Source organism: Dryobates pubescens, chromosome 2, assembly GCF_014839835.1.
Source record: "Dryobates pubescens isolate bDryPub1 chromosome 2, bDryPub1.pri, whole genome shotgun sequence".
Taxonomy (NCBI): Eukaryota; Metazoa; Chordata; class Aves; order Piciformes; family Picidae; genus Dryobates; species Dryobates pubescens.
In genome coordinates this window covers 46,296,021-46,368,109 of record NC_071613.1, presented here as the reverse complement: position 1 = coordinate 46,368,109, position 72,089 = coordinate 46,296,021, and positions in this window count along the sequence as shown.

Genomic DNA, 72,089 nt, shown 5'->3' with positions numbered 1-72,089 from the left:
TTCTTGTTATCCTGTCATGGTTTGCAGTCATAAATTCTTTGACTTCTCAAGATTATGCTGGAATTTGGAGCACAATTTCTGAATCCTCAGTTGTCATTGCAACTGTAGGCAGCTTTGTGAAATACAGATGATTTTATTTAGTCAGAGATGGTTACAGATGCACATGTGTATACATATTTGTGTGTGTGTGTGTATATATATATATACTGTATATATATATGTGTGTGTAAAGATGGACAAACTAGATTCCACTGGAAAGTTGTTTCAGCAGACTTAGTGATACAGGTGCACAGATGCCTCTAGTGCAGACAAGTCTGTCCTTGTCTTTGCCTTTGGGGATACTCAGAGGTTTCAATTTTAATCTGTAAAATTTAGCTCTTGGGTGTCAGAGAATTCATTTCTGATTTTGCCCCACAGTGATCTGAGCTGGTGAGGCACTTGGAGCTGATGGTGCCTCGTTTTTTTTATAACTGACAAATTCTGAATTCACCTTGCCAATAAATCCCTTTAGTGCTACATTTTGCTTTTCCATTTCTCTCAGTGAGTTTTCCTGTGAGCATCTCACCCTGCTGCAAAGGTGGTAGCAGGTGAGGCACTCAGACACAATGGTAATAGTAAAGTTCATAACACTGCAAAGCAAAGCAAAGCTGAATTATGAGTGGACCTGGACTGATAGAAGAGATGGCCTCACAGATTCACTAAATTCAACAGTCACATTTTCACTGACTCTAAGGAGCCACAATTACACTGCAATATCAGGTTGGTCCTTCCATTATGTTGATTGCCTTAAACCAAATTTTGACTTGCACACAGATCCCTGCAGCCAAAGACTTTTGTCCACAGTGAGACAGCACAGGAGTCTGCCTGTGCAGTGTTCACAGCAGGACTTGGACATAAATTTCTGTGCATAGGCTTAATGCAAGGAAACAAGCCTGAGGCCCCCTCACCACGAATGGGCCATGGGATGGGTCTGCATGGCCACTACTACCATTAGTGCAACTGTCAGGCACCAGTGGGAGGAAAAGAACAGTGCTCCTGCCCAGGCAGGTGGAGCTGCCCTTGCTGCTGTCACATGGCTGAGGAGTGAGGGTTCAAAACTTGCATCGAATTTCAGGCATGATAATTGTTCCCATCACTCTGATTTAAAATAGCAGCGATAATTTCCACCCAGAACAAGAAAGGAATATGTCTGTATTTATGAAATGGGAGTCAGAGCCTGAAACCTAGATTTGCCTATGAGAGAGAGGAAATGACAGCAGATACAAAAGAAAATCTGTTTTGATTATCACCCTTGATAAGCCTCATTGGTTCATCATGTCCAGCATCTGCACTGCTAAAACCTAATGATCATGAGTGAAACCTTTCTCCCTGACCCATAATAAATTGCACTTGAAAGGTGATGAATTACTTTCTGTCTTCTACATTTTGGACAAAAGGATTGTATCACCCTTATTTGCTGAATTTCTATAAAGGAACTAGTCTAGTTTGGATTTGTTGGTGTTGGTGGTGGTTTTAATAAAAGAGAAATCTATATGACCTACGTGTTTCGTGTTCTCTTGGGAAAAAATCAGTACATGAAATTCTGCCAGTTAAAGTGAGGGGGATATTTAAGGGAGATCCATCACTAAACTGAGTCTCCATTTCATCAGTTGTCTTGTATATATTTTGCAAAACATGACCTCCAGTTTCAACATTGTTGTGCCAGTGGCTTTTCAATGGTCATTCTGGGTTCACGCTTCCTCACACAAGTAACTCACTACTCACAGGAGCAGTTTCACTGGTGCCATACAAGTGCCTGCCTGTCACGGCGGTTTGGGACACACGACCAGACCCAGGACAGGAAGAAGTCCGTCTGAGAACAAATGAGGGAATTTAGCAAAGTGTATCAGTCCTTCCCATGCTACCTACTGAAACAAGCAGATCTATAGTCAATTTATTGAGCATAAATTACTGCCAACCTTCGCTAGAATAATTTATACTCCTGAGCCACTTCAGACAGGAAGGCAATAGGGAACTGTCAGGATACATGAGATTTTATATAGAGATGAACGAATAGCTCATTATTCAAAGTCAAATGATATTCATATTTAGGGGTCAGAGAATTTGGGAAATGTTTAGACCCTCACCTGAGACTACAGCATGAAACCTCTTTCCCCATAAGGTCTTCTCAAAATAAGTGCTGGCTTTTCCAATCCTGCTGCTTAACCAGAATAGTTAACCCAGGCAACAGTTGGGTGGGGAAAATTAATAACAGGAAAGGAGCAGGAAAATGAACAGAGGGACTCGGTGGGCACAGGATTAAGGAAATTAATGAAAAGATAGGGAAAGAAGAATGAGAATCATAGGATCATCATAGGATCATAGGATTTTAAGGGTTGGAAGGGACCTTCTAAGATCATCAAGTCCAACACCCCTGACAGAGCAGGACCATAGAATCTAGCACAGGTCACATGGGAATGCATCCAGATGGGTCCTGAAAGTCTCCAGAGAAGGAGACTCCACAGCCTCTTTGGACAGCCTGCTCCAGTGCTCTGTGACCCTCACTGTGAAGAAGTTCCTCCTCACGTTGAAATGGAACCTCCTGTGCTGTAGTTTATATCCATTGCCCCTTGTCCTACCACAGGGTGCAACTGAGCAGAGTCTGTCCCCTCCCTCCTGACACCCAGCCCTCAGATATTTATAAACATTTATTAAATCCCCTCTCAGTCTTCTCCTCTCTAGACTAAAAAGTCTCAGGACTCTCAGCCCCTCCTCATAGGGCATAGTCTCCAGTCCCTTCATCATCCTGGTCTTGTCTTCTGGTATCCAGAGAAAAAATTCACTCTTGCAGAACTTTTGTTGTTGTTGCTGTTGTTAAAACTTGTTATCTTGATCTGAAAAGCACAGATTTTCCCACCAAGGAAAATGATAATTATGGATAGATTTCATTGTAATAACCATCCTTGTGCTTTATTATATAAAGTATTGATGAGTTTGCTCTTTTTGCATGAAGACAAAGCAAACCATGAGCTGCAGTTGTGCATTATGAGAGATTTATGGAAAATAAAGTTATTTTTAAATCCCCTTCTTTCACCACCACCTCCCCTTTCCCACCATATCTGCCACTTTTCCACCCCACCCCTATTTTCCCCCTTTTTCCCCTCAAATCCCCTCAAAGCACCTGGGCTCTGTTGGAGTCTCCTCCTACCCCAGGTGAGGCCACTTTGCCCTCCCCACCCACTCCTCTATTTCATCCACTCCAGGAAAGACGGAAGCCCCAAGCTGAGCCCATCTGGGCTGGAGGATCCTCCTCTCATCACTGGTGAGTGCTCATGGTGCACACAGGGTGATGGTGGTGGTGACAACAAAGGCCGGGGGGCCTGGTGGCCCCCCGGTTAGGTAGGAACAAAATTGATATTATGTTCAATATAATGAATGGGTGCTGGCTGTGCCTTCTTATTCACACTGAGCTCCTCTGTGTGGTGTCTTGGGTGGCTGAGGGTCTTGGCTCTGGGATGGCTGCAAAAATGGTGGTGGTGAAGCTGGAGCTGCCTAAGCAGGATGGAGGATGGTGGAGAGGGAGCAGAAGCTGCTTTGGGAAGATGAAGGCTCGGGGCAGGGGGGAGGCAGGGGCATTAAACTAGATGACTAGAGAAGATATGGTGATGAGGCTTTAAGAGTGGTGGAAAGAAAGAGGGTAAACAGCCACTCAAAGATAAAATTATAGCACAGTGCAAGTTCTGAGAAAGACATTGTCCATTTTCTAGTTGCCTTTAATTATTGGCAAATCTTTCAGCAATGCAGTACAAAAGACAGAATATTTTCCTCTGAACTGCTTTGTGTATTAGCCTAGGAAGCTCAGACTTTATGAGGTTGAATGGCATTTTTGCCATCTCCTCTTTGGTTTATCTTAAAATCATAAAGATTAGAATCTCATTCAGCTACCAATCAACTTCCTTTTTAACTATGTTTCAATTTCTGGTTTTCCAGGCTGCCATGGATTTTTTTGTTGAGCATTGTTTACCCTGTGACAGCCCTCCTCTAAGGCAAACTGAATTTTAATAGAGAAAGAAAGAGCCTTGCTCTCTTTTTTGGCCCTTTCTCACCCCCACTTCACCACAGTTGCATATGGGTCACTATACAAGTGCTCAGATACCACAGCTGATCACCCAAAGCCAGAAGGAAGCAAGAGGAAGGAGATTCACATGTGATGCAAAAAAAAAAAAACCACACTCAAAACCCTGCAAAATGCAAAAGATGATTTTCTCCACAGTATCTCCGTTAATTTTAAGGAAATATGTTCAGTGAACTCAAGTGGCATAGTCACAGAGAAAGTTCAGAGTATGTTTCTCTCCAAATTTCCCCAGTGTTGCTAATTCCCCAATCAGCCATTATGTTAGTTTACTAAGTCATCTGTACTCACCTGCAGATCCTTCACTTCATTACTCCCCAGCCAAAATCTCTTCCGAAGTCTCCTCTGACAGATTTATATTCTGAGCATCAGACAGGAATGTGGTTCTCTGTTTTTCCTTTACCTATACCACATAAACATGCCCGGGTTACTGGTCGTAGGGCTTGTCTGTAACACCTAACACAGAGGCTCTCAGGCTGAGCAATACAGCTACCTACAGAAATATGCCTGAGCTCCCTGTGACTATTACAGAATTAACCAGGCTGAAAAAGAACTTTGAGATCATCAAGTCCAACCTATTGCCCAACACCATCTAATCAACTAAATCACATCACTAAGTGTCCCATCCAGTGTCTTCCTAAACATCTCCAGTGATGGTGACTCAACCATCTCCCTGGGCAGCACATTCCAATGGCCAATCACTCTTTCTGTGAAGAACTTCTTCTTAACATCCAGCCTAAACCTCCCCTGGTGCAGCTTGAGACTGTGTCCTCTTGTTCTGGTGCTGATTGCCTGGGAAAAGAGACCAACTCCCACCTGGCTACAACCTCCCTTCAGGTAGTTGTAGAGAGCAAAAAGGTCTCCCCTGAGTCTCCTCTTCTCCAGGCTAAGCAACCCCAGCTCCCTCAGCCTCTCCTTATAAGGCTTGTGTTCCAAACCCCTCACCACCTTTGTTGCCCTTCTCTGGACACGTTCCAGCAAGTCAACATCCTTCCTAAACTGAGGGGCCCAGAACTGGACACAGCACTCAAGTTGTGGCCTAACCAGTGCTGAGTACAGGGGCAGAATGACCTCCCTGCTCCTGCTGCCCACACTATTCCTGATACAGGCCAGGATGCCTTTCCAGCAGATCTGACTTATCTAGCTTTCTATTCAAGTCTTTCTTCCATTTCTTGTCTGCAAGTAGTCAAAGGAAGCTATGACAGGGAAACAATACATTGTGATGTTATGGCAAATATGACTAAAAGTTTACTACAATGAAGCATCAATCCAACCAGCTGGAGTTTCTACAGCTGTTTGGGTAACTTCATTTTTTCTCTACAAATCAATGGGAATTTTATGGGTACACATTTTACAAGCTGGTTTCTTATTTCACAAAGGAATAATTGTACAAAACAACCTTCTAACTACGTTCTGTCAATAGTGCCTTTTCACAGACTACCTCTTACCCCTTTTCCCCCAAGATAGAGCATACAAAAGTATTGCTAAGGATAAGAGCTTTTTCCTTTCATAGAACAGTCCTCCTGTCTCTTGAGAACTTCAGCCAGGAGAATTTATATTAAATGAAACTAATTAGCTAAAGGTTGCATCAAAACTCTCACAAAGACCCACTGAGATCAGATTCCTTTCCTGCTAGTTATCTTCCCTGCAGATCCCCAAACAACAGAAGGCATTGTAGAGACAATTGTACAGATGCAGGTATGAGACCTGCTCCAGCAATGAGGGCTGTTCCAGTGGTAAAAGTATTAGAAGAAAAGGAAGGGGAAAAAGGCATTCTCCTCAGCCATTTTCTGAAAATACCTCCAAAATCCCTTTACAAAACTCTATTTATAAGACATGTAGGCTCCAGCAACGGGCTGGAAATGAAGAAGTGGTCACCCAAAGGTTTAGCCAGTCACATTGCTCTAACTTTTCCCCAGAAGCATGATTTTGACCCAAAAGTTCTGTAAATAGATGTAAAATATCAGGCAGCTTCAAACAGTCTCACCTGATGATTTTATCCTTCCAATTACTCCCATGGGAGGGACACAAGCACCACTTTACAAACATATTGCCCTTGATCTTCTGCATGGAGGAAAATGGGGTACCCACAAATGCGCACTTCCAGGACAGGTGCCAAGCCTGTTGGCCAAGCTGTGGTTTGGAAAGGAAAGACTGGGAAAAACTGTACAAAATGTTGCCTGTCTGGCACACTGAAACCTGGTCAGAGCCTGTTCAAAGGAGAGAGCAAAATGCAAGCTGTGTCTGACTAAAGGCAGTCTAGGAGACCCTGGATATAACTCTGGCTAATTGCTAGTGAATTGACATTGTTGAACTTTGTACTGGTCATTAAAAAGCCACAAGATCGAAACAAACCAAGTTTCATTGCATTTATAAAGAGGCAAAATGCTATCAAAAGTGTCAGTTTCTGCCTGCTGAATTCAACCCATCTCAAGCTAGGTAACCAGGCTGTGAATCAGTGAATGAGGAATGATACTGTGTTACCCACAACCCATCTCTGTGATAGACGTAGATCACGCTGGTAGGCTCCTGAAGTATTTAGTCAGGAAAATGAACCTGTAATACACACACAGAGACCTGAAAAATTCTTGTCTCAGCTATTCCAATACAATATTTTTTTCTTGTATCATTTACATTCTCTCAAGGAGTGAAGCTCCTTAGAAATACTTTCGTTATGCACAGGTTGATGCCAAAAGCAATAAACTGAAGACCATAGCATACTCTAGAGAAAAAATTTCATTTTCTGAGCCCAAAGGCAGAGGAATTTTTTTGTGGCCATTCCTTTAAAAAAATATAGAAATAAAATTAGGGAACATTAGAATTAAAAAGGGACAGGGAAAGGGGAGAATTTCTGTGTGTTGAGCATTACAACTGGGTTTGTTAGCTTGCTGTTTTGAAGAAATATAGGTAAGCAAAGCAAGATAAATCACAGCAATTTGAGCTGTCGTTTTGCTCTCCTATAGCGTTTGAATTTCTTCCATATTACAATAGATCTTCTCTCCTTGTGCCAGCTAAATTGAATTCCTCTTTTTGGGCTGTTTCTTTGAAGAGCTTTGGATAAAATGTCTCATGCAGTTCAGTTTGGAACCTTCCCAAATCAAAAACCCAAACTCTACATTTTGTTTCAGTTGTGGGGAATGGGAATTTAGATTGTTTTTTACCTGTTCTTAAGACATCTGCTTTCACTATTTGGCATAGCGTGGGGCTTGGGTTAGTGGGGGGAAGGAGGGCTGATTAACCTCAGAGGATTTATTACATTTGATGCATTGAATGTCTGATTTTCCCTCCCTTGTTCTCATTTATTCACAGCCTGTACATCGAGATACACTGCACATTCATTTTTTTTTTAAAGCCCTTTAGATTTAATTTTCATCTCTTATTTAGCATTGAAATATCAAGAATAAGTCATTGCTATCTGTTGTTTTTGGAAGTTTTGCCCAGACTAAACTTCTGGACTCAGTGATGGAAGCCACAGAATGGGAAGCTGATTTACAAACTGCCTTTAAAGCCACTGACATAGGCTAAAGTGCACTGAATATTCACAAGCTCTCTATTAGCAGCCCCTGCTATTTTGTGCTACTCATGGCTCCAGCTCAGCTGAGGAACACCCAGAGTGTTCCCAGATTTCAACATCCAGCTGATGCTCAACAGAGCAAATTTCAAATTAAACCAGAATGCTTTTGCGTGCCTCCTCCATGCAGTTAGCACTTTGCCTCCATATGCCAACATGTGTGCTGGTTTTGGTGTGATGTTTCATGCACATTTTTGTGAGAAGCAAATCACTGGTAGAACATGATGTTGGAAAGATTTTTAAGAAATGGATATCTGAAGATTATCCCTTTTTTTGTGGGGACAAAGAAACTCGAAACACAGTCAAAGACTGTCAGATTTGGAGTTTGACTGCGAGAAAGGCTGGTCAGAAACCTTCTGATGAGGCAAATTTTTTTGCCAGAAATGGTGAAATTTAATGGAAGTGGTGAAGCACGCAGTGCTTATTAGATCCAAAGAATATTGCCCAAGCCAAGGCAGAATTTCACTCAGAACCCATGCCCTGGTCACCACAAAAAAGAAGTAGGTTCTCACACTGTCTTTATTTGGATGTGCTGACAGCCGTGCCTAGGAAACAGCTTATCTTTAGTATGGATTTTATGTTGATGATAGTAAGATGCTTTTTCTGCTCCAGAGAAATCATTAATTTCTCATTAAAGCTAGAGGAATTAAAACTCTCTGGAAAAAAAAATAATAATAATTGTGGTTTGCCAATGTTTTTTCAGTCTCAAAAAAAAAAGTGTTTTGCACTGAACAAATCCTTCCAGATTTAAGTTTTATTATAGCAGCTTTAATTTTTTTTTTAAGTTATCAAAGGAAATTTCAAAGAAAAAAGTCATTCATATTTCAAGCATTTTGGTTTTTAAAATTATGAAATAAAACATTACAACATTTTCAGCGTTATGGTTTTTGTTCCAGGCAATTTGGCAAAGCCACAATGAATTTGGAAAGCGCTTAAGTATTGTTAAATCTGCACTTTCAAAGACAACAAAAAGTGGTCAGAGTTGATGTGAACCCTTTGTTAGGAGCTAAAAGAATCTGTGTTGTGTTTTGAGCAAGCTCACTTTTACCATATTAATCTGGGTAGAGATTGAGCTTCATTTCAAAACACCTAACACAATACAGTTTTGTAAGCAAAACTTGTTTGCATGCTCATTAGCATTTTAGGCTCTAGGGGTTCAAGCCAGTGTGACCTAAAAACCTTCTTTCTCACGACTCAAAAAAAAAGGTATAATGAATCAAATTCCTTGCAGAACAATATGGCAATAATTTCACATGTTTTCATGTATTTGACTGAGACAGAGTTTGCCTTTCACTGCTTTAGGTGCTAATGGTTGATGTCATCCAATGTTGAAACCATCAGGCCTTCAGTCAGATTTTGTTTTCAACAATGTGCCTCTGATAAACAGACTTCCAGACTGAACATCCCAGTCTAACATGGGCTGTAATTTCTGATGTGATGAAGTGGCAAAGATATTTGATTCAGGGAAATGAAACTATATAATAGCAAAGGACTGTGGTGGGTTTTTTTCCTATCAAAGAATAAAAATACATGTTAGTTTCCAGATTGCCTTTACATATATCTACGCAGTACTTCGTGGTTGCATACAATCTCCCTTTAGAGGTACCTCAAAACACTTTGTATATATTGAGTCATCTTTTTAATCATTCTTTAGGTAAGACTTCCTATCTTTTCCTTTTTTGCTCTGTGAGGATCTTGGATCATAGTTTTTGTATTTCCTTCTCTGGCTTCAGAATTATCAACCTTGTAATATACATATATCCCACACACACACATTTGCGCTGGGCTTTTTCCTTCACCTGAAACCAGGCACTCTCTTGTGCTAACTGCTGTGATGTCATCAAATGGTAGGAAAAGAAATTGCTGTCCCAGAAAGATTAAAAATTGAAGTAATATTCTCTAACCAGCAGTCTCAAAATTGTGGGGACAAATTTGAAAGCTGTTTTATTAAAATATTCCCAGCAAAAGCAGAGTCTGCTGTGTTCAAAAAAGATTATATAATTAGTCCTTTCCCCAGATCCTAGTACAGAGGCTGTTGTCCCTTCCTCCGCACCTAGGAAAGCACATAGGGAAGAGCAAGGAACAATTCTTCCTCCCTTAGGGAATGGTTTCATGAGACAGATCAATGGGCACGTGTTGCAAAGCTCAATGAAATCTCAATCAAGTCAGCATGTTGAATTTCCTACAGTTTGCTCATCCTGTCATTTTTCCACACACGCAACTTCAACTGCAGTCAGTGCGTGGGTGGGTTGTATGAACTAAAAACAAACAACAACTAAAAAAAAACACAAACAAACAAAGTGAGCCTTAAAGAATTGAACAGCTTAGCTCACAGAAAAAAATTGTTTGCCCTGTGTGTTATCTTCAGCTTTCTCCTCCCTGACAAGAAAAACTCAAGTGCTATGTTTTGCTTTCTGCTGAACCTCAGTGTATTTTCTAGATGCTCCTGGGGAGTAGCAGCTTCCTTTTTCCTCATTTCTGGGCCATATGTACAATGTATTAAGTGCTTCTCAGCAGCACGCTTAAAACAGTTTGAAATCTCCCATTCGAGAAAGGCAAGAGGAAAAAGTAGCTCAGAGGGTCTGACTGCAAAAATGTAGAAATAACTTGCTTGAATGATGGGTTTGCAGAGTAGAAATGAAATTGCTGATTATGGTTACAACAGTGCCCCAATCCTACAACCAAATTTCTTCGGGCAAATATTTACACATTTACAAATATTTACACTTTAATGGGAACCGGGACTGAGAGGTCTTGTGTAGTGCCAGGACAGTATCAGATGTCCCTGGAGGCTGATGTGGTTCTACTGGATATGGGGGCAATAGCTGTGCACATGTACCCTTGATTTTGGAGAACTCTTTGCAAACCTCTCCAGGCCTCCAGCAGAGCAAAACTTTTGGAGGATTTCCTCCCATCCACACACTTTGAGGCTGTTTACTGCATATTGACATTTCCTTCCCACAGCAGTCAAGGTGAGTTTGGCCACAGGCTTTTCACAGCCAGCAGGGTTAAACACAAACCTGCCTTGGACTGCCAGGAAGGGGGGAAAAACCCTCACCATTTTGATGCCTGTTTGTAACAGATATTCTCCCATTTTCCTCCACACCGCTGAGTGACAGCAGCTGGAATTTATGAAGCATGCTTATGCTTTGCAAGTTCCCTGTTTTTACATTCAGGAGAGAGAGAAAATGTCTTCGCTTTGTTCAGTTTGTCAGGCTGCTTCCTTTTTTGAGCACACATATGCAGCGAGCCTTACAAGAAGTCCTTTCTTAAATTACATCCCAAAAGCTGAACTAGGTGTGTGCAAAAGCAATTTCTCCTTCAAATAATATGCCACACCTACATGGGATATGTGACTTTCTGATGGAGAAAAATGACCAAAGGTGCCTGTGCAATTCCCACCTGAGTTCCTGCACTCAGGAATTTAAGGTGGCTGGTTATTGCACATGTATGGGCTGAACTTTTTTTTGTGCTGGGATTGACAGAAGATTTCATTTTGATGGCTATTGCAGCGGGCAATATGACTGAAACCGGACACAAAGTCAGTAAAAGCCATAAATATTGTATTTTCATTACATATATCTCTGAAGCCATAGGGAATGTATCTAACACTCATGTTCCCCTCCTTCAGCATCATTCCTTATTTCGAAGCACATGCTCACATGCACACACGTGCGCGCACACACGCACGAATACTTCTACAACTGCAAGTGACTGAAAGCCATCAGGCTTTCATGATGGGAAGGGAGAAGGGAATCTATAGCTCAGCAGTATTATTTCCCCTACTTCCTTACAAAACCTCTCTCACTGGAGTTTCATAGGCTCTCTCTTCCAAATTATTTATGGGAGAGGGGCAACCCACCAGACGCTGTATGTGCCATTATCCCCAGCTATTATCCAACAAGTAGTTAATGTTGTTTGAAGCAAGCATGATTCCTTCTGAGCTCCTCTGTGGCTGCTACTGCATGCCTAGGGCCTGGTTGTACTCCCTTAAAGTCGATGCTAAAACTTCCCAGCCTCACAAGGTGGTTGCGAGGATAAGTTCATTAACGTTTGCAAGGCCCCCAGATATCATAGTGCTGGGAGTAATATAAGTATCTAGATAGCTAGTTCTCAAAGACAGCATCTCTGAGGGTCAGATTCTGCACTAGAAATTCCCTTATGCCCGTCAATTAACATTTGCTCTTGAATATGTATGTAACATGATGTTTTCCTATTATACATGTTTAATTATGACTTATTCTCCAACAGCTATATAGGCTATAGAAAGAAACATCACAGAAGCTAGAGTTTTGCTGTCTCCCTCAAGAAATAATAGGTTCTGGAAAATCTGGAAGAGTCTCAGGGTTTTATTTTTGTCTGAATAGCTTCATCCAAGTCGCCATTTCTCCAAAACAAAGTGTAGGTCATCCCCATTGTGACTGTGAATGTTTAAATATCCCTTATTCCCTCATGGTTTCCATTATTGTTTTATTTCTGTTGCAAGCAGAAAGATGTCTGGGTCATCCTTTCAGCCAGAATAAAACATTCAAAACAGGACAAAGAAAATGAAAAGTAGTATTCAAGAGAAATTTGCTTTGGGGACAAACATTGGGCAATCTTTTGACTCCTCTGGAAAGTCTTGAATCTTCTTGAATTCTTAAAAGCTTTTCTCACCTCTTCTCAACACAGTGGGTCAAATTCATTGCTGATGAAACTCCATTGGCTCTGTTGTCAGTACTGAGATCATAGCATGTTACTGCGCTTAAGCATCTCCTTGTTATGAAACAGAAATGGAAGTCAATAGAAGCAATTGTCTGCATAAAATTAAATACACACTTCAATATATCTCATTGGATTGATGTTTTAATCTGATTTTATGACTTTAGTAGCTAAACAGAATCATTTTGCTAAATTAAAATTAAATAGAATTGTTAAGAGTGCAAATTGTTGCCAGATACAATATCTGTAACTGGCATGAGGAACACACATACAATGCAGTTGACTGTAAAGACTCAACTTCTTAATTAATTTTCCTGAGGCTTAGCCTTTCATTTAAATTACAGCTGTTCCAGTTCCAGGGGAAAAAAATAAAAACCACCCTTGGAGACATGGTCCAAACGTAACCAGATCAGCAGAGTTTGCAGAGAGCCTGAAACCACATCCATGACACATGAATTTCTCTACCAAGCTCTGTGTATCCCAAAGCCAATAAGAAGCATGCTGTTTCAAACAGAGACATAGCTGACTAATTTGTCATTCATTACAGCATGCAAGACATGCAGTCGTATTTTGAAGATCTCTGTATTTTCAATAGACTATGTGAGGCATCTGCTGGATGGCAGTGAATGAAGGGTAGAACCAAAGATGATAGGTGAAACCAAGTTGAATATGTTAAGCAGCTCATTATTTCTTCTTAGGTAGCTGAAACTTCTTGCTTTATGTCTTGTACTCGGGCTCTAAATTCTTTCTGAGCAGGACTTTTTGTTCTGTGCTTGTACAACACATGGCAAAATACCCCTTACTGCGCTGAGAGGGCCCAAATCTAATACAAACAAATAAAAGTAAAGAAGCTGTTTTCCCTAGGGAGTGGGTTTAGCTTTCAAAAGCTCAGAAACCACCCTGTTTCAGCAAATGATAAATCTCTATTGTAAAAACATTATGCCCATTTATATTTTTTAAGATTAATTCATTCCATTTGATCACTTTCCTTTTAAATAGTTTGGCTGCTAATTGGATGCAGGCAGGACACACAGAATACTCAAACTTCCCTGTTAGCTCTGCATTTCCATGTGGATGTTTTGAGCGACAGACATTGTCTGTTAAATGGGAGCTGGGAAACACAACTACACTGGTCAGTTTTTAAACTTTGCAGTTGCCTTAGGTAACTAGATAATGTTCCCTCCGTTTTTCACTATATTCCCCAGGTATTTGCTGCACTGTATGCCAGGGAAGAAAGCCCTGGAGGGAATATTAAGGTCAGGACAAGATGGAGCTAACAATATACAGAATATTTCTGCCGCGCGCAGCCATCATCACAGTGTTTGCCTTCAACTTCCCTGGTGTGCCTTAGTTACCATTGCTTCAGAATTCCCTGGGTATCTCTTGAGTTATGAAAATGTGAGGCGGGCAAGAGCAGAATAGGAAAATAGAATAACAATGGGAGGAGGGGAACAAAAAGTAGACAGTTACTCATGAAACTGGCCTCATAAATCAGGAGAACAGTTCTCTGAGCCACACTGTGTAGCGTGTATTCTTTAGTGATCACACTGCCTATACAACCAGAAGATCCCCAGCACTCACCCGAGACATAGTTTTGTGTTGTTGCAGGACTGACCCAGAAAGATTCATTTTTTAAAGTGGATTTTTTTGTGCCAGCAGCTACGTAGTGTGAGCTGTCCCATCTTTGCAAAACGACCTGCAGCCACTGCTGTGCTAGCTGATCAGGTTGTCATTAGGTGGACTTTGTGCGGCTCATCATTTAAATGTGCTCTTCGTTTAATGCCTTATAGCTTTCATATGGTGTAAATGTTTTTGCATCAGTTGAAGAGAACTGTAAATGCTATTGTCAGTTTGGTACAAAGGTTTGCATTTTCTTGACTGTAGTGAGTCTGCTTCTTATTTCAATAACCCAGCACAGTAGGGACAACACTCTGCCATTACACAATAAAAAGCTTTTCCAAGCAGGGCTGACACACTCTGAAAAGCAGAACGGACACTGCAGTCTCATCCTGATGAAATTAGCAGGGGAGAAATATGAAATTTCCACCTTCCATTACGTATGTTCATGGACATTTGGCATCTGATACAAGTACAAACCTGAATTTTTATTTTTTTCTCTCCCTTCATCCTAAGGTATGGATATTTACTATATAAAACACATTTTTTTCTAAGACAAAACAAGTGTTGTATTAGGAAGCTAAGAATGCAATAAGTATTTTACTCTCAGTCCAATAATCATACAAGGGGAAAAAAAAAAAAAACAACCTTGATGAAGTGCCTTCTAACTCCTCTTTTTATATGTCAGCAGGAATAAAAACTGCTTCACTTTTTACCTCAGCTTCAGTATTTTAACCCAAGCTGATGGCAAGAAGCCTAGAGAATATTGCAAGCAGCCTGTTCTCCTATGACACCCACCCTTCATCTGGATGTAATATCTCAATATTGCTCCAGAAGATTGGATTTTATTTAGTCTTATGGCATGATATGAAAAAGTGAACCGAATTCCTAGATGGCAGGGGCTTTGTCAATTAAAGCAGTCTAGTTTACTGGGAGCCAGCTAGCAGCTGACTTTATCATATGCTGTAGATTAATGAATGCTACTGCTAGTCAAGAGAAACAAGAGGTCATCCAAAGACTACTTTATTTGCTCTTTTGGTACTTTTGAAAAATGTTTCTCCAAACACTTCTAACACAGATCTGTTCAGTGCTATAAAGATCACACTTGCCAGTTAATCAGTGATACACACCAGCATCGAGGATCTCTCTTAGATTTCAGGTTTACACCTAAAGAAACTTCCGTGACATCCTAGTTGGCTAGGGCTGTAATTTTTTTGACACACTCCTGTTAGGAGAGGAGAGAAAGAGAGATGTTTTCTGCTCCCTTCCACTTACCTCCTGTTATGAGACACCCAACAGTTTTGTGGTTTGGCATCTGCCTTGATACAGAAGAAACTTCATATGAAGTCTTTAGAGCAAGGTTTTGAATGAGGGTCATTTACTGTACCTAAGTAGTGTGGAAACCATCTGTTTGATTTTTCCTATACTGAAAATTTCTAAATGTCTCAGATTCATTCTTCATTGCAGTGAAAACAAGAGCTGGGTCTTCAAATATTTCACCAAATTAGAAATACATTCCTTTTTTTTCTGGGAAGCCTTCAGCTTGAGGAACTATCATACTGTGTTTGCCCAGTGTGCACCACCCAGTGATCCCACACTGACAGTAGAACAGCAGATCACTGGGATCTGAGAGCAAGTTGAACTTCCCAGAATGAGCTCTTTAGAAAGCTTCAAGTACCTTAATTCTCTTTTCCCTCCTTTGGGAACAGTGTTGCTTTTTAAACTTTGTTCTCCTGCTCAGTGGAGGGCAAATTCCTGCTACTCTCAGGGCAGGAGGACCTTCTCCCCACTTTGTGGCTGAAATCCAGAGCTACTGTGAAGGCATCTTTGCAGCCACGAGACAGTGAAGAGAAAAGCATAAAACAGTAGTTCTGCACCTCTGGCTGAGGCAATGCAGAGAGGATCCCATATTTGCTCATCTCTGAAAGTCACTGGGGTCTTTTCAGATATTTTTCTTTATTTCCTTCCTGCTCAAGGGAGCAGAATCCCATAGGCTTGACTCCCTCAGGTTTACCCTCCTCTCCCGTCCCATCTCCACATTAAAAGAATAAAAGAATTTAACTCTCTGTAGCTCAAATTAATTCAGAATTCTCTAGCATTCTCACAGGCAGCAGTAGAAGTTTAGCTTAAAAGATACTGACTATAAAGATGCAAGGGTTTCCTTTAATTCTCCAAATACAAGAATAAGCCCTGGCTGCAGTGGAACTTTTATTTTCCCATCTGGATGCAAGAGAAGTAAGAGACAAGTTCCTTTGCACTTCCAAATGAGAATTTACCTCTTAGCCAGCCAGATGCTTATGGAAACAGCCTGTAGAAGGAGAGGACAGCATGCTCACTTTGCTCCATTCTCGCTATTACTAAAGGAATAGCTAAAAAAATAAATCTATGGTTTATCATTATTTTTACCTCCCAGTGTACATCTCTAAAAGGATTTATATGCAGTCCTCTTAATTGGCACAGCCCCTGCTGGAAATAGAAACATGTTGATGAATTGCTCATTCAGATTAGGCTCCCAGGAATATATTGTGCTGAGAGACACTCACTTTTATTTCCTGAATTGCTTTAACGATGAGCACTGAGCAACACTTCTCCTCTCCTTGCCTCCCAAGTACCCTAAGCTGCAAGACAAGGCAGCAGTCAGAAGCCAACAGCGGACGCTTACAGCAAGAAATATCTGCACGTAAATACCGAAGCACACCTGTGAACACCTGTGAGCAGACCTTCAGAGATCAAGTTTGCCAGCTAAACACATAATTCTCAATTAAGTGAGAAATTACCCATTATTGTTTAGCCCTTGAAATGCATCATGCTGAATCTATTCCCTGGCAACAATCCCAGTGAAAAAGCAAGTCATCTATTCAGGGTACAGATTTATAGTCTCTGATAGTAGGGTCACTAAAATCACTTTGAAACAGGTTTCACAGATAAACTCCAAATGTTTCAGAAAGCTTTGAGCATCTTCAGCTCCCACTGTAAAGAGTGCATGCTCCCCAAAATCATGGGGTTTCTTTTCTTCTAGCTACCTACTCGTTCAACAGAGTGCTTCTACAAGTAATAGGGGCTACTTATTGCTATTGTGAAGATTGGGAGATGAGAGTATAAAATTTAGCAGGTCTAAATTCTAGAACAGGGTGAAAATAAAAAAGGCTCAGTGTCTCTAAGAAACAACCTCCTGAATAGTTACAGTGAAATGAGCATTATAGCCAAGGACACTGGGACAGGTTCCTCTTGCAAGAGTATTTATTCAATAGACTTTAATTGCAGGGCAGTAAAAGCCATCTTTTTCTTAATGTAGTCATGGAGATTTTTGTTGAAGATTAAAGATTCTTAATTGATAACCCTAGACAAAGACTTTCTGCTTTCAGGAAATGATTTATTTTTTATTTCAGCTGAAAACCAGAAGCTTGGTGTCAGACATGGCTAAGTTCAGTACAACTGGTAGAAAGGCTTGAGGCGATTCTTTCTTGTGCTTTGTGGACACATCCTCAAATACTGAGGAGATGAAGAAGAACTTGAATCCATTGTAAACCCCAATTTACTACCAAAAATACCTTTGACAGAAGATTTCTAAGAAATCCTAGCTGCAGTGCAGATCTGTGAGTGTTTACATCCAGACCACAGCTGTTTATACATGGGATAGAGGAAAGGTTGATTTCAATCTAATGGTATTTTAACCTGTAGTTTCTGGAAACCAGAATATTTGAGTTGGGAGGTTGCTTGTTCACCTCTTATAATAAATTGAATTTCTTAGATAGCTTTTCATCCCTTTAGTCCTGTAGAAGAGGGGAGGAGGCAGACCTCTGTGTGCAGGTGTACTGAGCACAATGAGGCTAATTAAGCTTTGGGAATTCTTTGAGACAGGATTGGGAAACAGTCACATTCCAAAACCTGGAAAGAGATGGATTAGGGAAGTATTTCAAGCTTTGCTCAAAGTTAACTTACACTTTCTGTTAGGTTGTATTCAGCTCTATCCTCAACAGCATCCAACTTGGGCAATACTAATCTGATGCCACAGTGATGGATTGCACATAGGACCAATTGGAGCCCTACTAGCTTGAAAATTGATAGTACATAGACCAACGGCAGTGGTGCAGTTTTTCATTAAATGAAATGGAAAAGTGATTTAATAATTCCTTCTGTCTTAAATTGCTTAAAAGAATTTTAGACAGTTAAAAATTGCATGGATTTTAAACCATATGTGTGAGAGTGGAAAAAAAAATAAGGGTTTTGTTTTTCCTATTTTTAATATGAGCCAGATGAAACAAAAAGATTGTTTCCTTGCAAACTATAGGTCAAGTACCTATGGAGGCTTTGAGATGGCTCTGTAAGTTATCATGTTATCTTTCTTTCTTGACAGTATACCATTATGTGGTGTATCATTTCAGCGTTTACTATCTTTCATGTCCTTTTATCTTCACACTAGGATTTCTTTCTAAATTCCAGGCTGTGCATTTGGTTTCATTATATAACGCTGGCTTTTACAAAACATTGCCTCTTCATATTCTTTGGTTTCATATTTGTCGGCATCAGGCTGAAATAGTAAACCCGCTACGTCTATTTTATCTTGTTAAAGATAAAAACAGTACGGCAAATGAACTATTTGGGGAACATTGCTTTCAAATTAATGGAGAGGAAAAAGTATTAAGTGTCACCACCGAGTTGAACTATATAGAAATCTTGAACTGAAGGGATTTTTACTTTCTTTTTTTCCCCCCACTTTTTTAATTGAATAAAAAGGTGACCCAAAATGTTACAACTGTCATGCAGGACTGTGTTATCTTAAATTATTTATTTAACATCTGGTAAATATTATCCAAGCTATAGCACAGATAAATTGAATAAAAGAATACCAATGCCAGGGGAAAAGAAGAATTGCTTAATACTGTAAGTATATAGAACTGTTCCACAAAGCACTTCATTCTCTCTCTGCAAGGGGAGACGAGAAGCATGGTACTGGGGTAAAATGCATCTGCTTCGTTTCACCCTAAGTATGAAGCTATCAAAGCAGTTTTAGAGATTTAATTTAATCTCAAACACAAATTCTATGAAAACAGTCTGACAGCGACATGAAATTTTACATAACTTCTTTTACCCCTCCCCTTTTATAATGCAGCTTCCCAGCTGATTCATTTTATTTTATCCTATGTGTATTGGGGATCAGATTGAATTTTCTTTGAGAAAAGAAAATAATTAAGCCATCTATAAAGCTTTGGCTGGGCATGAACATAGCAGCACAGGATAGAGTTACTTGGAGGGGGGAATGAGGTCAAAGAAAAGTACTGCAGGGAAAAAAATGCATCAAGTTCTTCGACTTGGGGGGAAGAGAAAAAAGGAACACGAGAGAAAAAAGAAAGAGGATGAAGTCTGAGAAGGGGGAAGGGACCTAGATTCCTTGTCAGTTTGTGGGTTACAAATGGAACAAAAGGCTTATCTTAAATATATGCAGGTTTAGAGATATTTTTTTTCTGGAAGCTATTGAGAGCTAATTAAATTATGGTTGAGTACTGAGCATTTCTCCCGTGCTTCCATGGTCAGTTTCTGCTGAGCTCTTCTTAGTTACTTGATACTGCTTATGAAATAAAGAAGATTGATTCCTAAATATTTGTTCCTACTCCCTCTTTGTGGATTACATTATACCACTTTTCATTCTTACAGCCTTTGCTTAAGCTGCACTATATAAAAGCCCTATACCGACTGCCAACTATAGCATCCAAGATTAAGAGCTTGCTATCACACCTAAGTTCAAGAGGGTAATGAGCAATTCAGACCACCTAGTATCTACAGCTGCCAGATCTTCGATCCTGCTCTCTCAATTGTGAGGAGGAGTCATGACAGCCCAACTGTACATGCATAACTTAAGCTCTCTCACTGTATTAAGAAACAAAATTTGGCAGCCTGAGCATCAGGCATTTGGGCATGTTTAGCCCTGCCTTCCTCTGCAGTTAGACAGGATAGCTGACATAGCCCAAAGGGCCTCAGATCCTGCTCCAAAGGACTAAAGTCAAAGGGCAAACTGATTAACAGTAAGGCTGTGAGGATCAGGTTATTATCTAGAAGAGACTTCCAGTTTCATGATGGTTTTTAACCTTAGTTCTTACATAACCAAACTTTACATAATAACACCTACCCATCTGTTAGTCAGCCCCCTACTTCACCCCCTGGCCCTGCTAGCCAGCCTCCTCCTTCTCTGACATGGGCTGAGGGGACTTAAAAATATTATCTACCCATGAGCTGAAGGAGAAGTGATGGATAGACAGGAGAGAGCTCTCCCAGATGAACATCTTGTGGTATGAACACACTGGCATTATTAGACACCAGAGAAGGCACAAGGGAGAAGCCAGGAGAAACCCGGCTCCATAAACTCTGCTGTTTGCAGGACTACTGAGTATAATTGAAGCTGTACTCTGGTCCTCATCTCTAGTCAGACCATATATACTCAGCCCTCCAGACTGGGGTTTAGATGTGTCTTGCCACAGCCTACAGCCTCTTCCTGATGGTCTCTGTGCTTAACACATTGTTTGGGCTGTCTGACCGTATGGTGGTTTGAACACATGAAACACATGACACCTTCCCTTCACTCATGTTGCATCCATATTCCTTCATAAGTGAGTAATTATCACAGGTCTGGTTTGGACTTGATGATGTCTTGGCCTCTTTATGTACAATACAACTTTCTGCTGCTGTTACATTTACCTTTGGGAAGGGCAGGATTCAGCAAATTTAATTCATCTGTAAACTGCAGATGCAAGGCTGCATTCTATCTCCCTAAAGATTCTGTTAACACCAGTTGCTCTATCTTCCAATCCACAGGACTTTTAACCCTTGCTCCAAAGTCAGTGGTAGGAACAGTTGCCTAGGCACCCGGTAGCCACTCAGGGTAGCAACTTTTGTTTAAGTACCCCAGGCTGTGGACAACAAATTGGTTTCCCTAAGCCTGCTCTCCTGGGGTCTGTTGCCATCAGTCAACATCCATCATTCTGTGCTGGCCAAAACACAAGCCATTAGAAGTTCATCTAGTCAGTTCATGGGCAGTCTGGACAGCTTAAACACACTCACTGTTTATGCAAATGGATGAGCATGAGGATTAAGTGAAATGCCACTGAAATCTGTAATTCACAGAGCCAAAAGTCTTTCTCTGTAGTTGTTCCAAGGTAAAGCATTGCTTGTAAGTAATAATTTTCTAATGTACCTGGATTTTTCTTGCGAACATAGTTAGTAGCAAACCTGAATCTGTCAGCACAGTAGTATAATTTAAATAGTACAATTCACAGCTGACAGGGGATTTCCACTGACTTTATTTGGAAAATATGTCATTTGCTAACTCTGTTAACAAGTAGTAAGGAATCTGTTGCTTGAACCACCAAGAGACCTTACTAAGGAGAAAGGGAAGAGAGAGAGGTTGACAGCATCGAGCTGGATGCAGAAATAAAGCTTATAAGCTTGTGTAAAACTCAGATAAAAGGCCTGTTAGTATATTAATGACATGATGGTTTATCTGAACTAACTATTATGATGTCTGTATAGGAGGTTCTTATTCCAAATGCTGGCCAAGTAAAAACCAGAAGATCTTGAGATTACTCTTACACTCAGCTGACTCATGTTAGAAGTGAAGTCTTCAAAAATCTTCTCATAAAACTGAACCTGGGCAAGCAGAGTCAATGCCTCCTTGAAGGGGAGGGACAGCAAGATGGTTTGGCATCTAAAGCACTATACCAAAGCTCTTAGCTGGGTTCATAGTATGTACCATAATCTCATGCCCTCTTAGAGGGGCACATGCTGCCTCTGCTGTTCTCAGATAAACTTTCCACGACCTAACATTGGTGCAACCAAATAGTGGGATTCCTTCCTCCTTTATAGTCTTGATTACAAAATGATGGCTTGACAGATAGTGGATGGCAAGCTCTCTGCAACATCTTCCCCCTAGTGAATTGCTACTGAAATGAATAAGCAAGATTTTTCCCTTGCAAAAAATTGTCCTTGTTTCATGCACTTCCCTTTATCTACAGGGATAGTATCAAAATCCTGTCAGAAGAAAGGCATTTGCCTTTTTGTAAACCTGCCCTTCTGGTGAATTCAATGTCCAAAGGTCCCTGCCTCCCTTCTCCTTCCCCAGACAATCCTGCACCTACTTCTCTTGCTGACTATTCCTCACTCTCTTTCCCCCACATGCTCAGATAATTGCAGTTAAAAAGAATGAATTCACCAGTCTCCTCATCAGTCTCTGAGAATTTTCTTCAGGGGATTAGCTATGTGTCTTTATCATGCAACCCAACACCATAAGTTTCGTTTGAACTATCAATATGTAGCTGCTCCTTCAGCCGGGTTTGAAAGAGGAGTGTTTCTCATGATTTTTCAGTAAACCTGTAATTGTTAATAGATCAAAGTCACTTTTGATAACAGCTATAAATATCTTTCAGTATAAGACTGTTAGTATACTGGCATTTGGGACTTTATTTTCCAGGGGAATTAGACCAAATTTTCCACAAATCTAGTAACAACTTTTTCACTTTAGTACAGGATCTTATGATAAGCTTTTGCAGCAATGCCTTTTAGAGGAGTGTCCAAACTCCTGCAACAACTTTAATGACAAACAAGAATCCTTACTAACTTTCATAGACCTTGCCATAACCTGACAGATCTAGAAGAGCATTGTTTTGCTGGTTATCACCACTAGCTGCACCCCATCTTTCACCATCAACTGTAAATGGGATCAGTCTATCTTTATGGTGATGAGTACTGATACTGTGAATGTCCACTTACTATGTACCATGTACTGTGAAGATCTATATACAACTGACAAGGAATATGGGAGTGCATCCAAAAAAAAAAAAAAAAAAAGAAGAAAAAAGTAAATAGATTTCAGAGAACTCATCTGAAATTATTTGGGTTTTTTCCATTATTGACAGTTTTTCTTTGATGTTGTTCAATCATACTGCGCAAAAGCACACCGCAAGCTGTGGTTTGTAAGGCTTAGAAATGTGGTTTAGAATTAAGAACACTTTTCAGTGTATCCAAGCTGAGTATCTTTCAGATCCAAGCTGAGCACCCTTCTTTATGAACACAACATTGGTAAAAAGCAGATATGAATTCAAAAGAGGGAATAGGGGTCCCTATTTGGTACTTCTCTCAAAAATCAAAGGAAATTATTAGTAAAATCCCTTCTGGTCTTAAAGTTTCTGCAAAAAAAAAGATAATGAGTCTTTGTGTTTGGGGGAATGCTGCAATATCTGCAAGGTAGGATTTTGTGAGTGGTCTACGTGAATTAAGATACACACAAAATAGGTTTTACGGTCACATAGGTGAATTTTCAGTTCGAGGTTTGTGGGGGTTTTACTTTTATTTCTTTTTAATTTTAATTAAATAAATATAGAAAAGTAGCAGCTAGACTCTTATAACTGATTATACTTAACCTCAATGTTGTGGAAACTGTGATAGACACCATATAAAGATATTTTCTCCCAATATTTGATCAAGAATAGTTGAGAATATTAGGGACTCTTAAATGTTGCTCATAATTCTTTAAAGCCAAACCCCCATAGATGTAACTTGTTCCAACTTCACTCACAGGAGCCACAGTTTTCTTCCAAAATCAAGATTATTAAGAAATTACAGGTCTCCATAAATGTTTATGAAGTTCATCAAACTGCTATTACATTGTAGGCCAGTTGTGTCGTGTAAATTGTATAGGTCAGTTTGACAGGACAACTGTTACAATTCATAAGACAAAATAAAACCCAAGTATATTAAATTCTCCAAGGTTAATCAAGGTTATTGATAGGTGATTATGGAATGAAAAATCAAATTTTCCCCAAAGAAACATTCCTATTGGCATGGCCTATACCTTACTGAAGCTGTTAGACATCATTTGCTAGTGCTTAATGTTTTGCTAGAGAGCTTTGACTCCTTGAATATATTCACAAGTTTCTTATCTTTATTTGTGTTCTGGCAAAGTATTTAATCTGCTTACTCATCTTATTAAAGGACATACTTGCTTTAGAGGAGGATGCCATGACATTTAAATCATAGATTATGTTATTATTAGGTAATCTTAAAAGAAAGTTGGGGAAGTGAAAAGAAAGACCTTATAAGTCTGCAAAGCATATCTGAGTCTGAATTCCTGCTCCCCCAATTACATCCTCAGGTGGATTATCATCAGAAGTCATTACAAAAAGCTTATATAAGAACATAGTCTGGAAAGATATTTTTTTTAACAACTTTATAAGACAAAATACACAAATAAATTATGAAATGTCATGAAAAATGTTTGGATTCTGAATATTAACAAATAAATATTCACCTAACTCCCAATGAGGCCCAAAAAAGCCTAGTATGGCAAAGGCCGAGATGCTACAGCTTGAATGGAAGACTGAACAGGGGTAGACTCTTCATATTTCTGTTGTGAATAATCTGTTCTCCATGTCTACTATGAACAAGACAACCACTAATGGACTTATATTTTAGTTCTATAGTTAGATGTCAGCAAAAACTATGAAACAGTAAGAATAATAAGAAGATTGGATTTACCCCATGGTGTCTAACACCAGCCTGGACAAACATTAAGAATTTCAAAAGGGGCACTGGTCTTGTTTTGGGGTGAGGAAGGGTTCAGAAAACTTCTCAGTGTCCTTTCTGTCCTATGACAAAACAATGTTCTTTCGTAGAGCAAAATCTCTTGCACACTGGGACACACAGGGCAGGCTCTTCCCCCGCTTTCTGTTCAGATGACCTCTGACATTTGCCTGCCAATTAATCAATTATGGTCTGAAAAGTGAGCTTATTACCAGAAAAGGACTCCTGGGGATGTGGCACTAAGTATCTGAAATACACACTCAGACACACATGCAAGATGCAAGGCAGAGCTATATACAGGTACTCCCTTTTGAAGTCTCTGCAGAGTTTTGTCCACAATCCCAAGTAGCAGCAATAAAGGTTCCTGTAGAATTTCTCGCTGTTACCACGCTTAAAGGCTCAGCAAATAATCCTGCATCTGCAGCCTGACCATTCCGTATACCTGGGTGGACCGTAGCTAATACGGACTGCACAGTCCATGTGTGAAACACATGTTCTGCCCCAAGACTATGGGAGCTGCATAAATTACACATGTGAAATATGTCAAGCACATGTAGACATGCCCTGAATCTTCACACATTTTTGGGTACAAAATAACTCCGAGAGCGTTTATTTCAACTGTTTATTTATGAGGGGGGACTGCAGGGGGATCTGTGTAATATTTAATTTGCAGAAAACAGAAGATATTATTTATCACTGTGCTGTCCAAGTTGTAAAGCTGGATGCCAGCATTTCCTTCCCTTCTGTGAATTTTACTCCTGCACATTTATTACAGTGTAGAATTGGAAACTCTTGCTGCAAAATGTAAATTAAGACACCACAGTGGGAGCTTCTGGAGATAATGCAACCCTTTAGTCATCTGAATGTTGCTTTAGGCTGTATCTCTACTTATCAGCACTATTTACTAGCAGACGTTTAAAGCAAATGGGAAGTGAAGTGTCTTTAATCTTTCTTGCAAAGTATCCATTCAATTTCTTCAACATATCAGTAGAGAAGAAAAAATTAGAAGAGCCAGGGCTGAATTAGTACACTAAATCCAAGCCCTAGTCTGCAGAGTCAACATCCAAAGACACCACTTAGACCTAATGAAGTAGGACACTGAATACAAACTCTGAAAAGATAAGTTTCACATTTGATACCAGACTTGGAAGTCCCTGAAAAAAATTGTCACTAGAACAGGCACAAATTTTGAATTAACAGCTTTTTCTATGCATTGCCCTCTTAATGGGAAGCAGGATTTGCTGGCTTCTCTTCAAGTTGGTGCTTCCTCTTGTTGGGTACTTACCCTATGGCAGCATAATTAATTTTCTTTCCCACTTTTATTTTCTTTCTTTTTACACTACCTTGCTCAGATTTCCCCCCAGCTCTGACCAATAACATAACATAACATTAGCCAGAATGAACCAGGAATTTGAGATTTTGGTCTTTTTAAAGTGAATTTTATTATAACCCTCTGATGCAATGCAGGATATCTGGAATGTCCTTGCAGGGTAGAAGGAAATCAACTGAGACGTGGAGCCTGCATAATTCCCAAAAGCAAAGAGGCAGCTCTGCTCCATGAGTTCCTCAAATGCATTAAAAATGGCTGCTCTTACAGAAAGACTTACAAGCACAGCACTTTGTTTCTCTCTGAGACTTCTTTTTATTCCTTATTCCTTTCACTTAAAATAAAAGTTATACATTCTGTGTTGACCTTGTAGCGCAGGACTTCCAGTGTCCCCTTGCAGGGTTTGGACTAATATAAAGAACAGCTGGTACCACTAATACTAATGGATTTCCTGGTTTTAGTTCAAATACAGTAAACTTTTAGTTTCATTCACACTAAATCTAAAGATAGGTTTTTCATATTTGTTTCTCTCCAGTGAGAAACCTGGGATTTAAATGTACTTTTAGAAATGAAAATGGAAAGGAAAAAGAGAGAGGGAGAAGGAAAGTACTTTTTAATATGTTGGCAAAAAATTCATACCATTTTCTTTCCTCCCTGTATTTTAGTCCTCTCCCATGAAAGATTCTAATCAGGTTCCCTGAAACAACTGGATGATTTGTGAGACCCTGGTGAAAACATGTTCTGCAATGAAAGAATTTAAAACTTAATTATATGCATTCAAGAAAATGCCTGTCAAAACTGCTTCGAACTTTTAATTAGCTGTATACGGAGTGTGAAGGGGTCAAATCAGCATTAGTGCAGCACTGCATAAAGTTTCATTTCCCTTTAAGAGTGATTGTGTAAGAACACACATCCATGCTGCTCTCTAGTGAGTGTGCTCCCAAGAGCTGGCTGGCAGTACCCCAGTGCTACAGGCTGGGGTCAGAGTGGCTGGAGAGCAGCCAGGCAGAGAAGGACCTGGGGGTACTGGTGGACAGTAGGCTGAACATGAGCTGTGTCCAGGTCTGGAGCCCTCAATTTAGGAAGGGCATGGATATAATGGAGCAGGTCCAGAGGAGGGCCACAAAAATGATCAGGATGTTGGAGCGCCTCTGCTACAAAGACAGGCTGAGGGAGCTAAGGTTGTTCAGCCTGGAAAAAGAGGACGCTCTGGGGAGACCTAATAGTGACCTTCCAGTATCTGAAGGGGGCCTATAAGAAGGCTGGGAAAGGACTGTTTCCAAAGGCCTATAGCAACAGGACGAGGGGCAATGACTTCAAACTAGAGAACAGATTTAGACTGTATGTTAGGAGCAGGTTCTTTACTATGAGGGTGGTGGAACACTGAAACAGGTTGCCCAGGGAGGTGGTTGGGGCCCCATCCCTGGAGATATTTAAAGTGAGGCTTAACAGGGCTCTGAGCAGCCTGGTCTATTTGGGGATGCCTCTGCTTACTGCAGAGGGGGTTGGACTAGATGACCTTTGGAGGTCCCTTCCAACCCAGACCATTCTGTGATTCTATGATCTGATCATTGCATCAGGGCTCCGTAATGTATTGCACCAAGCTCAAAATTTGCATGAATACACAATTACTGGTTTAGCAAATCTAAGGCCCTAATGTTATGTATTTATTTTTCATGCATAATGTTCTTTTGAAACTCACTGGCTTCTACAGATTTTTTACCCTGCCTTTACATGTTTTTGTGATGGCACCATATAAATCTGTAGACTGTGATCTCCCTCCCAAACACAGTGGCGTTCATCTCTGGCCAAAGGCACACATGCTGACATCATGAAAATTAATTTCCAGGCTAGAAGAAAGAACTACCTGAAAGGAAAGTCCATAAAAACAAATATGATCTCAATGGATTCTCTATGGATCTGAAACTGTTGAGGGAAAATTTAGGACCTGGGAAGCTATTCTTAATGGAGTCAATAAACTGAGTGTAAGAAAGCTATAGTGGTCTCAAAGCATAAGGTTGGTCACAATAAGCGTGCTCCAGGTAATTTCTACTAAGGGAACATTTTTAACAGAGCATCGCTGAAACTGAACCAAATGATCCCCCTTCCATATGAACATTGTACTCCTGCCATGAGGCCCTTATGGATAACAGTCCTTCAACAGCATAAAGGAATTTGTTTACTTAATGTGAATCATTCACATTGGAACAAATCTGATTATCATTTCGCAGGCTCGCTATCTGGGAGTGGAATGTGATTTGGGATAAGATATAAAACTTTTTGCATTCCTTCTGTGTAGAAGATCCTCACAGTAGTAGACAGCAAAGCAGTTCTTAAGGTGGTTTTGCCTCTGCTTTAGTAGAAGCAAGAACAACATAGTGGATCTGGTGGGATTTTCTCACAGCAAATTCCATTTCTACAGGATTTGAATCTTTGTCCCAATATGAACAGATTGTCTTCTACCTGATCTCCCAGAGAAGACCTCTCTTCAAAGTTTGCTTTGACTATTTCTTCTGGTTTTCCTTCTCACTCTGCTCTTTAGCATCAATGAGAGAGAGACAAGATGATAAACATCTGCCTAACATGAACTTGAACTGTAGCCAGCTTTGATTCTTGTCAACATTGATTTTAGTGCTCTGATTATAGCCCAAATCCACTGCTTTCTTTTGATCTTCTTTCTCGATATTTCTCTACCTTGATACACTGATGATGAGACAGTGTTTGTCTTAATCACCAGCAAATGCTTCATTTGGGTTTCTGGCATCAGATGTCCTGTTGACATGCATCAAAGGTATCAAATGTCTCTGCTTCCCAATTGTCAGTTCACATTTTGGTGTTTATTTATAGAGTCTGGTCAATGTGTTTTTCAATTATCAGTCAGTCACATTTTGGTATCAGAACACTGTCTGGACTGAATGTTTATTACTTCCTGTTGTTCTTCTCCACAAATACAAGAAGGCATGGTGCATAATTAAAACCTAACTGATGCAGTTCTAAAAAAAAAGGATACATGAATATATGTGCTAGACCAAACTATCTAATAGTGCCTGCATATGAAATATTCTTGTTCTGAAGATAGATTAATAGACCTTTAATCTATTTACTGCCAGTGCACTCTCATATTTTACTACATCTTTTAATAAGTAGCTATTAAACTTATATCTGTGCACATGTTGACTATTTAAGTAGCTGATCCTTGAAAATGTCATAACTCTTGTTTATACACAGTCATATCACTTTTCCTCTTCTTTGTAGGCATGAACACACTGTAAATATCAAATTTGTATGCATTATCTTTGATCTGTATTGTTGCTGTTTAATATTAGCCAGGAATTAGGAAACGTTCCAACTTGTGTGAATGCCGTGCTATGATTGTACTACAAGGGACTTATTTATAGTTCATTTATTGCTAAAAAGTAGAATCTGCTAAGTTGAAGCAGAGAAATGTGATGTTCTACTCTTTCCCCCAAGACACTTAGCACAGAAACGAGCTACGGTCACTCTGTAGTGTCTTTGGAAAATGCTGACTCTTCCAATAACAGCAGTTGCATCTGTGTCATGTTAGTGTACACACACACAAAATTTGGTGGGTTTGGGTTTTTTTTAAGTTTAATGATCTTTAAGATCTCTTTGGGGGAAAAAAGAATTATTAGGAAATTAGGCATTTTGAATATTCTGTCTCTAAGTTTTGCAACACAGCAGCCTTTTAAATCCAGAATGCTGTCTTCATCAAATCACCTTCTGGAACTGAAGTAACTGGAGGTTTTGCAGAGAGAGAAGAGGGATTCAGAGCATGTGTATTCAAGACATGGCTGCAAACTGTGTTTTCATTACCTTTATGATTTTTGGTCTTCAAAACACCATCTTTCAGTTTGTCACCATTATTTAGGAGTCCCTAAGTGTCCAACTATTTGGGAGATACAATATCAGGAAGCAGAGGAGGAATCGGATTGGAACGGAGCTGCGGAGCTGTTCTCGAAACCTGGCTCCATCCCAGAGGATGAAAACTGATGTGATGGTGCATTTATTTGAGTGTTTCAAGGAAAGATGAACATGGATTCTCCATACAGCTGGACAGAATCACTTGTAAGCTTCAGAGATTTACCCAGCAGTGCTTTAGGAGGTTAACCTTTAGGAGGTTAATGCACTGGGTTTTTTATGGGCTTTCTGCACTGGAGCAGATTTCTCTTATGGAAGTATCCCCAGAAGAGAAAACACAATAACGTTAGCTCCTCAGCTTCCATAACTGCCTGCCATCAGCAACAAGTGAGAGGAACTGCAGGATGCAGTGATGATGGAGTAGTGAATTAGAAACATGTCAGACCTTGCATGGGAATTCTCTGTACTTCTCACTACCTGCGGTCTGGACAAACTTCACATTTTAGAATACTCTTCCTACTATTCCTACTGTTTCAGGATATTTCTGTTGTTGGGGGTGGGTGGGCAGGGGTTTGTTACTTTCCATGCATTTCAATGTTTCAGGACAAACTGCACATTTTAGAATACTCTTCCTACTATTCCTACTGTTTCAGGATATTTTTGTTGTTGGGGGGAGGGCAGGGGTTTGTTACTTTCCATGCATTTCAATGTTTCAGCAGTGGTAACTGCTTAAAAGACCAAAGCTCAGCTTTAGAATCTCATAACTCCAAATAGTAACTAAGAAAAAAAAAAAACACAACATAATTTTAATCTGCAACTTCAGGGCCATGTCCATTTCAGTCTTTTCCTCCATCTATACTTTGCAGTTATTATAGATGTGGGAATTTAAATATATATATATTTAGTGGCATCTTTTATTTCAATTCTTCCTTAGTTTTTTTTTAACTTCAAGGAAGTGACTTTAAATTTTTTCCCAGGTGTTGAAGCATTTGTTTATGTACCTCATGTGTGTTCTTAAGGCTCTGAATCTGGCCCTCTATCCTGCTTGTTCACAAACTTTGCCTGGCAAACTGACTGCGCAACAAAGCTGCATAGATAATATGCCTTGAGTGTGCTTCTGAAAAGAAATGCATAATTCTTTATGTCTGTGGTGAGAAACATGACTTCAAAAATAATCTAAAGCCAAAGGGAATTCCAAACAGGCACACTTTAAAAAGTAATTATTTTCTTTTTAATTCATTTTTAAAGTGATCACATAGGATTCAAAACTGAAAATGTAGTCCAACTTAAGTGAACAGAGACTAAGAAATGCCAGAATTATAAATGAAGCATGCTTTTAAAAACATAACTGCAAAAATATTAAATTGACAGAAATATGCAGAAACTAAGTCTGCAGAAGAGATTCAAACTAGCCAAAGTACTTATAAAATATGAGATCATCACCAACATTGCTTTCAGGTCATATGAGTAAAGTAAGTTAACTGGATCTCTTTGTCAACAGAGGGCAAACAAGTGAGAATTTGTATAGTGAGTTTGACTATGTCAAAACATATAGGTTTAGGATTTGATAGGTGAGATCATCCTTATGCACCAATTTTTATTGTCTTTCATAGAATCATAGAATGGTTTGGGCTGGAAGGGATCCTAAAGATCATTCAGTTCCAACCTCCCTGCCATGGGCAGAGACACCTTCCACTAGTCCAAGTTGCTCAAGTCCTCACCCAGCCTTGAACACCGCCAGGGAGGAGGCATCCACAACCTCCATGGGTGACCTGTTCCACTGTCTCACCACCCTCACTATAAAAAAATCTCTTCCTAATACCCAGTCTAAATCCACACTCTTCCAGCTTAAAACCATTCCCTCTTGTCCTATCACTGCAAGTCCTTCTGAAAACACCCTCCCCAGCTTTCTTGTAGGCCCCCTTCAGGTACTGGAAGGCCACTATAAAGAGCTGCTCAAAATTGTAAAGCATTTATTTTAGTTCAGAGTATCAGGCCTTTCAAAGCCCTTTGAAATAACTGATGTGCAAGATTACTCCTGGAGAGAGAGCACAACATCCTGGAAGAGGTACATTTACAGCCATGGTCTACCAGTGTGGGACTTAACAGAAAGGAGCAAGACATTTTCCAAGCTTGTGCTTCTTAGAATCAGTAAGACCTTAGGTCTGCATGCGTGTCTTTGGATTTTACTATTTTGAGCAAATAGCTGACAACCACACCCAGAATACTATTGGGGTAATACTAGTAGTTGATCTCTAAATTTTGATCCAGTTCTACATGAAGAACTTCAAAAGAACCCCTCCAATTACATGAAGAACTCCAACGGAACCCCTCCAAACTTGCCTTTTCAAGTCAGCATTTTAATTAAGACCTTAAAGCTGTCACAATTTGGAGGTTCAATTAAACCATTTCTATTTTATATATGTATTTATCTATAACTTAAATTAAGATATATGCTTTTTTAATTAAATCTTTTCCAGAAAATTGCATTAATATTTATTGCAATGAATAATGACACCTTTTAGTGCAGTACCTAAACATCTGCACAAGAATAGGACTGCACTGTGCCAGGCTCTGTACAAACACGCAGTAATAAGCAATCACTCACAACCCAAACAGACAATAGAGTGGAAAGAGGAGCACAGAGTGACCAGAACAAGCACCATAAACATCTTTTTCAAACAAAATACTTTTAGAGGCCTGGAAGGAAGAAGGTAGTTATATGGAGCTGGTTTGCTGGCTGACTTCCAAAGAAAGAAATAGAATATATGGGGAAGATGAAATGAAAATCAAATGTAGACAGAGTGCTTAATCTTTTCTTTTCTAGGAAAGATCAAAACTCTTTTCTTCCTAGCAACAGCTGAAATTACACAAATACACTCCTAATATCAGTGGCACAATACTTACAGTACTTATAAGGAATTACTGCTTTGTCACAGGGGTAATATATTTTGTTGTTGCTTTATTTTACTCATAAAAGTAGTGTCTAAAGAACCCAACTAACAGTTTCCTCAGTATTTGGGTTGTTTATAAACAGGCTGAACCAACTTATTCTGTGCAGACAAAAGGGAAGAAATAAGTAAATTCAGAAACTCAAATAATTATAGTAGGCACTTACTGTTTTGTTGTGTTATTGTGTTATCATGCTTATTTTCTACCAAAATGAACTACTTAGTGAAGAAAACATTTTGTACATAAGTATCTGCATGGAGCACAGGGCTGGAAGTTCATTTTAGGGTGGACAGTGCAGGTGTAACGAAACAAATCTTCTTGTGTATTGCATCAATAAAAAGAAGGGTGGTAAATGCATAAGGACTTTAGGATACTGAGTGGTTAGCTGATATAAATCAGTGGATTATATTAGTTGTAAAAAAGTGTGAAGTGAATTATGATTGGAAAAATAAACCTGTCTGCATAAGACCACTGATGGACTCTCACTGATCATTATTAGTCTGGGTCCAAGCAATGATGAACAGTTCTATGCAAACATCAGCTCACCACTCAGTGGCCAAAAAGCAAACCAAATGATAGGAAAAGACCATGAAGTGTGTGTCATCATTATGCCTCTGTGTATCCACTATGCTACCACATCTTATATAGTTTATGTAGCTCTGGCCACTCCCTTCATTTAAAGAAAGCTTGTCCTAGAACTGGGGAAGGTTCAGAGGGCATTAACAACCATCAGAATTAGAGAATGACTAGAGAAAAGATAGTCAGTCTGAAAGAAAGATGACTGAGGAAGTCTGTAAACTTATGGGTAGGATAAATAGAAGGCAGTTGCACACAATCTTTTCCAAAGCACCTTAGGAAGCCAGCAAGTAGCAGCTTCAAAACAAACAGAAGGAAATGGTTCTTCATAAAATGCACAAGGAAGCTGTGGGAACTCCTCGCCTCACTTAAAACCAGATGCTGAAACTTTGGTTACAGTTTGAACTAGTGCAGTCATTCTTGTGTTCTCATCTGCCAGCACTATTTTACAGTGTTGGTAGGTGCACACATGTTGTTCCTGTCACCAAGGATAGGATAAGGAATGGGAAAGCAAACTTTCATAAATCCTGAAATAAATATTGAATTTAAAATGAAAAATCAAGAGCTATTTAATTGAAAACCCCATCTCTGCTGAGATCAGAGCCTGTGACAGCTATAGCTCTAGAAACTTCTTTTGCATTTTGTGGTGCATTATGACTACATTATATATCACTTATGCTCAACAGGCATCAACTAGAGAGAGAAGAGTGAACAGGCTTTAGTGCATTTCATCACTGTGTCCCATGCCTGTGTATCACTAAAGGTACATCCAGGACTTAGAACCTAATTCAGAACATTCCTAACTCTTGAGTAGTGTCTAATGGACCAGCTGCTTGTTCACTACAGCTGGAATCAGAAAGGAATCCTCCAGAAGAAGGCCTGAAGGCAGTAGTATTTAAAACAAAGGCTTGAGAGCTTAACTGATTGCACATTCTGTGTGAACACTCTCAAAAAGAGTAGCAGCCGTGAAAACAATGCTATTGAATGTCTGTGAAGTGTTGAGGAAGGAAGGAGCAGTCAGTGAAAATCTCACTTATAAGAATATTATTAACTGAAGTCAATAAAACTGGCTTGAATGTGTAACCATGACTCAAATGAGTAACCTGAATCTACAGTTTAGAACATCGCTGCTGGAAGTCAGACTCCTAAATTAATATAATAATTTATAAACTATTAGGATAATTTATAAACTTCCTTAGCCACTCCAGCATGTACTTACATTCTAATGTGGACCCTACTGTCCAGCTACTGACTATCAAAAGGAGGCTACACTCCACTACTGCTTCTTACTTCTCCACAACTAAAAGGAGGCATGGTTAGTCTCGTTGTAAAATGCAGGAGATTTTTATGGATGATATGCTTATCACACTATGATCTGGATAAGCCAACAAATCATGAAGCTATCTAAAATCCCCATAAATTAAAAACATGTAAAAGAATGCCTGTACTGGGTCCATCATAGCCTGGTGTCTTGCCTCTCTGAGTTGTGTCCTCCACCCAGCCCTTGTCCCTTCCAAATGAGAGTCCTGCTTGCCTGAGAGGTTTCACCTTGAGAACTTGATATTTTAGAAATGGGAAAATTCCTCTGGGGTAAAACAGCTTCCATGACATCCTGGTCAAAACCAGAGCACTGTAATTAGATAAATAGGCAGACAGACTACACCAAGGAAGGGACAATCTCAAAACATAGAGGAGGAGGAGGAGGAGAAGAAGATTATAAAGCATAGGATTTGACATGCTTGCTGTCTTTCAGGTTTTCAGGTATATACAAGTCACTTTTTGTAGTGACAAATGGTTGCTTGTTAAATTCAAGATCTAAAGCAAGATAAAAGTACCTTAATCATCTTGGGATTTCCACGTGTTCTGAATATTGCCATGTAGCTATATCTGCAAGAAGAAAATTCTACATAGAACCAAAACTTCACAATTAACTTTCCATATTGTACTCATCTCAAGCAAGCACCTACCAGTCATTCATGACGCTCACAGTTAGCTGCAGATACAATACTGGGGCAATGAGGTGATTTCCCAAAACTATGGGCAACTGTAAGCATCAAGGAAGAATTCATTTGCTTTGGTTTATTTCCTGCTGGAGACAAGAAAATGCAACATGAGAACTCCTTCTCAGTAAGTACAGAGTATTTTTCTTGTCATGGATTAAGTCAAATATTCTGTAGACAGGTTCAGAGACTAATTCTAATTCACTCTAATATGACTCTTACAGTTTTTAGGTAACTTGTCATACAAGCCAATTACTTCAGGCTGTCTATATTCTTAAAACTGTCCCTCAGGGAACACTTGAAAATGTTTCTTTTTCCGCTTTCCTGTGCTGCAGCCATTTTTTTGTTCAAATTTCTGTGTGGAAACAAGCCTAAAGCGGATGTAATTTTGACCTGGATATCTGTTTGGGGAATTCTAAACTATAAACTTTGAGGAGGAAAACACTGGGGTTTTTTTAAAAATTGACTGCTAGCTTGTGGTGGTGAGTGCTGATGAAACTTTGTCATGGACAGCTTCATAGGATCCAAAATGGGATTTCTACATTTATTGTAGAAAACCAGATCTCTCTGGAGGACTTAATGAAATAGCAGAGTCTCGGGTTCAAGATTCCTCCTCAACTAATTTAAAGGAGTACATGTGTGGGATAAATGAGAAACACCTTAAAATCATTAAATAGTACTTCAACAGCTGAATAGTACTTAAAGGCATAGTTTTAGATATTAGAATGACAGAGCAGGATTTCTGGTCTGCCCTTTCCTCCTGCAAGTGGTCTAGGTACAATAGTGTCTCCTCTTCTCAGACAGGGAGTACTTAGTTATGCAGTCTAATAGTAACAGAGAAAGTTCTCCTGCTTTTGGTCCCATGATATTAGGAAACTGGAAGTGTAATCTCATGTGGCTTTATAGAGGGGGAAAGTCACATCTTGCTCAGATCTAGTATTTTAGCTTTGGAGACCAGGAGCCCATGAGAAACATGTTCTGAGAATGGGAATACTTCTAGATTATTTTATTTTTAAGTTGAAGCAAGGTGATTCCAGAGGAAGTTTAGGCTCAAGGTGAGGAGAAAGTTCTTCACTGAGAGAGTTGTTAGGCACTGCAATGTGCTGCCCAGGGAAGTGGTGGAGTCACCATCCCTGAAGGTGTTCAAGAGGGGATTGGACGTAGCACTGGGTGCCATGGTTTAGTCATGAGGTCTGTGGTGACAGGTTGGACTTGATGATCTTTGAGATCTCTTCCAACCTTGGTGATTCTGTGATTCAGTGAAGTTAAGAATGACTATAGCTTCTTTGTACAATACAAGGGTTCTGTGGAAAGGATAGCTACAAAAGAGAGAAGAAATAATTCTTGATTCAGTTACTTGCTGGTAAATGTATTATTCTCAGTCACACTCTTCTGAAAAGTTTTCTATCAAATTTTTGGAGATAAATTTTTCACCATTCCTGAAGGAAGTCTTGAAGTAGCTAAGAGGCGATGATAGTGCAAAACACATTCTGTGAACTGATTTTGCTGAAATATGAACATTTTAAGCCTTTTCCCATGCTGGGTAGTGAGAGAGATCTCTTTATACTTATTCGGACTTCACAGATATCACATGATAGGAATACATTCCAAAAGCTAAGATACAAGATTGCTCCTTAACCAGAGAACAAACCAACAGGAATTTTAATCAAGACAATATCCAATAATGACTGAATGTCTTTGGAGGGGATCCAGGGTACACACTTGGGAATTTTAATCTTGACTGCCTTTGAATTTTGTAAAAAATATTTTAAAGTTTGGGGAATATGCCACTCCAGCTGATTCCAGAAATGAGCCATCTAAGGTATTAAAGTGTTTCATCTGTTCGGGCTTTGAATATTGCAAATCTGTTTCGGTAATTCATACCAGATAAGTTCACAACGAATGAGCCCAAGTGAAGAAACTCCTTTCCTTTAAAGTAGGACATCAAGACAGAAATGGAAGAAAGGATAACTAAGCCAGATATTTTTTTTTTTCTAATCTTCCTCATATTTCAGAAAATATTGTGGTGGGTTGGAAATTCTGCTCCCCCCACCCCCAACATTAAGGCAGCTGCTTTTCCTGACTTCTCATCAGTTAATTTAAAACTGTTGAAGCTCCACTGTTTGCAGCTCTGTGAGAAACCGAAATGTCTTGCACTCTGACCGTGGTTCCACGTGGATATGGACGGACCTGCGGGCCTGCGTATTTATTACGATTGAAGCGTTCAGAAAATTTCAATCCCTCTTTTATGGAAAGATCATGTTATCTTCAAAAAAAAAAAAAAGAGTATGTGTTAGTGCATCATGACTTTGTGCTCCAACCCACACATGTATTTTATTTTATATTTTTTTACTGAAAGCAGATTACAGAAGGCTTTGCTGAGTTCTCCAAAATGCTGCTGTATGACTGGAATTTCGACGGTACTAGCCTACATATATTATCATAAAAGTCTTGGTTTATCTGTCCTCCAGCTTCCACTCAGAGTAGTTTTATATGCAGCCAATTTAAGACAGTTTAAGAAAATGAAACAATGGGAATTGCTCATTTTAGGCTAGTGCGAAGTCTCAGCTGAAACCCCAATATAAATGAGAGATGAGATTTTTAGGCAGAAGGAGATTTAGGCTTATTAAGATGAAAAAGAATGGACATTTTAGGGAAATGCTAATCTTCCCTATCTAGGACCAACCAGTTTCAGAAATTTTAGGCCCCAGTTATGACAGTGACTGATATTTTAGTAGAGAAGTGGCAAAAGTCTACAAAGTGGGAAAGGTATTCATACTTTCATTTCTTTTTTGTATTGATATAAATTCCTGTTCCTTTGTTTTCTTTCTGTAGCCAGTCACACGACTTAATCTCCTCTGTGCAGTGAAAGTTTAAATGCCTAATTCTGTGAGCTATAAAACAAACTAAGCACAGAAAGGAATTTACAGTATGTTAAAAGAATAGGAGAAGAGGCTAATAGAGTTGTATACATTTCAAGAATAGATATAATCAAGTGTGTACAATATAAAGCAGAAGGTTCATAATGATTGAAAAAGGAGAAGGGGGGGAAAAAAAGCTATTTTGTAGTAGCTGCATGAACTCTGGCTGAACCTTGCTATTTGGCAGCCTCCAGTAAGGACAGCCTAAGATGAGGCATTAGGGTTTGAATCTGAGAAGCTGACATCAAGCAGACAGCAAGGCATGATATCTTATTTTCCTGAGCTATGCTGACACAAATTGAACTCCACTTATTATTTTCTTATGCCAGTAAAGTTGCATTTGGCATTTAAGCATTTTGCTTGCAGATGTTGAAATGCTGGTTGTCTTAATTTAAATAATTTGCAGATTGTTTGGTAGTATTAAAAGATAGAAACTCATTCTTCATATGAGTCCAATTTTATAAGCTTTATTTTTTTTTTCTGACCTTCTGCAAGGTAAGAATTTGATATTAAATCCAAGTAGCCCAAGGGTACAAAGTCAGTTTTCTATGTTATTCAAAACTAGGAGTGCAGGAGCCCCGCCTTTGAGCTGTTTAACTGCTTCAAATAAGAAGAAAAGATGAAGATTCCTCACAGTTGTTTGATCTGTGGAAAATGAAAGTGCTATTTATTTAATCAGGCAATGTAAATCATAGCGATAATACAAATCATTACCAATAGCAAGTAGTTAATACTTCTAGCATACTCCTTACACTTTTAGGGGAGTTGTACATCAATAATAACTCCTAGATATCCCTTTTCATACCACTAAATAGATTGATGGACAGACATCATTAATCCTGTACATACAACGCTTGAACTTTTTCAATCACTGCCAGAGGAATGTTACAGTTATCATTCTCCTGAAAAAAAAGAAGCCTTTCTCTTGTATGTGTCATTGCTTTTATTTGCTTGTTTGTATTCCTTGACAAAATGTTCTAGGAGAACACTAGTGATTTTTATTATTTTTTTTTTGAGAAGAGAATAAGATGTCAGTTTACATTACAACCCCCCAGGGTAAACAGAGAGAATTCATAAAGGATTCTTTAAAAAAAAAATAAATGTAGTGCTTTATAATGAAATGTATTTCATGTAATTTATGGCTACACAGCTAGACTGTAGTCTTTCTTTTCCATTTTTCCCGTGCTGTCTATAAATCCTTAATCATTGTCTAGGGGAAAAATATGTTTATCTCTTATTAAGAAACAATGTAACTTGTTTCATTTCACCAAACAAGTTATCTTTGAGAAGTACAGGGCCACGTTGTCAAACTGTGCTTAAGGATCTAACGAAGTGTGGCTGGCCACGAGATCAGATGAAACCACAAGTCTACCACCAGTATCAACCAGGCAACGTGGAAGTAATGCCAGGGTCTTCTGCATGTCACTCATTTTCTAACTGGAAATAATAATTTCTATCCATATTCATAAAAAGCTTTGAAAACTATTAGGGATTACTAATAGTGGGACTATCCAGAGGCATTTGAGGCAAGAGACAAGTGGGCCTGCTCCTCTTTCAGATGAAGTTAAATGTCACATACAGCCTGTCTATGCAAAATGATTTACCTACCGTGCAGCGAGTTACTTATGAAAAATGTGAAAACACATGTCAAATCATAATGTGTATCTTACCTAAAGCAATATTCTAGTGGGATATGATAGATTGCTCAGAAAGTCACTGAAAATTTTTGTGTATCTGTTGGACTACCAGGGATTAATGGGAGCAATTAAGGGATATACAGACATTGCAGAAAAATTGAATTATTGCTTTGCCTTGGTCTTCACCGCAGAGAATGCTGGGTGACATATCTTCTCTTTTCTGGAAATAAAGATGAGGCACTGTCAGAGGCTGCAATATCAACGGAGGACATAGAGGAACAGAAGGAAAAAATTAGAGAACCACTTCCAAGGGTTCCAAAGGAGCTTGAGAATGAAATGGCTAAACTGCTAAAAACCCTAAAATTCAGACTCATTAAAATCAACTACTGTGCTTGATCACCAGTGACTATCTTTAATAAGAGAGCTACAGATGATCCTGGGAATTGAACACCAATTTCTTTTCTTAATATCAAGGGTACTGTGAAACAAAAATAAATAAATGAGTATCATAATAGAATAAAGATAGTGTCTACCTAGCAAAGAAAAACATACCTTCCTAATCTATTAGAGCTTTTCAGGCACATAGCTCAGAAAGAAAGAAAGAAAGAAAAAATAATTTAAAACATCTTTGACAGCGTTCAGGAAAAGAGGACTATTGAGAGGTGACCAAAGAAAAGAGGCAAAATTATTTCAAAGATTGTACACTAGTGGCTCAAGATCTGCAAGCACTGCACTGTGTGTTACTTCTTAACTCATTTTGTGCTTGCTCCTAATGAACATAATAAAATTTGTCAATGTATTAATTGATGTTTGAACAATGCAGACCTGAATGGAGAAGGGAGGAGTCAATCGATGGTTTCTAGAAGCCTGGAGAAGTTATGGTAAGAAAAGGTCTTTCTAATTAGGTACTAATTAATTCTTTGCATTTAGGGCACAAATATTAATTTAAAAGCAGACTAAGAAAGCAGAGATTTGTACAGTTCAGATCTCCCCAGATTGGAAGCAACATAAACTCTCCTGAAGCATATCATGGCTTTTATGGATTTCTTCTTCCAGCAGGACTTTCTCCGTACTACTAATAGTTGAAAGGATGTTACAGCTAAACCCAAAATAGAGACAGAAAAAAGCAGCTATGTTTTCTGCAGCAGAGAGAAGTTTAACTGAAAACAAGCACACTAGGCAGAGTCAGGTTATCTGGACAATATATAAGAAAAGTAAATTTGGTATTAAATACATTTCTTACAGAAAACCACGGTGCATTGTCAGTGCTAGAATATTGCTGTTCCGTTTCTTCATCTTGCATTAGTTAAAGTCATGCCAAAGTAAACCAAGCTGCAAACCTATTATTAAATACAAGGCAAATTAGCTATGGGCTTTCTTAAACTTTATTCTGCCTTTTTTCCCTTTTTTTTTTTTTTTTAGCCTACATATGGCATACTTTGCAGTCATCTCTGGTCAGGCTTTCATATATAGCATGGAGCTAATTAATTACTTCTGTATTCAGTCATTTAGACTTCATGAATCAGTCATCTCCTCCTGAAAACTGCTCTGGTCTGGATCTTTAACTAGTGTAAATTAGCCCTGTGCCAAGAAAAAACTGAGGTGATACAATACTGTACAAAATTCAAGGACCCGGCACTGTGTTTCTGCGGCACTATGACTGTAATGTCTTTTGTGAGTGCTGCAGGTCTTGAGGGTTATATAAAGTAGATCACCTACAAAAAGAAATTTAACATTTTCATCTTATTTGTGAAGGTTTTCTGCTTTGTTGAAAAAAAAATATCTCTATTAACCTAAGACAGTGCAGTTAATTAGTGCAGTGTAGGTAATGCTAATTTCTTTTGAGTGATTTGCGTTTGTACATTAGGAAATAATAGGGGAATGTAGAAACTGAAACATCCTTTTTATTTGCTAAAATAATCTGTGTTTCTATAACTTTACAACCAACCCTTTTTTCTCTTTTTCCAATAGCCAAACTCTACTTTAAGTCACAGGCTTTTATTCCTTAGAAGCCTTTTTTGGTAGTTTGCAGCCCCCCCAAGCAGTGAAGTTGGGCTGCATCTTTGTTGTACCTCTCAGGTGTAACATGCCAAGCACAGAAACATGACAATGTTAGTAGAGCTAGCCAAGAAAGGCATAAACACAGAGGGAAGGAACCAAAAAGAGAGCCCCTGTGTATCCTCTCCTTTCCTTTAAATAAGAATACTGCAAGATGCTCCGATATATCAGCAACGCTGTGTGTGGAAACTGATGTAGGGCTGTGTTCAAGTCCAGTCTCTATTTACTTACAAATCTAAATATCATTTGAAAAAAATCAAAGAGATTTCATTGATGGAGTGTCTAAGAAAGTGGTTACACATTACTGTTTCCCTGGTAGTAAAGCCAAGTTGCTGTCCTCTGAAAGCCCCTGCTTTCCCCCCATGCCCAGGAGGCTGCTGCAGGCAGGAGGACCACAGTCCTCTCCTCTCTCCCCATCCCCAGGACATGCTGCTCTTCCCACTGCCTGTTACAGCTCACATGTAATCCAAGACTGAAAATAACCTCTGACATTTTGTTGTACTTTCCTTGACAGTCATCATCTCCAAAACCAATATTATTAGAGAATCTATTTTCCCTGCATGTTAGTGGTGATCTGCTGCAGCTTCAGAGTTAACCTGAATGCCAGACATCTTTGTGGTAGGAGGGAATGTGAAGGTGGGATACAAAAAGGGACAGACCTTTGCCAGAGAGGTGTCTGTTTGTAGAATGAGGGAAACTGAACAGTGAGATCACATTCCTCCTAAGGAACCTCTACAAGCATCTAATAAGCTGCAGGGAATATTAATGTTCACTAAAAGACCACTGCTTCAGGGAGAGAAATGGAATTTTTAATAGCTATTGGTCCAAATTCTCTCTCACTGGACTCCACAGGCATTACTAAACTTAATCCAGGGAGGAATTTGGTCCACTGAGTTCAATTTAGTATGTAATATGATGCAGTGGTGGTGGTGGTGGTGAAAGCACATTTATTTGGTGAATGTATTCTTGGGATGTCTCATGAGTTCAGAGAGTTTGAAGTCCATTTTAGCTCAGCATTAATGTGAACAATTAGCTAGAACATAATGGTCTGGTTTTGTCCCAACAATAAGAAAAAATGCAGGATGGAGCTCAAGAATAAAAAGGAATACAAGCAGATAATGTGAGAGCTGAGAATCCATCCTGTACAGAGAACCTCAGAGAATTTGGGAATTAAATCCATATCATCTAGAGCAGAGGTGGTAAAGAGGGGACACACCCATGCTCTATGAACACATGTGTTGTGCTGATGCTAAACTTAAACAAATTAGACTGCCTAAGGACACCACAGTAAGGAATTAGAGAACAGCTAAAACTTTATTTTTAGGGCAAAACTTTAGGGAGGGAAAAAACTTTATGGAGATTAAGTTCCAGAGGCCTCAGTTACAGCGAGAGTCTCTTGGTACTGGAGCCAGAACAAAGTAAAGGTGAATCTGATGGACACTGTTATGCACAGTGCAGTACTTTCAAGTGAAATTTAGCAGGTGTTTCTTTTTTCCCCTACTCTACTACATTACACCAACCCTATTCAGTCAAATAATCTTCCTCAAATCAGTGGGACAACCTTTGTGAAAAGGCAGAACTATTTATTCTGCTGGTGGCACAGACCTTTCCTTCTAATGGCAAAGAAACAGAGGATTTATGGCTGTAATATCATCTGACTTCTGTATCCAAAATTTAAAACATGAAGGGTAAAATATGCTTTCTCTGTTGGAGAAAAAAGGCAGAGGAATTACATTCTTGGCATATACGTTAGAAATGGCAGCACTGATGAGATTATATCTGTTATCTTCAAAATTACCTTAAACCAGAAGCTTGGGTAACAAAGGACAGAAGTTACTTTCATATTAGCATATATGTCATGTTTAATCAATCAAAAGAGAACTGTAATTACTTTACTCTCTTCTTAGCTAACTTTAAAGAAAGGAAGTCATGAACCTATAAAGTAAATGTCATCCTGTTTAGATAGTTATAGTTTTATAGGTAATTTGTTGCAGATTTTATGCAGATAATTTATAATTATTTCCTTTCATGCTCATCTTTCAGCCTGAAGTCCAGTTTTAACACAAACATAAGGACTGCAGATGCAAGGAAAGTATCAGTGAAACTAGTTAATTTTTTTCCTAAATTTGGTGCACACATTTACAAGTTCATCAACCACTGTGCAGCTACTGAACTTGGCAGTAGTTTGACCTGCATGGGCAATATCAAAGTGAAAAATTAAGTAGTGGCAATAATTAATAGGCTTGGTTAGATGACCTATAACTTTTGGGAGGTATCTGCATGAGGAGGAATTAGTTTCTTCACTTTCCTTTGGATACCCTGCCATAGGTGGTTTCCAGCACTTCGTGCTGCTGCTGTGAAGGAAACAAATTGCATAGTCGGTTGAGCAGGGAACTTTAAATTGTCAAATGTGTTGAACTGCACATACAGCAGCAAGATGACTGTGCTTGAAAATAGTCTCAGATTGCCACAGCTGCTTGCCTTTAGCATGTTTCCCACCACAAAATAGTCTGCATTTTCTGCTGCATGGGTAAAATCTCTGTGCTGAAAAAACTCTGAAGAAGTCCCAGAAAACAAAACAGAAAGAGTGTATTTATGCAAGATGAGATTTGTTACAATTGTTTGCTAACCTTATAAGAGAATTTAGCTTTCTGTTGCTCTTCAGAAGTGTGTTTAGAGCTGAAAGGCAGAAAAGTAGTATTCCTAAATATTTTTTAAATGTTAAGCCAAAATGTGGATTTAATTTGTTACGAGTATTGGCTGTCTGACTGTTAAACATCCTTCCTCTTCCAACCTACAAAAATATATTATTGCACCACTTACCAAACTGGACTGATTAAAATATGCACCAGGAAAACACTTTGTAGCCATGAGAGATGATGATTAGACTCAAAAGTATTATGTGTATTCTATGTTGCTAAGGCATCCAACTTACACAAGTTAAGCAATCCCATGGAAGTCTGTCTAATGATATTACCAAATCAAAGAATGATAGAGATTGGAAGTGACCTCTGGAGATGATCTAGTCCAAACCCCCCTGCCAGAGCAGGTTCACCTAGAGCAAGTTGCACAGGATGGCATCCATAGAAGGCTTTGGATGACTCCATTGCCTCTCTGGGCAGATCCTTCATAGCTGATTTCTTCAGAGTTGGTTTCCTCTTTTTAGTTAAGGGCCAAGCATCAACACAAACCTATCAGGCTGTAAGTCATTTTTCTGTCAAAAGTCACCCACAAGCAGCAATATATCTCACACTGTCCACCTGCCTCTGGCTTCCTGGTCTGAAGTACTACATAGCCATTTATATCTGGGTTGATTAGGGAAACACGAATCTGGAATGAAGCATCAACTTCTGTTTCTGGATCCACAGGGAAAAATGCTTAACCAGCTTTAACCTCTCTGCAACAGCTCCCTTCAGGCTGTTATGAAACATGAATTCATCTGACCTCTTCAAGGTCTATTTATATCTTCCTGTCTGGAAGAGCCAGTCATTCCTTCCTTCAGCCTGCTGCAGACAAATGAATATCTCATGCTACTGTCATATAAAAAGCTACTTAAAACATTTCAAAGACAAAAGGATTGCTAGTTTATATTCTTTGAAAAATCAACACAATGTCTAAAGTGCTCCATAATACACAAGACTTCTGCTGCTTGGTTTTATTTCTTTCCAGCTCTGAGGTGTAGTGGTTTGTGATGGGTTGGTTTTGTTTCTTTCTTTTTGACCAATATGTTATCTCAGTTAACAGTATTTTTTATCTCTATGGTAGTAAGCATTAACTTGTCCAGCCAGAAGATGCTTGAGCTGCATGTCCAATTCATTGTGTTACAGGACTCATTTGTGAAACACGTTAAGCATCCTAAAGTCCAAGAGCAGCACACAATACCTGGGAGTCCAACATACACGTGCCATAGGTCTGGTGATCAAACACAAGAAACCAGCATTGGCAGCACAGAAAAAGATCATGGCCCTATCCACCAGGGCCATGCCAAACAACAGACTACTGCACTGTGAACAAAACTATTGCCTTTTGCCACTATTGCGCTTTGACCTTGACAGTAGGAACCAGGAGAGCTGAATCCTGTGCCTGACCCTGTTACTGGCCATTTTTTGTTGCTCCACTCCAGTCTTCTTCATCACCTGGACATCAAGCCCAAGCTGCAAGTAGTCAGCAGTTCTGCAAGCTGGGCATAAGCTCTTTTGCTAGATAGAGGTAATTAAAGGTGATGTTAATCTGTGTATTAATGTGCTGGGTGAGAAGCATGACAGATGCTTTAACATGGTAATAGCAGAACAGGAGTAAAAGGGGTATGATAAAGATAAATTTAGGAGTAAAAGTTGCTTCTCTTACAGCAAGATGAGAATGATGAATGTGAGGGGAGGTCCTTCCTTTCCTACCTTTAAGAATAAATCTATCATTCAGTGGTGGCAAGTGACAAGAAAAGAGGTAATGGGCATGAAATTCAACATAGGAAGTTCCATCTAAACATGAGGAGGAACTTTGCTTTGAGAATGGTGGAGCACTGGAATGGGCTGCCCAGTGGCATGGTAGACTCTTCATCTCTGGAGTCATTGAAACCCATATGACTGTCCTCCTGTGCAACCTGTTCTCCTTGAACCTGCTCTGATAGGGGGGGCTGGACTAAATTATCTCCTGAGGCCCCTCCCAACCCCTATCATTTTATGAATCTTTACCAGCTTGGGCTGGTCCAGTCCAGGCTGAGTTACTGAAGAATACTAACAAAAATAACTTACAAATTGATAGGAAGGTGTAATGAATACTTCCATGCACTGGTGAGAAGACAGGATTGTTGAATGAAATAGTCCAAATCCCAAGTCTAAGAAGGCTGTAAGAAAGAGTGAAGCTGAGAGAGAGTTGCCATAGTGTGAGGCACTGGGACCAGTTATGGAGAAGACAGAAGGTGAGAGACAAAAACAGGACAGACAGAAAAAAGGATAGAGTTAAGAAGGATCAAAGGAAGTAAAGAAAGTTGTCAAAAAAAACCTTAGAGGCAGAGGGGAGAAGGAGAGTGAGATTTCTAGATGATGAGATAGGAAGAGGTACTAGTAAAACAACAAATTCCTGATAGAGCCAACCCCTCAGGCCTCCTAACTACTCCCAGACCTCTCAGCCACCCTGACTGCAGGTGGTCTAGAGAACTCTGTTTTTTCCTCCCCATCCTGTCAATAGTGTATCACTGGTGCTAAAGAGCATTCAGCAGCTATTAAAAAATAAATAAATAAATAAAAAGAAATACAAGACAAATCAAAGTTTGAGGAGAAATAAGAGTTAAAAAGAGCTAACAAAACTAGTATCCAAAAAATACTAAATAATTAGTATCCAAAAAATACTAAATAATTAGTATAAAAAAAATACTAAGTAATCAAGGAGCCTGAAGTCATACAAATACTTAAGGGCCAAGAATGCAAATAAAACCCATATCAATTAATTATAGATGCAGTTTTTACCTCACATATACATTTAATTCAGATACAGTGACATCATTTTCTCCTTGAAACTGATTTTTACGTAGCATCAATGTCTTGCTAAAATTTATGTTGTGCTTTAAAACAAGGCCATTGAGTCTAATTAGTGGATTATTAAATATGTGTAGTGTAGGTCTTAGCAATAAAAGAAGCATTATTTGACCATAGGAAGTACTTCCAATATTTATTCTTTTTAATGTATTTCTTTCTCTTTAATCTTTTTGTTTGTTTATTTCAGGTTGTGCTATTTTGACTAGGGTAGCTGATGGAATCATTCTCAAATTTTGCCTCTTTCCCCCCTATAAATCTATACATTTTTATATTTTCTATAATATCTTTGGGGGCTGTTTCCTTTGTAACATATGAGAATATTTTAATTTGGTTTTCTCTCCATTCCAATCATTTGGGGTTAAATTTTCTCTAATAGCCTAATCCCAGTCCAAATATGTTTAATGAGAAAACTCCAATGTGATAAAATGGATCTACACTTTCCCTCCTAAGCCTGCACAGCAGACTTTTCTGGCATAATTGTGTCATTCAAGGGTAGAATGAGGTGTGATCTGTGACTGGCATAGGCAAAAGCTCTCAATGTTGTTGCAAGTAAACTGGCAAAACTACCCTTTTCCCATTTACACTCCCCTTTATTTGGCAAACTTTTCTCAAAGTTACAGTTGCAGGAGTAGAGTTTTGGTCTTATAAGCTGCTTTTCCAGTAAAATAGGAGAATATTTCTCTTCCAACAAGGCTTTCCAAGCATGGGCCTGAACTGAATTACATCCGTGTAAATTGAAACTAATTCTACTGTAGTCATGCCGCAAAGGTCATGTTCACTCTTGGTGTATGCCAGTTAGCTGAACTGTTGGCTGCTGCCCTCTGAGTGAAAATAAGTCTTCTGCCCTTCAGCCAGGCTGCTGTAGCTCTCACTTGAGAAGATGCAGTGCTCAGCAGGTAGCTGTGTTCCCAAAACCTACAGCCAAGGCACTCTAAGTGACAAACTCATACAGGCATACCCATCTCACATGCTTTCTGTTATGCCTCTTTTCTTTGATCTCTTCTGCATGCAACAGAGAAGGAGATCAAAGAAAAGCTGAGCTCTACCTCTTATCTCTGTGCTTCTGTGTCTTTTCTTTCTTTTTTTTTTTCCTCTTCCTTTCTGACAATTGTAGGGGAAGTAAGACACAGAGGGAGCTCCTCTGGACCAACCCCAGCCTCCTCTGACCCCAGCCCAGAGCACTGCCAGGATGCTCTTGCACTATTGCTTGAAATTGTTGACCACTGAAAAATTCTAGAGGTGGTAAAAGCTAAATTTCATGTTTTGATGGTTTAGCTTCACAGGAGCAGGGTCTCAATTCTTTTGAAGAACACAAGGGTCCAAGAAAGCATTTAATAATGTTGTAGGCAGTTCTTTCTGAAGAGGACACTGTAGCCTTAAAACATCTCCATGATGTGCAACCAGTGCTTTTCTAGAATAACAACTTCTGAGCTAATAGTATGGCACTTACCTAAAAAAAAAAAGGCAGAAAATACAGTCAGGCTGAATAACAGCTGCTCTGGGACAGCTGGAGAAGACCTAACCAAAGCCAAATTATTTCAGATTCATCAATGTCAGCAGTGTCTTGCCCTTAACTCTTATGCTTTGCACATCTTTTCATATTTTTTTCCTCATTGCCCTCATGGAATGAACATTATTATAATGTTCTTATCGATACGATCTTGATCTTTCCAGTTGTCCATTATCCATCATTTCCAAGTGAAAGAAACAAATCTGGAACTTAAAGGGAAAACCCAAAAGCTTGTAAAGTTTGTTTTGTGTTTTATGGTTCTGTATGCTCACAAGACTGTTCCTCACTTCAGTTTTCCTGGGACTGTGGCTATTTAAACTTTATGTATTTTCCCTAAAGCCCACTGACTTAAACAGAGTGTATTTGGACTTCCCTCCACGTGAGTCTATGCTAACATCTTAGTTCTGGTCTGGAACATGTTTTGGAAGCAAATCTGGTTGCCGTTACCTACTGTATTTCAGTCATAGCATGGAGAAGTCCCAGGGATGCAAATTGGATTTCAGCAGGAGATAAGCTGGAGGATGTGATCCAGGAGACTGAGCACACTCCAACCACAAACTGCTGTGTCATCCAAGTGCTGGTGGATGTTCAATTCACAGAAATGATACAAAACAAAACCTCTCAGACAATTGTGTGGACCAACCATATCTCTCTACATATCAGCTCCTATTGCACTACAATGCTTGCAATGACAGCCGAGAGCCCCTGTACACTTTGTTTGAGAGGCTTAGTTGCTCCTCAGTGCCAGAGCACCATTTCTGAGTATGTCAACTTCTCTCTGAATACGCTGGACTCTGCATTTTTATATTAATGACTGGCCCTACTCTGAGCTTATTTAATGCTTCTGGGATCATTAGGTCGAATTCCAGATCAAGAGCTGCATCAAGATACACCTTTCTGAGTAATAAATTAACCAGCACACTAATAAGAAAAAATAAAAATTAAGGGGAAAAAAAAGAAGCCACAAACAAACCACATTATGTTAAAGTAGTGAAGGATCCAAAATAGAACTTCGCCACCTTTCCAACCACATGAACAAGCTTGTGTAAGAAGTCTGCTTGTTGGAGAGCTGGGATACCCATATTAACAGAGCTTCTCTCTCCAGTGTACTGCTTTCATATTTTCAGTAGCAAATGAACTGAGACTCAAAATGAATGAGCTGTTTAAGAGTAATATGTCTCCCCTTGCACCTGCATACCTTGACAGTTATCAGTGGAGTTCCTTAGCCAGAGTTTCAGTAGCACTGATTCTTGTACCATGATTATTTTCATTAGTATTGCATTTTAAAAGCACTAACAATCTACCAAGGCTGCCACTCAGTAGAGCAATTCATGCAAAGCCTGAGGGATCCTTGTTTATCTACCTCACTGTTCTTCAGAGCAAACAAGCATCATGTGTAATTCTACCAGCCTTATTTATCTTGATTTATGTGATTATGCAAATGGTGCTAATTCTTGCCTTCAGCTGTGTTTGTTCAAATTACAAACCCTTCCTTTAAAAATGCAATTGTACTTTTGGAGATTGATCTTTTTCATTTCATGTTTACATCCATTTTCATGCTGCTCAGTTGACTTCCTTTTCATATTTCTAGAGCAGGAGCCCTTGCTATCATAGGCGTGAGGCATATGCACATGCCTCGAATCTATCTTTCTATCACTGTCTGTCTTTTAATATTCTTCCTGAATTTTTTAATCTGAAATATGAATAACAATTTAATGCCTTCTGGAGGGGGAGAAGGGCTTCCATAAAAAATATCATATATAATACGAGTTGCGTGGCAAAAGGATTTGTGATTTGAATTATTACTGAACCTCACTGACTATCCTTTCACAATCATTTGCATTTATAGTGCTACAGGAATAGGGTCTTTGCAGAGCAGCTACGGCGACAGAGCCCTGTGGTTTTGGCTGTGGGCTTCTACAGCAGAGCTGTTTGTGGAAGTCAAAATGCTGAACTAGTTCAGCCTGAAAACATTAAGGATTGGTTCCTCAAAAGTATGCTGACAGCCTTCATCAGTTTTTGTTTGTTTGTTTGTTGGTTGGTTGGTTGGTTGGTTGGTTGGTTGGTTTGAAGACAAACACATGTTTCTTCTTCATATCTGCCAGCAGTTTGATAACCAGTACATGTAAACGCTGGTCCTAGCTGGTTGAATCCTTCAGCCAGTTTTGTTTCTCTGTCTAAGCTTATGCACAACTAGGACAGATGCATGTGTTATACTTGAGTTTCAGTCTCTCAGGTAATGAAGTATTTGTGGTCTAATTGCAAGAGCAGCTGGGACAATGAGTCCTCTGCTGCTTTTCTAACTTCTCCTTGGCCCTATGTGTTCACCCTGTAGTTAATTCAGCTCCTGAGGGGTTCAGTGACAAAACTCTTGGAGCTCATGAAGGTAGACATCCACAATAACCTCATTGTTTCCAGTGGAGGAAGGTCCTCAGACGATTGCCTTATGGAATAATTCCAACTCCACATCTCTTCATCCTCCCTCTCCCCATCCAATAACCATGCTGACATCTTAGCTACGGGTCTGCAATTTTTGACATAGCCTGTGCATACAGTCTGTGTGATTGTTGTTGAAAGGTCTGTCATTTAAATAATCTAGCTCAGCCCCCTATAGCACAAAAATTCTTGTATTCTCTGTCATGAAGCAGACATCTGGCCATTTCCTAATGAACACATCAGGAAAGATCTCCAAGTTCCTTGCCTGGGAGGATGCTGGTATGCAACTTGGCAATATTGGGCAGTAGACCAACAGAAAAAAAGGACAATCAGGGCAGGAATAATAAGTTTTTAATTTTTCATTTGAACCAGAAGTTAGATTTATTTTTTTTTTTTCATATATATATATATAAAAGTAAAAACTGAGAATTTTGGACTCAGAAGGGTTCAGATTAGGGTTAGGTTTTGGGTTAGAGTTAGAGGGGAAATTTAATAAAATGCATCAAAGACAGTTGCAGGGTCTTGCATCTGGGAAAGAATAACCCCATGAATGAGTACAGGCTGGGAACTGACCTGTTGGAGAGCAGCATAGAGGAAAGGGACCTGGGGGTCCTGGTGGACAGAAGGATGACTATGAGCCAGCAATGTGCCCTTGTGGCCAAGATATCAATGTCATCCCAGGTGGTATTAGAAGGGATGTGGTTAGTAGGTTGAGAGAAGCTCTCCTTCTCCACTCTGCCCTGGAGAGGCTGCATCTGGTATATTGTGTCCAGTTCTGGGTCTCTCAGTTCAAAAAAGCCCCCAGGGAACCGGTTGAAAGAGTCAAGCACAGAGCCACATAGATGATTAAGAGAGTGGAACATCTCCTTTATGAGGAAAGGCTGAGGGATCTAGGTCTGTTTAGCTTGGAGAAGAGGAGACTGAGGGGTGACCTCATCAATCTTTATAAATATGAACAATGGAGCCAGGCTCTTCTCAGAGATGCCCAATGATAGGGCAAGGGGCAACAGGTGCAAGCCAGAGCATAGGAGGTTCCACATAAACATAAGGAAACACTTTTTCTCTGTGAGTGTGATAGAATATTGGAACAGGCTGCCCAGAGAGATTGTGGAGTCTCCTCTGGAAACATTCAAAACCCTCACGGATGTGTTCCATTGTGACCTACTCTATGTGATCCTGCACTGGCAAGGGGGTAAGACTAGATGATCTTTTGAACTCCCTTCCAACTCCTAACATCTGTTTGATTCTCCCTGTGTGATTCTCTGTTCTTCCAAACAGGTTTTTTTATTACCTAGGGGAAATTCAAGTTTTTTAATGCAAATGAGCTAAACTGGAAAGTTTTTAGAAATAATAGTATTGCTTAAGAAAAGGCTTTTTCAGTCTCAGCAGAAGCATGCCCAGAACATATTAATTCTGCTTGCTTTAGAGTCTGCCTATTGACTGATCTTTAGTGTCTCTCACAGTATCACAGTATCGCCAAGGTTGGAAGAGACCTCGAGGATCATCAAGTCCAACCTGACACCACAAACCCCATGACTAGACCATGCACCAAGTGCCATGTCCAATCCCCTCTTGAACACCTCCAGGGATGGTGACTCCACCACCTCCCCGGGCAGCCCATTCCAATGACTAATGACTCTCTTGGTGAAGAACTTTCTCCTCACCTCAAGCCTAAACTTCCCCTGGCACATCTTGAGACTGTGTCCCCTTGTTCTGGTGCTGGTTGCCTGGGAGAAGAGACCAACCCCTTCCTGGCTACAACCACCTTTCAGGTAGCTGTAGAGGGCAATGAAGTCACCCCTGAGCCTCCTCTTCTCCAGGCTAAACAATCCCAGCTCCCTCAGCCTCTCCTCATAGGGCTTGTACTCAAGGCCTCTCACCAGCCTTGTTGCCCTTCTCTGGACACGTTCAGGAGTCTCAATGTCCTTCTTTAATATGGGCATCTTGCTACAGGCTGTACAAGTGGACTGCTTTTTTTAAATTAGAATGTAAGAGAGACTACATCAATTCAGTCATAGTGAAAGAGATCTTCCTTTCATTTTAACATTTCTTGTGCTGTCTCAGGGATCCATCGTTCTAGATGCTGCACAATTACAGGAACGTGCATTTTTTTTTGTAAGCCTTGGATCTAGTTTCACTCTTGGGGCCAAAGTCAGAAGATGTCTGTATTCTAGGAGATGTATCTCTTATACTGGTATGGCAGAAAGAAGAGCTATTAGTTTGTTGGGGTTTATGGAAGGGATAGAATATTTTTTTTCTGCCTTTTTTCCCACCAACCTAATTGCAGGGCAAATCTCCCTCCAGGAAACAACAAAAGGGCTCTGTGCTGTGAGCACCATGTTTGCATCTTTACTCTTATGGGTAGCTCAGCTGAAGCCAATGCAGGCAGAACTTAAAACATGCCTAAGTGTTCACAGGATTGAGCAGGATAAAGACAAAAAGCAGACAAAGCAAAGGGGAGCAAGTTAGATGTACAAGCACAGTGGTCAGGGTGATGATAGGCACACATGTTGTTAGTTCCTTTCCCCCTCCCTCCTGACAACCACTAAAACAAGCAACATATGATAGGAGGAGGAGAGGGGTGAAAACCTGAATCTGTTCTTGGAAAAAAACCACTCATCTGTAATAGATTCATAGTTCATAAGTCTTGTTTGGGCTTCATTTACACTCTCGGAATGAATTTCTCTTTGTTATGGAGCCCTGTGGCCACTCTTGCTCCATTTCAGTGCAGTGGAGGGAAGTGGCAATAATCTGAACTGCAGTGCAGTCTCCTCACTTAGAGATGGAGAAATATTTCTTTTGGCAAGCAGACATGTGCCTGTGCTCCAAAGCCTTCAGCGTGCTTAGTGAGGATGGGAAATAATGATGCCTAAGTTTGAATTTCATGAGATACTTCAACTTTCTGGTAAGTGCTTCTCAGATTTGGAGCAAAAGCAAATATGTTTTCAATTTCCAGTGATAATGAATTCTGAAAAGGATCAGGTTTAGTCAGTTTTAATTTCAAAAATTTGATACAACAATTTCACTTTACTTCCTACATCATCTGTAAAGCTTTCCAGAAGGATGCTGCTGACATGCTACATCTGATATAATATCACTGACATCTTCCATTTTTAATATCTTAGTTATTCCTAAAGGATTTTCTTATTCACATCTCCATCTCTTTTCCTAGATCAAACTCTCTCTTGTTTTGTAACAAGACGGTATAAGAACCTGTACTAGAGCTCACAAAGGAGTGAAGTTTCCCTTTACACTTTACAGAGTACAGATTTAGTATACAATTTCATGGAGTGAGAGAACACTGAAATTTTAAAAGCTTTATTCTGAAACAAGGCTTCAAGCACAGATGTAAATAATTCAAAACTCAAAGGCCTCCAATACGCCACCATAGGTTCTTGTGTGCCTCAAATTTGTATGGGTAGACATGAAAGCAGATACAGAGTGGCTCTACCCATGAAAGCAGATACGGAGGGGCTCTACCCATGAAAGCAGATATGGAGGGGCTCTACCCACAGCGGCATTACCGTGAGGCTAAATGGTTGTAGGTGAGGCATGGAAATTCCCTACCTCCTTGTCTGTAAAATGGGGCTAAGCTGTTCATTTCCCTGGAATGTTGTGATCCTCAAATAACAGATGACGTGAACATCTCTGTTGAAATACTGCATCATTAATTTTCCATTTCTCTTTTGCCAGCGTTTGAAGACATTTAGATCTATGATGTTTGAGTCTTTAAAGCTACTAGGAGTACTGCAATAACTGGTTTCAATTTCTAAAAATCTCTGCTCTCCTACCTCCTTTCAAAACATTTGCAACATAAGCCTCAAATTTATCCTTGCAAAAATAATTGATTATGTTTCCTGCGCTTTGCTTCTCCAAACAGCATCATACAGCATTCAATAGTTAATTCAAACTCAAGGGGACTACTCTGTCCCCTCTGTGTTTTGGAAGCAGGTTCCTGGATGTTGCTGAAATGTAGCATGTTGGCCTTGAGTGTCTACTACTAAGTAACCCACATTTGATCCCCTTGAGAAAAAAAAAAGAGGCAGAATTCAGAACTGGAAGCCTTTCACAATAATTTTATACTAATGTTAGGGAGTATACAGTGAACACAGATCTGAAACTGCTGAGTTTCTGCAGTCTTTGCTCCAGATTTGCTCCATTGATAAGAGCTCCTTTGAATCTGAAATGGTGTTAAGAGGAATTGTGAGAGAGTTGGTGGACTTCTTCTAAACTTTTTCCTCCTATCAAGCAAAATTCAACAGATTGATCACAAAAATAGAGGTATACCTATTTTAAATGGATAGGTTAAAGCATCCACAGTTTATCTGCTTTCCCAAGAGATAACACTCTGATAAGCTGTAAGGTTTCCTCTGAGCAAAGCTCTTCACACACACTATCCATGGGCAAACATTAATGAAACACATCATCGGAGGAGTGCCCATATAATGGCTTTTGTTTAAAAAGCTGTCCACAGCAATGAACTCAACATAACCTTCTGCCCCTCAGATTTCTACAGAGAGATCCACCTGGCAAAGAGTTAAGTGCGGACCACAGTTACACAATGCAGCCTGTACATGTCAGCATCTTTCCTTTGCAAACCTTGTGTGTGTGCGCGTCTGAGCGCATGTTTTAAAGACCTTGCCTAATCACACCTCACTTATTTTTAAGCAGAACATGTGGTTTAACTTTGCACCCACTTTTCTACTAGAAGACTAAATGTTAACACCCAGGGGCACCTGTCTTAGATTAGTGACTATTTTACTACGAATGATGGAACCAAACTGATGGGATTATCGTTGGTTCAGAAACAGAGGATTGAGTCAAATCTGCTTTTGCCTGATATTTATTTATTTATTTCAAAGCATAGAAGATGACACTGGGAAAAAAAAAAAAAAGAGAGAGAGAGAGAGAGAGAGAAAATGTGTCTATAATGCTGTAGTTAAAAAACATCTGACAAGTTTTGCTGACATGCTTTCTGTGTGGAAGGACCTGAAAATCTCATGTCCACTTGACGAGAGCATTTTTGTCATTCCACAGTGGCAAAACAAGTGCAAAATGTGAAGCGGTCTGCACATATGGCCTTAGAGGGCACCGAGGTTTGGTGAGGGTCAACTTTTTTTGGATCTGGGTAAATTTCATGGTCCCAGCTGTCCAGATGATTTGCAGAGGACACCAATATACTGAAGCAACCTGCTGTGAATCTTCATCCCAACAGGTTAATGCATGGCAGGCACCCTGTATGGTTCTCAACAACTTCACAAAACTGAAACAAACTTTCACCGATGCTAGCCACCTTGAGATTTCCTCTTCTGGTCTTCTCATTGACTGGACACAAAGTAAAATATTATCTTGTGCTAATTTAAAATCTCCTCCTTCCCTAGCTAACTATTAAGTCTCAATGGTATTAACAAGGAAATAACTATATTTTTATGACTAGTGTATTCTTTGGATGCTGAACTAGCAATCCAAGTACTGAAATATGACCATGATTACATTTGGTTTCTTTTACAAACATAGGATTAGAGGCAACAATAGATTTCTTTTTTGCTGCTTTCAACAACTGCCCAAATACACACACATATGTCTGTATAGTTGTATGTATGCATCCATAGTAGTTCACACATGGGCACACACATATGGGTGTTATTACTTTACACTTGGACTGTTCATTCCCTTTTATCTCTCTCTGTGTATCATGAGGTTGTTTTTTTTACTTATCTGCCATCTACCTCTGCTTATCAATGCCCCTTTTTGTTTGATTAGTGTTGCATACTGCTTTGAAGTAAATATATGGAAGGGAAGAAATAAAAACTAAGTGAAATTAATGCAGGTCAGTTGGTTGCTTGATTCCTTCACACTGCCTGTTGCTCTGCCCATTTTCCCAGATTGGTTTTGTGGTGTCAAAAACCGCAGCTAGATTTTGTTGTTGTTTTGAAATGTGCAGCACATTATGGCTGTAATATTGTTGCTGTCATGTTTTCAAACTTCCATTTTGGATATCTTTGCTAACACAAATTGAAGTAATTTAGAAGGCCTCTTACAAATAACTGATTTTCTGTGTTCTGTTATTATTGCACACTTGCAGACTTGCAGACATGAATGGAACAGCAGCATCACACTCTTGTCCTTATTAACCTTCTAGTCACAAGTGACTTGCAGTATTTCACACTAAGAAATAAAATGGTATCATTCGCTTTCACATTCAATTATCCAAGCACAGGCTCTCTTTCTGGCATAGGAAAGCTCAATATTTGATTGCAGGGACACAGAAAAGATGCAAAGTATCAGCACAAAATTTGGCATTTTTAACCACAGTACTGCACCTTATGCAGTGTAGAATAATGTAGTAATCCTAGGAGATATTCAAATATTCTGCCCTGTTTCTCAGCACAGAAAATCATGGGGCTCTTGGTGATGAGCTGGCAGACACGACCTCCCTGGTGAATGGGAAGGGATAGAGGTTTCTACCAACTAAATCCCTGACACCCACCTTTCCCTACCACTCCTCTAGCTGTCTCACCCCTTCTTCACGTTGCAGCAAAACCTCCACAACACCAGCAAAGAAGTGGCCTTTTATCCTAATTCTTCATGCTGTTTCACCACACCCCTCTGCTCATCACTGCAGTGCCTGACTCAGGAAGAAGTCGGTGCGAAACCATTCCTTGCACACGCTTCAGCCTTTTTTGCACTGATGAAACATACTGCATTAGGCTGCTTAAGCAACACACTAGTCACATTTTGCATGTCCAGACATGACCCTTCTCAAGAGCATATGACTTTATTGATTGCAGGTTGCAGGGGGCGGGGGGGAGGGCAGGGAAGTAAAAATAAAAGTCACAAATAGAGTATGACTGTCCATAAATACACTATGGGAATTGTGAATTATTAGGGACAGCAGGTTTCTAGCAGATGTTTTTGTCCCATAACAGAAGATAATTTAACAAGTCTGCTTACAGCTGGCTTTGGAGCCCCACAAAGCTGAGTCAGCAAGCCAAGTTTTGTGGGGCTGAATCTTCTCTTATCCTTCACCATCAGCCATACAAGTAAACTCTAATGATTTGAGAGACAGCCTGAATTTGTGCTTAGCACCCTAACAGAAAGTATGTGGTGGTATGATGCAGGAGATGCTGAGGAGCATGATTGTGTTGGTAACTGTAAGATGCTGATTTCTCCCTTCTGGGGACAGGCTCCTATTTCTTTATGAAAACAATTCGTGTGTTGAACTGAGCAGGAGTTGCATTTGCAATAAGGTGCCTGCCCTGCAGCTGTGAAACCTGCAGGTGCATAAATCTCTAGCATTTATGATAAAATCAGTGTCATGGATGTTTTCTTATCACAGTGGATCAGGGAGAGAAGAAGGAGAAAAGTCTGAGGAAAGGCTGCTGACAGGTTTGAGCTGCTTGGGAACACTGGCCACTATTTAAAGAAGGGATCCGAGACCTGCTCTCCCTGGAGCTGGTAATAATTGTGCCTTTTGCTTCCATGGGAATATGCACAGGCCTTTGGCTGGCAAGTGTTTGCATATAGTCCAAATCAAGTCATTATTTGCCATGTGTCCAACCTGTATTTTAAGACCCTCCAGCTGAAAAGTCCATTTGCATATTTATCCCAGTCAGGAACATGGTAATTAAGTCTGTGGTGTTGTACACAACCCCGAGGAAAGTCTGCAATTCAATAGTTCAGAAAGACTCCTGCTGATTTCAATGGGGCTTGGAACAGTCACAAACTCAGAGGGTGTTTACTGGATTTCAGACAACCTCAGTATCTGCAATAATGATTAAATTAACACTTCAAATTATCAACGCCTCCATGATGTGAAAATACCAGCTCCACCTTTTAGATCAGAGAAAAAGCATTACAAAAGAGATGAAGTTTACTCTTTGACATGGTCTGCTCCCTATCGCTATATAACGTATGAGGACATCCAGCATTTGTGCTTGTCTCGACTCCCAGCAATGCAGATCATCCCTGTCCACAGAGGAGTGGGAGAGCAATGAGATAGGCTTGGATTTGAATAATGTACAAGGCTGTCAGCACAGCAGGTAGGGAAAAATGATTATGCAGGAGTTAAACACAAAGGCTTTAGGTTGCCATTAAAAGACAATCTTGTTAAAAACAAACAAACAGCTATAGCAGCAGGATACTTGAAAGGTAGATAAGAATTCCATGTGGGGGGAAAAACAGCAGAAGTGAAAATCCTTTACTATGTTTTATGGAGGCAGGCCAAAAGCAGTTCCTGCATCTGGAGTTTGACTTTGTTAAACAATATATTAAAATCTTCTGTGTAATTCATTTTAAAAAGAAAGAAAGAAAGAAAGAAAGAAAAATGAGATGAAGTTTTTACTGCACCCATGATTATAATTGGGATTTCTTTCTGCAATAGGCTGAATCATCTTTAATTAGTTAGATAGATAGAGAGTTATGTTTGCATTTTCAGAGCCAAATACTTATCCACTATGAATGCCCAGGGTCCTTTCATTTCAGCAGAGGTGTATGTTGTCTAAGGCTGTCCACTTCCACAGATTGCTTGTGAAATTCCCGTCCTTCAGAAGCAGCTTCAACTTGTCTGCTTTAACCCCAGCATGCTCTATGCAGTTGATCAGTGTTTAATTTGCACATAAATGGAACGAAATGAAGACATGTTACCAAATCTGATCACCTTTTTAGAAGTAAATAGAAAACATCAAGACTTTTGAAAGATGGTTCCACTTTCAGCCAAAGTTGAGGTGGTCCTACCTTCAGAAAAAGTCCATGCACAGCTATGCCCCCACATTCACCCAGCTTCTCTTGCTCCCTGGCTTAGGGTGGCTATGCAGAGGAGCGGAGGTTTCGTGGTATGTTCCATTGCTGAATGAAGAAGAGGAGGGAAAAAGAGACCTTGCAGAAAGAAAAGAAAAACTGACCTAGGGGCAGCTAAGGATGCCTGTAAGAGACAAAGACCTTGGGCCTGATTCAAGACGCATTGAAGTCGGAGGAAAAATTCCAATGGGCCTTGGATCAGACCTCTGCAGTGAAATGAAATGGAGAAATAATGAATAGTTTTGGAGACACACAAATGGGAAAATGGTGGAGGTAGATGGCACAGCTGTATAGAAAGAAGTGGTCTGGCAGGAAGAAGGCAGCCTGTGAAGTTAAAAACACAGATAGGGGTTGGCAGCTAGCAGTGCTGGAGCTTGGCAAATGACCTGAAAATACTGAGAGAGATTTGTTTGCTTGTTTTTGTATCATGTGGTAGCAAACAAGGCCCAGAAATGCTAAAGAGAAAAGAGCAGTTGGCTGGCTGACTAGAAAGCTGAGTTAATGATTCCAGGCAACAAGAACTACCCCAGGGGATTCTCTTTCCCCTGTCCACATCTTGCTGGTTTTAGTCGGGAGTTCAGTTTTGGTCTGCAAATAACTTTCCCTAAAAATTATACACCCCATGCAGATCCTCATGTAGCAAACTTTGAATGTGACCTAATAAATTCTCAGCTGTTGAGCAAAATGTCTAGAATCTAAAGCAATTTTTTTTTTCCCAACAAAATGAAATTACATAATGATTTGTCCTGTAACTGTTAAATCCAGATTGAATTCCAGAGATAAACCAAACCAGCCTCAGATCGTACTTCCTTATCCCGGTAGAAAATCCTTTACCTGAGGTTTCTGGGAAATGAGAACATATAGAAAAAATACCCACAACAAACAGAAGTATGAATTTAATTACCAATACTATGCTCCAACCTCAAAGGGGACTGAGAAAGATAATTGCTTAGGGTCTCTGGGTGGAATCCTGTCCCCATGGCCAAGACAACAACCAGTCTAGCCAGCATCTCAATGACAGGAGAGCAATGTGCAGCATGTTTTCTAGTGTCAGTGATTCTGCGTAGAGTCATAACAGGTAAGTGAATGGTAATTAAAAATGGATGGAAGCACTGTCCGGAGGTGAGAACAGGTGGCATGGGGGGGGGGGGGGGGGGGGGGGGGGGGGGGGGGGGGTGAAGGGAGGAGGGGCTGCATTTTGTTGGGCATAAAATGGCAAACTAAAAAAAATGCAGCAGCAATAACAGCAATGTCCTCATGGGGAATTTTTACAGAAAGCTCCAGATAGAGAAATAAGAATCTGAAAGGCAAAGGTGGAGGTTTTGGGGTTTTTTCCTTTCCCCCAGGCTGCATGAAAAAGCCCAGACAATCGAGGAAATGCAAACAGGTTGTTACAATAAAGCAAAATATCCCATGGGGAAAGAGATTTGAAGTGGCAAATGTGGTTGTGAGGGATAAGTGTGAGCTTTCTGAGAAGAAAGCTCAGCAACAAAGACTGGAGGGTATGGTGCTTTCTGATAGAGGAGGGTTGCCAGGGATTCCTGATGCCAGGAGCCTGTCTGTACCACTGCTGCCGACAGCCATGCCAGGACAATATGGAGCCATTGTCAGTGACAGCCGTGGGGGCATCCCACTTGCTGCCAGTGTGATGGGTTGTAAAGCTCAGAGACGTGAGTGGTGAAAAAAGAAAACAACTGTCTGTGGCTCACAGACCTCTCTAATGGTAGAGGCTAGAGGAACCGGTTTTTTCAGAAACTGTGGGGGAAAGAGCTTGAGCATGATCTTAGCTGCAAAGAGAAAAATAACCTGGACAGAAAAGTCTTAGAGAGAGAGAAGAGCCTCTTTGCTCTTGTGCTTGTTTGCTTTTGATAGAAGGGCAACAGTATCTATGAAATATTTCATTGATGTTATAGAAGGCTATCTTGACAGAAGCACATCATTCCTTTAGCTTGGAAAGCCAGGGTTGGGTTGGGCTTGAAATGTGGATTTACTTTTTCTTTGTTAAGAAAAACGGACAGAAATCATCTTGCCTAGTTCAGAAAGCAGAGACTTGAAGTGCTAATCCATCAGAAAGTATTTCTCTTCGACTGGGGGAGGAGAGACTTCTCCTGAGGTTACAATTCCTTGCTGCCAACCTGCGAGTGCTCTTCCCTTCATGCAAACAGAACGACACAGAGCTACACCTAAGGACTCTGATCCTGAACTCTTTAAGCTATCCATCTCTCCGAGGTGTGCTTGATTTGGTGGCTTTGCCTCATTTCCTAATAAAGTTTGAGCTTTCTATCTTACTTCATTCAGATAAAATTATCAAGGGCTACTGAATATTTCTCTGCCCCGTAAAATGTCATCTAGCAGAAGAATATTTCGTCGTGCTCAGATCTTTTGAACCTGATCACTGATTATTTCTGCAACGGTTTGTGACTTAGCGTTGCTATGCTTGCTTGTTGCTGCCAAATTACTCTGTAAGTCAAGGACACGTGAACTGAAAATATGTTATTTTAGTTTAATTGTATTAAAAATGCAAGCAATCAAGAGGCAGAAATCTGTAGGAATCATTCCTCTCACAAATCATTGTCAGATTAGTTTCAACTGTAAGGCACCAGGGGAGAAAAATGTCTCCCTGTATGTTTGCAAAATACCTACTTCAGTGCAAACCGCCTTTTGACAGAAGTCTTTGATCTCTATCAGAGTGCAAATGACTAAAAATTAAACATGAGGAAGAGCATAGGGGGAAAATATTCAGCATAAGCTAGACAAGAGGGATCTTTTTTCCTTCTGCATTTGAAATGTCATTTTAAATTCTCCCTTGTAGACTGATGTTAGGAGACGCCACGATGGTCCTGATCCTGCTTTGTCCCTCTCCTCCTCAGTCATCTGCAAGAGAAGACAGGGAGTAGAGATTAGATTAAATGATGTCAAGTGGGGCTAAATCCTCCAACTCTTGGGCATCCACCCACCCATGCACAGTATGAAGGGGGTCATCTGCGTGGGGCTGTGCTTGATCCTAAGGCCCTTGCTTTACAGGCAGGAATCAGCATCCACGAAGGGCTTCAGCAGCTCATGAATGTTTAAATAAAGGAGATTACAGGCATTACAGGGAAAAGTAAGAAAGGACCTTTGATATCTAGGAAATAAATTGGGCTTAATCCACAACAGATTTAACACTTGGTGATCATAAACTGTCCTTTGCTATAACTCTAGAAGCATTGCAGCTTATCATGTGTAAATCCTCCTTTTGATAGTGAGCTAATGAAAATACTGGTTGAATATTTTAATAACCCATTCCTCCCTGCTCATGAGAAGGCTCTAGTGAGAATAAAACCAGTGTTATATAGATGAAAGATGGCAGGTGAACAGTTTGTTCCATGCCAATGCCAGCATCTAGCCCAGATTTCAAATGTACGGTAATGCCCTAATGTCCTGATTTACATATAAATCTTTCAGACATTTTTATAGATTTTCAACTTGGAACAGGGCAAATGATTCAAACTTAGCTTGTTTGTGTGTTTTGACAGACTTGCAGTGTTAAATAGCAATTTTAAATGGTTGAATTAACATGTTTCTCCATTTTCTGTTCTAAAAATTACGAACAAATGAGCAGTCCCCTGAAGAACAGAAGCCTGTGTTTATTCAGAGAGCTTTCAGCTTCTAAACCTGTTTTATGGGCCAGTTAAAATGGCACTATTTAACACATACAAATTTAGTGAGATCCTCATATTTAATAGTAAGCATGCACTTAATTTCTTAACTGGATATAGCCTCTCATTTCCTTGCCTCCTGGGGGTCTTGGAGATCATGCTTTTGGCCTCCTCCATGTGTGAGGCCACACAGGGAAAGCAGAAAGTCAAGACAGTCCCATTAGCACAGGCTGCAGCAGAACAGGACTCTGTCTTGGCAGAGAGCTCCACAGATACACAGCAGCTAACCCCACACATCAGCTTGCACTGGGTGTCTCTGAATGTCCACGCATGGGGGCACGGAAGCAGTCTCTTAGCCTCACATGCCATATTCCTTCAAATTAATAGCACTGGTCACAGTATTTTTGCAAATGTTGTATAAAACTGAAATATAGTTTCAAAATACCTATAAAATAACTTGTTGGGATGCTATTTATCTCTTCATTACTATAGCTTTGCCTTTGTAGATTCAGGAGTTTCAGTGGTTTTATTTTGAAGGGAATAATAAAGAATAATAATAGCTTTTAGGTGTAAAAAGCTGTTACTCTGGCTCACAAAGAGAGCTTTGCAGGAGGATTTGTTCAGTTCTTCTTCCATTTGCTCCAACATTTCATATCGCGCAGCAGATTCAAAGCGAATAGAAGTAACGGGGGGCTAATGGGAGAATTCAGACCTCTTGGTCTCGGTAGGAAATAGCCGTAGCAAGGGGCTGGTTTGTGCCCTACATTCTGGTGCTGTTGTTCCCAACCACACTGCAATGGTTAAACTTTCCGTCGCACGAGAGCGCAGGTAGCAGCGCACAAAGCACAGGGTGTAAAGCGAACTCTCTTGCTGATAGCCATCTGGAGATCACAGACTTCAGCTCACTCCGACTTATTTTTAGGCACCAAGCTTCATAGTCTTTAAGGGCAAAGAGAGGGGAGTAAAAATAGGCCAATTAGTATAATTTCTAAAAAAAAAAAAAAAAATCCTTAAAGATCTTGAGCAATTGCAAGGGCGACTTTAAAATTTAAGAGGAATGAAAAACAAATGGGCTTGGTAGGATATTTGGGGCCTCTAAGAAGATCACTTAGCCAATAAATTGCCTTTTTTATTTGAGTATCTTTGAAGTAGCCTCCCTGGAGGGACTATCTTAAAGCTAGCTTTAGTTAGTAGCATTGGGCTGTTAATGGCTTCCGAATGTACCTTCCCTGCTTCCTAATCTTACTGTAGCCTCCTACCTTCTCTACTTGTTTTGTTATATTTTCACTCTTTCTTTGAAGGGCAAGCTGAAAGCTGTAAAAAAAGGTGGGTGTTTCTTTTGTGCAGTCAGAAGGTGATATGTGACATGGTTTCAGACTTGCCAGGATCTGTTCCCACTTTGCGACACAGCCTCACGTTAGTTTGTCCGCGGCGATATGAATTTTAGGAAGAGATTTCAGGCCTGCTTGGAAATCTATGTGTCATCAACTCGTTGGACATCTGGTTTCAATTTGCAATGTATCTGCCTGAGGGTACAAAGCACCCCCAGAGTAAATAACAATAATAATAATGTTGATAATAATAACAATATCTATAATATAGTAATAATAGATGTAAATGAAGTACACGTTCTTGCATTTCCGATGCGGGAGAAAACAAATTAGAAAATGAATTGCCTGGAGGTTTACATTTACATTGCACAGATGATTTATATTTTAAGCAACATGAAAACAGGCTGCCTTGAAGGAAGACCATGTATACTTTGGGAAGATTTATTCTAAACCAAAAATTTGGGAAGATGTTAATACCAGATGAACTCTGTGCGCAATAAAAGTGCTAGATCAAGTAATTTGGCTCAGCACCAACTGTGGGTCTAATATCATGAGTAAAATCTATATTTAAATCAAGGATGAGCAAATGCAATCCAATGATAAAGCAAAATGTTTTGTGAAGTTGAGTGCTCACATTTACTAACAGAGGTTAAACTAATATTGCTGGATGGAGTTGCATGTTAGTGGAAATTTTTTGGCTGTCTGTTATTCCCTCTTGAGTCTGTTTTGTAGAAAGCAAAATCTTTCCTGGAAAATTATTCATTTGAATAAAGTTTGAGTGAGAGAGTGAGAGAGAGAGAGATTAGTGAAGGCACCAGTGATCATTAATTTGCTCATATTTTATACTAATGAATCTTTTATTCCAAGGATAAGAAGCAGGGGCAGCTCTACTACAGCCTCCATGAGAGTCTGTTGACTGCAGCTTTCACCCAGCTGTCAGAAGCGCAGGTTCAAGCTGCTCCTCCAAAGCAGATGCAATTGCATCTTGAACCTCTGGGTCTCATCTCCTGGGCCCTGACTACACGGCTGTTAAATATTCAGGCATGTTTTCCATCCTTTTGTTTTTCACAGAGAACTTCAATAGGTCTCAAGGTCCCCTTCATGCAGAACATGACGTAGAAATCACACAGGGAAAATTCCCAATTCACAGCAAGACAGAGAGCAGCAGCTGAAACTGCAATAGCAGCTCTTCTGTCACTACAGGTCATTGGGAGTCACTAGTGGGTGGACAACACAAAGGTTAGTAAAATCCAAATGCCTTTGGATGTCCCCTCTTAGGGTTGTTGAGCATTGCCTTGGAAGATGGTCAGGAAAAGTAGTTACTGAGTGGCAGAATGCACTGCTTCTCAGAACAGCTCCTCTTCTGTGGGACACAGGTTAGTTCATGAAGTGAGACCCTAGGTAGCACTGTGATCATAGTATGAATAAGCATGAACTGGGATTTATGCAGTTTATAGCTAGATGCGTACACATGCCAAAGGAAAGGGGGGAAAAAAATAACAAACCACATTTAAAGTGTTTATTTCCGTAGAAATATACTAAAGGGAAAAATTAGGAAAGGAAATAAACTCAGAATATGTTTAAGGATATGTTGACAGAACCATGGATAGTGTTCACATTTCACTGCCAAGTAAAATTACAGAGCAGAAAAGCTATCAGGGAAGAAACAGTCAAACATCTAAGTTGCAAAAATCTGTTCAAGCTAAAGGAAATATAACATGAAAATTAAACTCACCCTAGTGAGGCCAAAAAGGAAAAGATTCCAGAAGGTGGGAATATAGGGTGTCATCTGGGAGAACTGCAAAAAGATGGGGGAAAAAAAGTAACCAGATCCTGAAATAAATTATCTGCATATTTCAGAATAGAAGAACACTTTCAAAAGAGAAAGCGTGAATAAATACAGAAGAGGCATGAGAACCAGAGCAGCATTTGTAGATATTTTCCATCAGACTGAAAGATTAATATCTACATTGCAGTGTTCCTTGAGACATCATGAAGTTTAAACATAGCCAGAGACAAAATACCTGAAAGCAGAGTACATGAGCAAACAATGCAAGTAGGAAGTGTCTTTGATTCAGTCAAACATTTAGCTGGCTTTGGGAAATTGAGATCAAGCATTAATTCTCTAAGAAATGATGCAAATGTTTTCTGGAAATGAAACGTGAAGCAGATGTGCTCTAAGTGAATGCAGTACTTTGATAGCTAATTGTAATGGGTAGTTTAAACATACCCCAAAAAAACCCCATAAAAACTATTAAGATAATGTTGGGCATCCTGAGTTTATTTTCAAGAAAACCATAGGAGGAAATAAATGCAAATAAGTGTGCTTGAACCCCTCTGTGAGAATATAGAGGTGTCACTGCTAAAAATGTATTGAATTATTGCACTTTGCTTAAAGTTTTTGCAAAGACTTAAACAAGAGGAGATGCGGGAAGACTTGTGGATGTGTTTTAAACAGCCTTTAAAAATATTGTGGACACAATTCATAACAGGACCCTACGAAAGACGCCTATAATTCTAGATTACAGCTTTGTGTGTAACTGGGAACTGTGGAAGGAAAAGGACAACAGAGAGCATTTAAATGTCCCTGTCTCACCATGGCAAGGTTCTGGAATAGGACCATAGCTGTGGAGAAGGGCTGGCATTATTTATGTGATGAAAATAGAAATTAGGCAGACAGCCCTGGCAGGGAGGTGTATGAGTGCTTCTGAGTAGATCTCAGATTCCATCAGATGAAATTCTATCTATTTACAAATTCATTTGGTCTAGAAGGTACAAATTAAGCTATATATCCACTCTTCTCTAATCTGTATTTCTTGTGAGTTTCAGAGGGAAATGATTTAGGCATCACTGTGGACAGCTCAGTAAAGACATCTGCTTGGATTCAGTATGTAGCAGCAGTCAAAATTGTAAATTAGATGTTAGGCTGCATTAAGGATTGAATGGCTATAATATGGAAAATATGGTACCATTTATAAATCTGTGAAGCAGACCTGGAGACTGAGAGCTTTCGGTTTGTCCTCTTGATCTCAGTGAAAGAAAAGGAAAGAAAGAAAACCCTGAAGTCTCAGGTGGCAACAGGGGATCATAAGAGTTGCAATGAGGAAACACTTAAGATTGTAGTCTTTGGAAAAGAGGCTTTCATTTATAAAGAGGAAAAAACAAGCATGCAGGTAAAGACAGAAACATATGCCGTAAGGGAAGCGCAAATGAAAATCAGATATCCTCATCTTGCTCTCTTCTGCAGAAGCATTTCCACCATATTTGGAAGCAAGGCATTGCTAGTCAACAAAGTCAAGCCTTAATAAATTCAACTTTATATTAGAGGTTGGCTAGAGCTGCTGGTATTTCAATTATTTTTGGTCATTCAGTGTTTATGAAGGGAGGTGATGTTTCAGGAAAAACTTTGATTCTTCTGACTTTTAACGCTTTTCACGTTTCTAGGGACATTCGCGAAAGGCTGATTTGTATAAGTTCAAAAACTCTCTTTAATTAAAAAGCCATCTTTGTGAATGCAAATGAATACATCAAAAACTCTCAGAAGTCCACACAACTAATAATTAATCTGGATTTCAAGGACTCTCTAACACTATTACATCATGAATACCTCCCTCATTCAAGAATGGGCATCCTTCTAGCAATTAAAAGAAAAATTTAGAAGATAATTAGACACAATTCTCATCACAATATTTTACACAGGTACATGATTTTGAAATTAGGTCAAGGGAGGGAGGGAAAATGGTGATTCATTACAGAGGCTCCAAGAAGCAGAATTACCTCACCATAACTTCGAAGTAATCTGTTTGTCTAAGTTGTCATTGTAACTAATCACCATTGCTAGGAAGCCAGGCAACACCTTGCAGTGTGTGGATAAACAGGGTGCAGTCTGACGCCTCTCTTTATCAAAAAGGTACCAATAAAATGGCTAAAAAGTAGTTCATACATTACAAAGTATGTAGACTATATGCTGTTTTGATGGGCCACATAGAAAAAAAGTGCTGATTGCTCCTTACTTGTCTCATTTGCACAACGGCAGTTACAGAATAAACCTCGGATACCAAAACGACTATGCCAAAATATGCCCAAGTCCTTGCACTCCCTGAAGTAATAGGGGAAGGGAAAGAAGTAATTTATTTTAATGGACTGGCAGAGGTGATAAAGAATTGCATAATGGCATTCTTCACAGATTTAGATCTTTATGATAAGGTTTTTATGAAATGGAGTATATAACCCAAATAAAGTGAAACCAGATTTAATGGAATTGCCTGTCAAACAGCACTTTCACAAGTTTGGGGCTTTTCCTTCAGTGAAGGTTTATTTGTTTTTAAAACTGCTTATTGAAGTTCACACTAGCTTATAGTGGTGGTAATAACAGCCACTACAGCTTGATCCTTCTTTCTCTGAGTGATCAAAAGTTATTTTCTATAACTGGTAGTATGGTCTGGTGGAAGATAATATCCCACAGTCCAGGAAGGTTTCAGGAGTACTGGTATCACCATTCTGCTGCTGATTTTGTTACTGATTTGCTGTTTGACCTTGGACGTGGCAAAGGAGCTAGTATTAAATAGGAGTAAGTAGTATCAAGAACACCAAGCTCCTCAGAGCTTTAATTAACACCTATGGAGAGCTTGCACAAAACCTTCACGAAGCCTGCTAGGCTTTCTAGAAGTCCAAAGTATTTTTCATTAATTAGTCTGAAGTTTTGACCAATGTCCAAGCAAAGGTGAACACACAGAGATAACAAAATTTCATTTGTGTTCAGGATATGTTTTCATTTGAAGTTTGAAGTTTAAGTTTTAGTTTAAGTTATAGTTTAAGCTTAAGGTTTAAGTTGAATATTCAGAAATTTTAAATACAGTGTTTCTAAGGTAACTAATTTTTAGGTTCCACGATACACATTTTACTGTGTGTCTAAACACATATATACCATATATCTACTGTTTTGTCTTCTATTTTATCGATGATCGATTCATCTGTTCATTTCCTGCCCTGAAGAAACCGTTTCCAAACTGTTCTCTGTATTCTATGTCATGGTCATCCTGCTGAGCATTTAAGAGATTTCAGCAGTAACTTGATAAGGTGCTTTTTGTTGGAGCAGCTCAAAGTTCTGTAGGGCAGCCTAGCACGTGACAAGATGAATATTAAATCTGTTAGTGCCGAGTGTCTCATTTCCTAGGGCTGAAAGCAAAACTATTTCTGATGCTTTCCTAAAAAAACCTTTGTAAGTATGTTGTGATTTGGTCTCAATCACACTGAGGACAATGGGAGGATTCCCAAGTGACTTACTAGGGCTGACTTTTTGTTAGTGGAAAGTTATAACCTCCAAAGCCACAAGGAGACCTGAAAAGTCATTCTCCCTGTGTTTACCTTCAGAGCTGTGTTTGCTGGCATGCCATTGCATCTGTTAACCTGGAATTCTGCTACAAAACCCAAGTACATAGGTGGGATGCTTTTAAGAAACATTGCAAAACCAAAGACATATTTTGAGGTAAATGATTTCTGAAGAAATTTGTCCAGGCCACACTGCCATTAATAACTAACCAATTTTGTGCAGAGAGAGTCACAATACAGCAATCTCTGTCTTGGGTCCTGCTCACAGAGCCACCAACACTCCTGTGTCCCACACCAGACCAAAAGACTGTGTGTGAAGGCATAGCAGACACCAGCAGTGATCCACAGTAGGAGCCACACAGGATATGCAAGGTCACTGCAAGAGCTTGTGTTGGAGTAGTTACCACATGCAGAAGAGCAGACCATGACACCTGTCACCATGTCTCCCTACGCTAATGGGATGCAAAGGGATTCTTTCACTGCTGCAGATTACCTCAACACACAGACACCAATGGTGGCAGTGTCTCCTTGACTCTCCTGTCTCTCAAATCACACCCCCCACACCCTTCCCAGGGAGAATGCTTGTAGAGCACACCTCACCTTATATATTTCCAAACACTTAGCAAAGACTGGCTAATTAACCTTCACAAACCCTTGTAAGCAGAGTAAGCATCATTCCTTTCTTTTAAGAACTGGTGCTGATCCTGAAGAAAGAGTTTGCAGAGTTGGAGTTCTAGTACTCTTTTCCTACTTCTCTTCTTTCCTTCATCTCTGCTGTACCCTCTAACAGCCCCCTATCAAGGCAGAGACAAAAAACTAAGCCAGCCTCTGTTCCCAAACTTCTAGTCCTGACAGGAAAGTACACATAGGTAAGGCATCTTACAGAGGTAACAAAGATCAAGCTAGATTGTCCAAACATTTGATTTCTGATGAGTACTTCTTTTGCCTACTTTTGGTTTAGAGATTCTCTGTTGAAGACCACTAATGTTAAAACGAATAACTTTAGAAAAAGCACTAGGTGTCACCCACAGCAGATTGATGAAACCTCTGGCTCAAGACCGAGAAGGCATCCAAGCTGTTAGTCTGTATGAGCAGAGAAATTGAAACAAATACAGTAATACAGTAATAATGGTCCTATACTTAAAACAGTTAATATAAGTAAGCAGCAAAGCTCCTTTATGGAACCAAGCAGCTGAAACAACAGTGATATCCATCCCAATCACAGTCAAGTTTTATGGCCCAAAAGCAAGCTTTGGAGGGGATTTCACTGAAACTGTTCATGAGCACATTTGTTTCTGTATGAGATGAAGGAAATACCAGAGCAGCTTGAGAAGAGGAAAACAGCAGCCTCAGAAGTATGTTAGTATCCAGAGAAAAAGCCAACAGAGAAAGGGTTTAGGACCAGCACTGGTTCAATGAGGTGATGAAGAAGTTGTTGCCTATACAAAATGTTATTGAAGCCCAAGGTGTAACAGCTGTCCTACATTTTGTTAGCCTGAAGAAGCAGTTGCAGTCATTTATGAAACTATAGCAGACTCCAAATCAAACCAAAGAAACATGTCATCACCCAAAAAGCAAAGGCAAGTGCCTG